The sequence below is a fragment of the Cupressus sempervirens genome, chromosome 7, assembly GCF_028749045.1.
Source record: "Cupressus sempervirens isolate cs-2001-9-10 chromosome 7, ASM2874904v1, whole genome shotgun sequence".
Lineage (NCBI taxonomy): Eukaryota > Viridiplantae > Streptophyta > Pinopsida > Cupressales > Cupressaceae > Cupressus > Cupressus sempervirens.
The window spans coordinates 67,221,305-67,293,393 of record NC_143124.1 but is presented as its reverse complement, the minus strand read 5'-3'; the positions used below and the strand labels follow the sequence as shown (position 1 = coordinate 67,293,393).

At 35.3% G+C, this 72,089-nt stretch overlaps 1 protein-coding gene across 1 annotated transcript; it reads left to right on the top strand.

Moving 5' to 3' along the window:
* The first annotated feature begins 20,000 nt into the window (after positions 1-20,000).
* Positions 20,001-47,500, top strand: LOC149545515 (disease resistance protein RPV1-like). The gene is made up of 3 exons (XM_089790683.1): positions 20,001-20,602; positions 20,685-21,454; positions 47,162-47,500. The coding sequence occupies exons 1-2, from the start codon at positions 20,073-20,075 to the stop codon at positions 21,451-21,453; spliced, it is 1,299 nt and encodes a 432-aa protein (XP_089646809.1). The 5' UTR covers positions 20,001-20,072; the 3' UTR covers position 21,454; positions 47,162-47,500.
* Positions 47,501-72,089: the final 24,589 nt, after the last annotated feature.

Sequence of the window (72,089 nt, the reverse complement as noted above, 5' to 3'; positions counted from 1 at the left end):
TAATTGTTCTTTTTTGGACACCTATCAACAATATGTCCAATTTCATTACAATTGAAACAAATAATAGGTAGCTTACCTTTACATTTGCCCTTTCCCTTGTGGAATCTTCTTGCTAGCAGTGCTTCTAATTGACTAACATCTTCTTCATCAGTGTCACTATCATTGAACACATACTTTATTCTTCTCTTCTTCCTCTGCTTCTTTTCATTAGAATCTTTCAACAACAACTTAGCCTTGAAAGCAGATTCAAGACTTTCTGGCTTGTAGTTGCCAAAATTGGATAGCTCAAATGTAGTGAGTCTTCCAACTAGTCCTTCAAGGGTTAGATTGTTCCCTCGAATGCATCTTAGTTTCTATATAGTAGATACTCTAATAGCATAGATATGTAATAATGTTCTTAAGACTTTACTCAGAACAGTGTCATCATCAATTTAACCAGTTGCACTTTTTTATAGCACTTACAACCTCTTTTATTCTAGCAACATACTCAACAATGTTTTCACCTTCCTCCATTTTCATGTTGTCAAACTTTCCTCTGAGACTCTTTGACTTGGCTATTTGTACATTCTTATCTCCTACATATATTTTTTGCAAGCTTTCCCGCATCTTGTAAGCAGTTTTGCATCCCTTGATGACATCAAATTCAACATAGCTAAGAATAGAGACAATCTCCAACATTGCCTAATTGTGCTCCTTCTTTTTCTTCGTATCTTTAGCAGTAGATACACCAATTAGATCAACATGTTCCACTATAATTAAGGATTGGGCATGGTCACGTATTCCTCCAAGATGCAATCTTATTAGACTTTTCCATGTGAGGAAGTTGTCTCTGTTGAGCTTGGGAACTTCTCTCTTAGACATCTTGATCTTTATGCTTTTAGTACCTTCAAATTAAATCAGCAGACGGCTCTGATACCAATTGTTCAAAATTCTTTGGAATAACTGGGCAGGGGGGTCAATTAGTTATTCAAGGTCCAGATGTCTCAATAAAACTTTTCACTCATTCTAGTGAACCCATTTAACTATTCATGCATCCAATCTAAACATTCTACCTAGCAAGATACTAATAAATCAACATGCAATAATAAGACATGAAAGATCAACACACATAACACAGTGATTTACATGGAAACCCAATTTGGAGAAAACCACCAGTAACATGCTACCTCTTTGTCACTCTTCTAAAGTGATGCCCTGTGAAAGGCCAACCCTATTAAAGATTACAAGACCCGGTTAAGGGATTTTAATCACCCTATTGGAAGTGATCCTAGTTAAAGGACTTTAGGTCATTCACTTGGAATGCTACCCTACTAAAGGATTTTATAACGACTATTAAGTCAATCGTAGTCCAAAGGATTTTTCCCTAACTGATAAAAATGTTAGAGAGTAATAATAAGGGCTTTTGATCTGATACAACTTACAACATAACTTGCAGATTTTAGATCTCAATTCAGTTCACAATTCTACCTGGCTTTCAGTCTCTGTAGCTCTGGCAGCTTGTTCTCCCTTCAAGATTATGTCTCCTTGAGTCTCCTTGCTTGTTGTGCCAATGCAATCACTTCTATGGTCACTTAGCGAAGCAGAGTCTCTGTACTCCATTCTCTCCTTTCAATACCTTCTACTTGACACCACACACTCTAGCCTTACCACCCTTTTCTTCATGACCAATAATTCCTTAAGTAGGAATTTAGAATACTTTTCCCTCTCTAATTTCCCTCATGTAAATTAGGGTTTGAATGGATTAGGTAGGATACAATGTATCTGTCCCTTATCATCCTTATCTTCCACCTAGTTCACAAAATTCAAGATAAAAAAATTGTTAGCTCAGATTTGGAGAATCTTTGATTTTTCAAATAATGCAACATCTCAACAATATTAGTCTTCTGATGCTTGGCACATATAGTGTTACTCAACACCTATTACATTTTCACTCGGCATCAACTACATTTTACTGATGCTCGACACCAACTATGTTACTTGGCACATACTAGAATTTTCTTTTACTTGGCACTATTTGATATTCTGTTTGGCATGAAATAACTTTGCTTGACACCCACTATCAACTTTGGTCAAGCTTTGTAGATAGTCTTGGTATAACCCGTTCTTCTAAAGTTTGTAAGTGTAGCCAACCTTTGTGTCTTCAAGTGTGTTATCAATACATTATTTCACCATTGACTTAACTAATCCTTGTACTTCATTACATAATCATAACTCAACCTTTTCCTTTAGGTGTTGTTGTTACGTCTTATTAATTAAATCCTCCTCATTAATCAACAAAGTGATAGTACTTGGATCTTATAAGGAATTGTCTCTCTAACAAGTAGCAAGTTTGACATTAGTGACAAACAATGATTGAAAACATTCTTCATCAACAATCTCTCTTTCTCAATAGTGATATTTTTAATCATATTTTAACACTTGTTGTGATGCTATCTTTGTTTGAGTCTAGATGCACGTGCATGTCTTTATCTTGATAATTGTGGATCAATACAACCCTTCTTGGCTGTGACAAGGCTTCTTAAGAGCTTGCTTATGGTGTGTAAATATGAATAGATGTGCTTGATGTCCTTTGAGAAGTAATTTAGTCTTCTTTAATATGTTTTGAGGAGTCATGATGGTAGAAATCACATTAAACCATTTTGTCTCATGCAACAAATCACACTTCTTTATGTAACTTAATCAAACTTGTTAATTTGGACAACTAATTATATTTCCTTCAATGACAATCATGGATGCTTTCCTTTGTAAGAATTTGCCTTAGGGAAATATTCACCCAAGATCAAGAGGCTGAAAAATAAGCACAAAAATGGACCAAAGTATGATCAATATAATAATGAGAATGCTCTTTATCTTACAATACATGCTAAGAGTGCCTATATATAAAGGCCTCTGAGATGTATCTAGAATGTGTCTAGAAGGAACTAGGAGATAAGCATGACAACTAAGCACATGTCCTCCATTGTGCATGAATGTATGTGCATCAATGAGAGGATAGGTATGACAAGGTGTCACACACATAAAGATGTTGTAGGCAACATGTGCTTAATTAGAGTGCTAACTCATGTGGTGTAGACACCATGTGCAGAAAAGAGGTGTGAACTCCTGTGTTGTCAACATGACAACTTAGATGAGTACGCATACTCCTAGGTGACTAACTAATAAAAAATAAAATATGAATTAACCTAAGTAAACTTAAGTAAAGTGTAAATAGTGAATACTTATTTACACCAACACCCCCCCTGTGCAACTTAGAGGAATGCACTTAAGCTCACAAATGCAAGATGGGTCCCAACTACGAGGCCATGTTAGGTACCCATGTACAAAAGCAATGCTCTACATACAATGTGATGCAATGCAATCTCTCATAAAGCGGAGAAAGAGGGAAAACCTCATGGAAAAAACCCTCCTCCAAAAAGAGAGATATGTACAATAAAAAAGATGAGAGAAGAAGACCTCAAATGAGGAAAAGATCCCTCCCAGAAGAAAGAAGAGAGAAGTCAAGGGACTCCCCTTTCTGCAACATCCCGCATCCCCAAGAGATCTTGTAAATGAGTATACTTGACCTAAATGAAGGTTTTGGTGAAGATATCAGTGACCTACTCTGCTGTAGGACAATATTGTAATGTAATGATTTGCTCCTGTATCAATTTTTTGATATAGTGCATATGACCCTCGATGTGCTTGGTCTATTGATGCTAAACTAGATGCTTAAAGATCTCAATAGCACTCTAATTGTCACAATGTATGGCTGTAGGTTTAGGTAGATCAAATCCAAACTCCTCCAGGATGTGTTGTAACCAAAGAGCCTCTGTGGTTGCATTGACAACTCCTAGATACTCAACCTCAATTCAAGAAAGAGCGAGATTATTTTGCTTCTTACTCTACCGAAAAATGGGGCAAGAACCAAGATGAAAGATGTAACCTAAAGTAGACTTGCGAGAATCAAGGTCCCCTGCATAGTTTGAGTCTGTATATCCAACCAGTTGAAGTCCTATACCTATTGCATAGTGAATCACATGTGTATGTTTACCCTGTATGTAGTGCAAGATGCGCTTGGTGGCCTTCCAATGAAGCTCACGTGATTCTTGCATGAAGTGAGAAACCATGCCAACTGTAAAGGCTATATCAGGGCTTGTATGTGTCAAGTAGATAAGGCTCCCAACTAACTATCTGTACAATGTAGCATCAACAAGTGGAGTGGTACACTTGGCCTCTAACTTGACACTAGAAAGAAAGGGAGTAGGAGGAGGTTTATAGTCACTCATGTGAAATTGAGAAAGAAAGTCAAGAGCATACTTGGGTTGAGAAAGTGTGATCCCTGCTGAAGACTATGTGATCTCAATACCAAGGAAGTAATGTAGCAAACCCAAGTTTGTCATAGCAAATATGTCCTGTAAAGAGGTCTTGACACTAGTAATGATGGATAAATTGCTTCCTGTAATGATCAAGTCATCTACATAAAGTATGAGTATCAAGTGTGAGTCATCCTTTTGAAGAATGTAGACATTCGAATCAGAATGACACTTGGCGAATCCTATTGAGAGTAGGAAGGAATCCAGCTTGGCATACCAAGCCTGAGGAGCTTGCTTAAGACCATAGATAAACTTCTTCAATCTGAAAACCATAGCAGAATCCTATACAAACCCCTGTGGCTGCACTATATAAATCTCCTCGTGAAGATCACCATTCAAAAATGCACTCTTAACATCCATCTGGTGTACTACCCAACCATGAGTGGTAACAATAGCTAGTGTTAGGTGAATGGAGTTCATCTTGGCGACTGGTGCAAAAGTCTTTGTATAATCAATACTTGGAACCTATGAGAAACCTTTGGCAACTAGTGTAGCCTTATGCTTATCCACACTTTCATCCGCCGCAAATTTGGTTCAATAGATCCACTTGCATTGAACCAACTTCCCTTAGGAAGGAGAACTAAGTCCCAAGTGTTGTTTTTCAGCAAAGAGTTGTATTCTTCCTCTATAGCCTTGTCCCATTCTAGAATCCCTGATGCTTCCTTAAATAACTATGGATACGAAGCAATGGCAATGTAAGCATGTGGAAATGATTTGTGTTGTGACCTAGTCCACCAAGAGTCTGAAGGATTCCCCACCAATGAACTTGTTGAATCAAGGTTTTGCTATGCCCAACAAGGTTTAGTGGAAGAGGAAGGAATGTCCTCAACTATTTGTGGACCCTACGAAGGTGGCATCTCACAAATCAAAGTTGAAGGAATGTCATATTACAAGTCACTATCATCACTATGATCACTGTCCATGAAGGAGGAAAAAGGAGTTGAAGAAGCCAAACTTGGACAAGTTTCTTCAAAGTGAACAATCCTCTCATAAAAGATTTCATGAGTCTCTAGATCCATTAGTTTGTATGCCTTAATATGGTCAGGATATCCAACAAATATACATGGTTTTCTTTGAGGTTCTAATGCCTTTCACTTTTGTGGAGGTATCCTTGCCCATGCTGGACAACCAAAAACTTTAAAGTGCTTTACACTTGGTTTTCTACCACACCATGCCTCAAAAGGTGTTATTCCATCAAAGGCCTTATAGGGACTTCTGTTTTGGATGTAATTGGAACAACACATGGCTTTTGCCCAAAACACTTGATCTAGAGACTTATGTTGAAGCATACAAGTGGTCATTTCCTTAAGGGTTCTATTCTTCCTTTCAGTGACACTATTTTTCTATGGCATGTATACAACTAAATGTTGAAGATCAATATCCTCATGAGTGCAAAATTCTATGAGCCTCGAGTTGATATCTTCCTTGCCATTATCTGTTCGTAGAATCTTGATGGCTTTCCCTAATTTTTTTCAACTTGAACTTTGAATCTGATAAACTTATCAAATACTTCACTCTTATGAGAAAATAAAAAGACCCAAGTATACCATGAAAAGTCATCAATAAAGGTTAGAACATAGCGGGTCTTACCAAAAGATGATACTGGAAATGGGTCAGCAATATCACTATGAACCAATTCAAGAACAACAGTAGCCTTCCAAGACTTCCCCTTGTCATATTTCTCTTTGGGATGCTTGCCTGATTCACAACCTAGACATAGACCCTCTGAATACTTGACTTGAGGTAGACCAATGACCATATCCTTGCTGCTAAGTTGTTGAAGGTAGTGATAATTGAGATGTCCAAATTGCTCATGCCATAGTTTACTTTGTGTGTTTGAATGAGTCAATAAGGTAAGGGAAGTGGACTTAGGCACAAAATGTGAGAAATAATAAAGTCTCGTCTCATGATTAGCCTTTCCAACCACCACCATAGAATCATCTTTAAGATTTTTCACCACAACTGAATCAGGGAGGAACTCCACTTTGTTGCCACATCCATAGTGAGTTATCTGGTAGATGGAGAGAAGGTTGGTGGAAGATGCCACTGTCCAACTCAACATTTCCTTTCCCTTCAACTTCCACTTGAGTGTCATTGCCCACATAGATGTAAGGTACACTTGATGGTTTCAAAGAGAAAAACTACTCCCTTGAAGCACCCATGCGGTGTGTTGCTCCTGAATTAAGAACCCATTCCTCAACATTATTTGTACTTGGAACCAAAGCTTGTGCCTTACCTTTTAACATGGTTAAAGATCCCTTGTCCTTATAGGCATTTGGTACATCAATTTTATGTTTCCTCATTAGGTTGACCAATTCATCAAACTGCTTATCCTTGCACTCATGTTCATCATGACCATTCTTCTTATAATGGGAACAAGTTTTCTTCTCCTTTTTGTTGGAATTGTTCCCCTTTTGATTATTTTTGGAACCAGACTTACCTTGTTGTGAAGAAGATTGTTGAGTGGAAGAAGATGATGTGAGGAAGATTTTTGTTTTGAGGAGGATTGTTGTGTGTCATCTTGTGGCTTAGCCTTCCACTACTTCTATTTCTTGTTGGAGTTGTTGCCACTCGAATTCCCTTCATTAGCTACCAAGGCTTTGGTCTTGGATGATTGGAGAATTCCCAAACTCACTACATTGTCATGTTCTAAGACTAGTATTTCTGAAAATTTCTCGAATGAAGGCTTGATGAAGGCAATACCCATGGTTAATTTATGAGCATTATAACTGGAAACAAAAGGAGCATATTTAGGTGGAAGATGAGTTATGGTATGTTTGATCATCTTTCCATCCTTGATGGGTTCACCACAATCCTTAAGTTGTGCCCTATACATGTCTACTTGGGGAAGATAGTCTTCAATGGTGTCGAAATTCCTAGGATCCAACTTGAGAAGTTTATCCTCAATGGTGTAGACCATGCATTCATCTACTTTTCCATGCAAAGCTTCAAGTTTAGCCCGGACCTCTATTGGATTGGAAAGCTGCCTAATGTGATATTTGATGGGATCAAAGATGTTTCTCAACAAGGTTCCTAGGGCCATCTCTTGTTTGGATTCCCAGTCTTCTTTTCGAGCCTCATCATCATCAATAGGAGGTTTCTTCTCTGTACTAGTTACATAATGTAGTAAAGCTTTTTCTACCAATGGTTCCTTTATGTTTTCTTTCCAAGTAGCATAATTATGTGGAGTTAACCTTGAAAAAGAACCAATAATGCAAGAGCACAAGATCAAGCAGACACAAAACACTGTACACCCCCTGCCCCTTTTCTTTCCCTCTAGTGACATCACACTGACGTTAGTATTGTACAACAATCTACAGCCTATGACGTGGTAGCACAAAAAAGCCAACATGTTTGCTGAGCTATCGCTAATGTGGTGTTGATGTCAGAGTCCATGTGGAGGTGATTGGGCTGCTAATGGTGTAGTTTGGAAAATTTACTTGTGGCCACTATAATCGAAATAAACCAGATAAAGAGCTACTAGAGTGGGGAACAGATGGGAGCTATAGAAAAAAGCTAGCAGGTGCTTGTATTAATTGATGTCAGAGGGACAGTAGCGTGAGTGCCGATGGGGGGTAGGAAATTCTTAAAGCTAGTCTTGAGTAATATGTTTTGTCCCACATGTAATGTGTGCAAACTTTTATAGCATTTAAAAGACAACACTTGCGAAACGTTAAACAAGTTAGAGCTTGTCAGTGGATAGGGCTTACCACTGGTTGAGGGAATTTGTCAAATTATGCATTAGCCAGCCGGTGTGTTGAGCTCGCTAATGGAAATTTGAAACCAAATTGTAATGAAACTACCGATAAAAGGAATAATATTCTGTGCAGGGCCAAGGTGTCACTACCTGGTGCCTGTGCAAATTTTTTTTCTTTTCACACCCAACTAGGCTAAATTTTTTTTCGAAAAAATACTCCAAAAATGCAAAGAGAAATTAAATTATAGATTTGAAAAATAATTAAGCAGATTTGAGAATGGCCATACCAAATTTGCAAATTAGGCCTCTGAGTTCCAGTTTGCAAAATTTTTTTCTCAAAATTAACTATGGCAAAAAATAGGCAAATTTATAGTCGATTTTCATCGAATCATCACTCCGCATGCAATGGCGAGGTTCGCTTCAACTCTAGATGCTCCTAATGATAGCTAATGCTCTAGATCTGAATCACGTCCCTTCGAGAGATGAAGCAACAAGATCTCCAATGGCTATGTGATGGGAATCTCCCTCAACTCTGATACCATTTAAGAATTTTCCTTAGGAAAATATTCACCCAAGATCAAGAGGCTCGAACACAAGCACAAAAATGGAACAAAGTATGATCAATATAATAATGAGAATGCTTTCTATCTTACAATAGATGCTAGGAGTGCCTATATATAAAGACCTCTGAGATGAATCTAGAATGTGTCTAGAAGGAATTGGGAGATAAGCATGACAACTAAGCACACATCCTCCATTGTGTATGAATATACGTGCATCAATGAGAGGATAATTATGACAAGGTGTCATACACGTAAAGATGTTGTAGACACTATGTGCTTAATTAGAGTGCTAACTCCTGTGGTATAGACACCATGTGCATAAAAGAGGTGCGAACTCCTGTGTTGTCAACATGACAACTCGGATGAGTACACATACTCCTAGGTGACTAACTAATAAATAATAAAATATGCATTAATCTAAGTAAACTTAAGTAAAGTGTAAATAGTGAATACTTATTTACACCAACATCCTTAATTTATGAATTGTTGTTGTTTGTTATAAAAAAATTGTAGCTATGGATTGTCCTTGCTCCTTACACAATATTTCCATTATTATCATATTCATTATGTATATCATCTTGATAAGTCAACAGGCCACTTTTATCATTCTGCTTTATCCATCCTATTGTAGACTATTGATTCCTCGATTGTCCAATGATCAATTGAACTTGTCTTGACTTGTGTATTATTTGAATATATATCAAATTAGATATATAATTGATACACACACACACACACACACACACACACACAGATATGCATACAAGTCTGTTGAGAATCTCTATTGTATTATCTACTAATTCATATTGAGTTGAAGACATCTACTATAGTTCAACATACTGATCAGGGATCAGGTTTAGTATCTTTGTTGATATTCTAAGTATCAGGATTTCATATGGAAGATTACTAATCATCAGGGTGTGCATATTTACCTTTCATATAACTTGCTATGCATAGTTGCCAAGTTTTCTTATTTACCTTTCATACAACTTGCTATGCATATTCATCTTTCATATAACTTGTTGTGCATAGTTGCTGAGTTTACCTTCCATACTACTTGTTGTGCATAGTTGCTAAGTTTTCTTACATTATTTAATATTTGTTTCTCATCCCACAACTTCTGTATTTTTGGTTCATGTGCTATTGAATTGCTCTAAGGGTGAAGCTTGTTTGAGGTAAGTCAACCATATCTTGTATTCATTTTCATCTTTAGTTTTACCTTTAGATGTTTTATGTGTTGCTGCCATGACAAAAACCTTCTCTCCAAATGAAAGAGTTGAGAAATACCTATTAAAAACTAAAACAAGAAATAGGTATTTTTTTTGTAGCAAATAGATGCATTGCCAAATCACTTGAAACTGGGGATGGATGTAGAGCCGTGCTTAAGAAAAACCCACAAAGAAGAAAGTGCAAGGCTAGAAGAAGCAACCAACAACCTATTCCCTCAAGGGGCGGTACATGTAACAATTAAAGAGGATGCAATGCTACCCCTAATTGGACATTGAAGATTACCCAATCCATAGCCCTTAAATAAATAATGTTGACCAAGTTGAGATTATAAACATTATTGAACACGCTTTCACTTTTTGTTTTTGCTTTGGCTTCTACATCAATACTCACATAGGGGATAGGAGCCCACAACAAAGATGAAGACCATAAGTTTATGGTGCAAGTTAATCAATAATGAAGCAGACAATGAAGAAGTACCCTCTCCACAACCCTTAAAACCACAATGTCGACCTCGTGGAGATTATAAACCTTATATTAATTGGTGGCTTTGACCTCAAAAAAATTGACTGCATTTGCATCACTCACATAATTGATGGTGCCCTATGCATAAATGTCCATTTGTTCCGTGTTGTATAAAGCAATTGTTACTTATCCTAGCCATTTAATTTGCAACCTTTTAAATCTCTGCAAAGATAAAGTAGGAGTAGGAGAATTTTTCTTCTCAAAGGTGTCCTCTGATAATAAAGCATCCATTCCATTATTTGTTGAACGAGATATGTCTTTTTTGTTGAACATATAATGAAATGGACACTTTACAATCAAAGGACACCTTTGAGAAGAAAACTTTTCTTGCTCCAACTTTATATTTGCACTAGTTTAAAAGGTTGCAAATTAAATGGCTTGGATAAGAAACAATTGCTTGATACAACATAAAAAAAAAATTCGACCAAACATTGGTGGAAATTTCAACCAATTCTTGATAGTTTTCTACCAAGAATTGGTTGAAATTTTCCCCAATTATAAAATTTTTTGACCAAACATTGGTGGAAATTTCAACCAATTCTTGATAGTTTTCTACCAAGACTTGGTTGAAATTTCCACCAATTCTAATTTTTTTTTGACCAAACAGTGGTGGAAATTTTGACCAACAATGACAAATCAGAGCTAGTAAAAATTAAAAATTTTCAACAAATGTATTTGCCAAAATTTGGTTGGTCAAAATTTCAACAATAAAACTTGCCACGAACTTCTTGGTCAAAATTTCAACCAACCTGGGTTGAAATTTTGACCAAAATTCATTGAAAATTGAGTCCAAATCTACTAATGATAGGAAGGATGATCCAAATTAGGTTAGGATAAATTATGTTACCAGGCCACCATATATAGCTACAGTCTAAAGGCACTAATAGTGGGATGAAAAAAATATTTCTTGAATTACAATATTTGAGTTTCATTATTTAACATTACACATAGTCTCCATTAACTTCAACCAACACTCCTTGATCATTCTTTTCAACCAATCAATCTATTCCTTATTGCTACATGCCTTCTATGCCAAGTTCCTAGTCAGGCAATTTGTTTGCTTGCCTAAGGTTGGATTTGCAAAATTCACAGTTGTAACCTTTTTTCAAACTACCACTTGGAACATAATTTACATTGATCCTTCTTTCATCTCTCCAATGACCATACATTTTCCATTGTGGAATTTTAATAGGGTGTTTTTGTCATCAAACCCTAAGATTTCCAGTAAATGTGCATTTACAGTTTGATTTTTATTGGGCACACCAAAACTTCAAAAATAACAAAAACAAATGTATAGGTAGTGTAAGAATTTGGCTTAGGCCAGAATTCACCCAAGAACTAAAGAACTCAACACAAGCACACAGTAGACCAAAATAGACAGAGTCTGATCAGAATGACGATATTCATTCAATAACTGGTTGAGAGTACACTAGGAGTGCCTGAATATAAAGGCCTTAGGAGAGCTTCTAGAATGCATAGAAGTTAGCATCATGATATGTCATACAACCAGGCACATGTCCACCAGATATGGGTTATCCTCCATTAAGCAGAGATTAAGTGTGATGATGTGAGGATAAGCCTACAATGGTGTAGCACGCAAATCAATGGTGTAGACAACATGTGCTAAATGAGGAGTGCGAATAACTATGTTGTCATCATGATAACTCAGTGAACGATGCGTACTCCTGTGTTGTAGACACCATGTGCTCATTAGAGTTGCATAACTCAATGAGAGTACACAAACTCCTAAGTGTCTCACCTTAAATTATGCAAAATAATTAAATAATGCATTAACCTAAGTAAACTTAAGTAAGTGTAATAAGTAAATACTTATTTACACCAACACCCCCCCTTAAGTGCAACTTAGGGGAATGCCCTTAAGCTTACAAAATCTAGGATGAAATGCATAATGGGTCCTGGCTACTAGGCCATGTTAGGTACCCATGTACATACTGATACGAAATCTCCCACAAAGACATACATCCAGTATATACATAAGAGAATGATGAGAAGAGGAAGAGAGACAGGATGGGCTCTCCCCCCCACCAAAAGAAGAATGCCGAATAGTGACTGCTTCGATAAAGAAGCTGACCTAGGACTAGAGAATGGTGTTCCTCCCCTTAGGAAGAAACAATGCCAAAGGTACAAATGAGACGCTTCTGTTGTGTGTGGAAATAATCCCATGGATAAGTGATGTCTCTAAAACTTGCTCAACTGGCTGAAGAACCTATCCCAAAGAACTGTCTATCTCTGCAATTGATGAAGAACCCTGCTGCAATTGCTGATCATAAGTATCCACTGTCACTTCAACCTATAAGGATCGATCATGTAGAGAATGAGCAAGAGAGTTTGATGGAACCCTCATGACAACTAAAGAAGGTACTTTTGCATCAAGAAGAAGAGGCAGATCATGAATCTTGTCTCCCAAATCTATCACTAAATTTGTATCTGGAAGACTGAATGTACCCTAGTGTTTTGTACCTATCAGTGTGGCTATGTATGCATGTAGACTGAACTAATAAAGTGACCTCTCACTATATCTGTCGATAGAACCCCACATGTTTGAATCTGTTGAAGCACTATCACTGAAATCACTATCAGTTTCCACACTATATGATGTGCGAAGGGGAGTAGAGGACAAGCTTGGAGAACTTTCCTCAAAATGTACATCCTTCTCCAAAAATATTTGATGTGTCTCCAAAAATATGGAGAACTTTCTTCAAAAAGATGGATCTAGAAGTCTATATGCCTTCACATCGTCTTCATAACCAATGAAGGTACAAGGTTGAGATGACTGTGCCTTGCATCCCCTGGAAGATCTCTTTGCTCATGCAGGACAACCGAAGACTTTGAAGTGTGTCACAATAGGTTTTCTACCACACCATGCCTCAAAAGGAGTTTTTCCATCTAAGGCTAGATGAGGAGAACGATTAAGAATGTGACTGGCACAAGATATTGCTTCGACTTCTAATAATGGATCGAGAGACTTGGCATGAATCATGCAACTTGCCATAGACATAAGAGTTCGGATCCTTAAGGCTCCAACATCTGTCGTATGCAGATTAAATGCTAAAGGAGTCTGAAGATTAATTCCCTCATGTCTGCAAAAGTCCTTAAGTCTTTTGTTCACATACATGCTTCCATTGTCCATTCATAGAACTTTGATGGCTTTCCTAGATTTCCATTCTACATGAGCCTTGGAGGCTAGAAACTTGTCCAATACTTCATTCTTGTTATGAAGAAAGTAGACCCAAGTGAACCTTGAAAAGTCATCAACTAAGGTAAGTATGTAGTGACCCTAGCTGAATGCAAAAGGACCTGCTAATACCATGTGAACCATCTAAAGAACACCAGTTGCTCTAGAAGACTTCCCTCTTTGTAACTTCCCCTTTGGATACATGTCCACTGAATTTGTTGAACATTCACCCTTAGAAGAGTTGATTTGAGGTAGACCTTTGACCATGTGGTATGTGCAAAGTTGCTGAAGATAGCGGTAGTCAAGATGACCATACCGCTCATGCCATAATTGCATGTTTGAATTAGATTGTGATAACAAGGCCTTTGAAGGAGACTTGGGTACAAAATGAGAGAAAGAGTACAACCTCTTGTGATCATTCAATTTCCCCACTGCAACCAAGGAATTATCTTGAAGACTGTGCACCTTTATTGAGTCTGGAAGGAACTCAACTTTATGTCCATCTCCAAGGTGAGTGATTTGGTAGATTGATGGGAGATTTGAACTTAGGTTTGGAACATAGAGAACCTCTTGAAACTCTCCATTTTCCATTTGTATGTTTCCTTTTCCTTCAACTTCCATTTTGCTATCATTCCCCATGAAGATGTGTGGTACCTTGGACTGATTGAATGAAGATAAATCCTCCTTTGAAGAACCTATATGATATGAGGCACCCAAGTCAAATATCCATTCCTTTGAAGAGTTTGCATTTGCCATGAATGCTTGCACTTTGCCCTTTGAATCTGAAGATGATCCTTTATCATTATAAGCATTAGGCAATGGAACATTATGTTTCTTCATGATGTTGGTCAACTCATCAATCTTTTTGAGACAACACTCATGCTCTTTATGACATGATTTCTTGCAATAAGCCTAATTCTTCTTCTCCTTATTATTGTCCCCTTCTTGGTGGAATTCGAGGACTTGCCGTGTTGATTGGATTATGGTGTTATCTTTTTTGCATCCTTAGATTTGTCTTTCTTCCATTTCTTCTTACCCTTTCCTTTATTTGAAGATTGTCCAGTTAAATTTTGAGAACCCTCATTGGCCACCAAGGCTTTGGACTGAGGTGATTTGAGAATCCCCATTGATTTCAACTTCTTTTCTTCATCATCGAACAGTTTTGCATATTCATCAAAAGTGACTTTCTTGCACGCTGACCCTAAGGTAGTCTTTGAGGTGTTAAAAGAATATACAAATGTGGAATATTCTGATGGTAGCTTGTTATGAATGAGATAGATCAGTCTGTCATCTTTGATAGAACTCCCACAATCAATAAGCTTTGTCTTTAGTTCATTCACCTTGATGATGAAATCCTGTATTGAGTCATACGACTTAGGATCTAAGGAAACAAGCTCATCTTCAATTTTGAACACATCCTCTTCAGACACTTTCCCATAAAGGCTATCGAGGGTATCCCAAGCTTCCTTAGATGTAGTACATTTCTTGATTTGATACATGATTTTATCATCTACCCCCAAACATATATCACCTAGGGCTTTCCTATCCATGGCAACCCAATCTAAAATTTCACTTGCTGATACATTAGCACCTGCTGGTTTAGGAAGAGTACCATCTACATATTGTGAAACTCCATTATGCATTAAGTGATACAACATTTTGATTGACCACGAAGCATAGTTATGAGGAGTTAATTTAGGCAAGAAACACCCCCCCCCGCCAAAATAGATGCTTTGGGCACTTTAATAGTAGTGCGATTATAATGGGCCACTTGCCAATTTTGGCCTTCATGGACTTCTAATTTTGCTTGTTACAACCTCTTAATGGAGTACAAATCTGAAAATTTGCAATGTGCTACAATTCTGAAGCATTACAAAGCAAAGAAAGGCCCTATTGTTGAAAGTGACAATTTTGTCGACACAAACCTACAATCTAATGTGAGATCTGGAAAGTAGAAAAAAAAAATATGCACTTTAAAAAAAAATAGAATGTGTTTTCGACTACAGATGTGCCCGTACAGAGCATTTGAAGTTGCAAAATGCAGGATTATCCAAGTATAGTTGCCAAAAAATGCAATTTCTGAATAATTCATGCACCAAAACCAAAAAATAGTTGCACCACTAATTTTTTTTGAAAATTCTACCCAATTTCAAAAAAAATTGCACCTGATTTGGAGTTTGGATATGCGAGTTATGGCCTCCCGAAGTCGGACTACACAAACCAAAATCAATCTAGAGAGGGTTGCATCAGCAAAAGATGAGGTTAAATTTGATGGTCATACGGCCGTTGTAGTAGTTATAATCTACCCTATTTTGACGTCCAGACGAGCATCAAATTTTAGCTTGTATATAGGACAACGTTAGCTAAAATTCTACCCATTGTTGACATGGCAGCTGGCGTGTCATCTGTACTGTATAGATATGTACGGAATATGGTTACATGTCAATGTTGACTGGATGCTCCACGTGTCAGAGTTGTACACCTACGTGGAGATGATGTGACCTGATTGGGCCTGTGCTATTCGTGTGTCGCGGGCCTATTGATCCGTGTTTCCCAATTGCTAGGCAGGAATGTTAAACTCGCCGGAGTTGATTGTAGCAGTTGCCAGATTTTAAAATAATGTTTGATTCCTTTTGTGCTGCCAGAGATATTTACCACCGAGATTAGTTTAACATTGCTAGAAGTTGGGATTATAGTCCCACATGCGTGGGACAAGCGATGAAAGCGCTCTGTAAATACAAACTACCGCAGATGAAAGGTATAGGTAAAGCCCGTTGGATGTTGGGTGCTGGCTGAGATTTGTGCTGGATTTGATCACTCACAGGGGTGTCAAAATTTGTAATGTGTAGTACAGTACGACCTGATTTAACACAGTCATGCTCGTAGATTAATTCAATAGACCTTGCAATAAATAAATACTATGAAATTGTAGAGCTAGGAGGTGACAGCCCGGGTCTGCAATTTTTTTTTCTCTGACGGGATAGTGAAATTAATTCCGAAAATAGTATTTCGAAATAATGTCCAAAATTGCAAAGATAACAATTATGCATGCAGATCTAAAAATTTAAAAATCAAATCAATAAAACAATCATACCCAAATTCCAAATCGGGGCCTTCGAGTTTCGATTTGCAAATTTTTTTTGCCTCGCGATCAACTTTCACCAAATATAGGAAAATTTATAGTCAATCTTCACCAAATCGATGCTCCGGATGCAACAGTGAGGTCAGATCTGGCTCTAGATGCTCCCAATTTTTGCAGATCCTCTAGATTTGTGTCAAGGTGTTGAAGCATGAACGGTCTTGAATGACTACATGTAGAGAATCTCCCTTAGCTCTGATACCATGTAAGAATTTGGCTTAGGCCAAAATTCACCCAAGAACTAAAGAACTCAACACAAGCACACAGTAGACCAAAATAGACAGAGTATGATCAGAATGATGATATTCATTCAATAACTGGTTAAGAGTACACTAGGAGTGCCTGAATATAAAAGCCTTAGGAGAGCTTCTAGAATGCATAGAAGTTAGCATCATGATATGTCATACAACTAGGCACATGTCCACCAGATATGGGTTATCCTCCATCAAGCACGAGATTAAGTGCGATGATGTGAGGATAAACCTACAATGGTGTAGCATGCAAATCAATGGTGTAGACAACATGTGCTAAATGAGGAGTGCGGATAACTATGTTGTCATCATGACAACTTAGTGAATGATGCATACTCTTGTGTTGTAGACACCATGTGCATAATTAGAGTCGCGTAACTCAAAGAGAGTACACAAACTCCTAAGTGTCTCACCTAAAATAATAATAAAATAATGCAAAATAATTAAATAATGCATTAACCTAAGTAAACTTAAGTGAGTGTAATAAGTAAATACTTATTTACACCAATATGTAGGATGTACTAATTGAAATCTAATTAGTTACAATAAAGAAAACTACCATTCAATCCAAAATAACTAAGTTTCTCGAGTTGTAACAAAAATGTATAGGGAATACAAAAAAGGCACTTTGTTCAATTTGCAAGAAAGGTGCTTATTCACTTCCAAACCCAATATAATTAACCTAGAAGCCTTATATGCTTGCTAGTTGTTTTTTGACTGAAAGGAGACTTCAATAACTATTTTTTCATTGAAATGCAAAAGTTGTATTTTCTTGCACAAGCGACATTTGTAATGTTGCAAAGTTGTCGTACAACTTTCTACCCATTGTGTTTCCCTAAGTGCAATAACACAAAATTGACTCAATATAGCCTTGCCAAGTCTACATGAGGATAGGTGACATGTTCAAACAACTACGACAACTTTAGGTCCTAATTGACCTAACCATGACAAATGATATCAAACTTTAACAAAACTTCCTAATGGGCTTCTCACTTGCCCATATTACATTCAAGATATCTTTTAGGGTCTCCAAGCCAAAACTTTAGGGCTTCTTTCCCAAAACCCCATGTGCTATTGCACCAGAATGCTCCCACCATAATGATGCATGTCCTTTCAATTTGATACTAGCAATATTAATTTGGTAGGCATGAAGTACCAATGTCAAATTATCTAATGTTAATCACTTTAATGTTATTGCAAGAGCATAAGAAATCTTATAGAAAGAGCAAGAGAATACGACAAATAAAGAGACACAAAACCATTATCTAACAACTAGCATGATATGACTCATGGAAAACTATGAATGTTGCTAAATCAAGTAAGATATAATGCTCAATTGGTTAGAATGAGTGAGATAGAATGCTCAAAAATATGAAATCACTTCCCAATATATACAAAGCGAACCCTCATAAGAGAGAAGAAATAAATAAAATATCATCAATTTTGCTACAAATATTCTCCCATTATGACCCTTAAGCAGCCAACTATTGATAAGAATCCCTTCCATTTGTAATTGTAAAATTTAATGATAATATTTTCACAAATTTTCTCTCAACATTGGAGTCATAAAGGATTCCTATAACCAAATTTGGACTCTTGGCCCACAATAATAAAATTAATATTTATTTTCTCATATGATGTAAATAGTATTGGTGCTTAATAAATATTTTAATTAAATAAATAATATTTTCAAATGCATCTTGTCAAGGTCTACTAATACTTTTGTTTCATGGAGACTTATGATATTTACTAACACACACAAGATGTAACAACTAAGAATACATAAATTCTAAAGGATTACATAATTTACACCACTCTCCAAAATGAAATAAGTGAGAATATTTCCAACTCCACAAGGTTCAATTATTATCAAAATTAAAACCTCACCATTTTATTAGATTTACAATTAGATATCCTAGTTTAAGCCACAAATATATTTGAAACTATTGAACATGTCTCTTATATTGTAGGGTTTAGGTGTAGTCACGTATGTGTAAATGATTTTTTGACCATAGACTTAGTAAACAAATAATTAAGATATCTATTTGAATTAGAAATTTTCTTATATACTTATTTTAAAAATAAATAAAATAGTTAATTTTTTTTTTCTATTTTAAAATAGATTTATTTAAATGAAATAAATACTGAAAAATAATTCTTTAATATCTTCTACATAATTTATATCTCTTACGATAAAAAAATAAAATCTCTAAATATTTATATTTTAGGAATATATTTTTAATAGTTTAATAAAATTAATATATATTTAAATATAATTTTAAAAAAAATTATTATTTTTTTCTACTTATTGAAAGAAGTTTTTAGAAGGATTTGACTTTTAGAAAATGAACGAAAATACTACATTTCAAAAAACACACTTTAATAGTTCAAATGAACTCTAATTATATTAATTAAATATTTGGGAAACCATATAAAGAGTAATAAATAAATATAATTATAATTTTAAAAGAAAATATATTGCTTTTCCTAATCGCAAATAATGATAAAAATATTAACCTTTCTCAACGCAAGACATATCTACTTTTTATGAATTCCGCAGATTGTTATTATTTATTATTTTATATATATATATATATATATATATATATATATATATATCGGAATGGTTTTTAACAAGTAAAAATCGCAGTCGAATGGCGGACACAACCAGCAGAGAATCTTGTCGACAGAAGGCGTCAATGATGGCAATTATGCGCAGGTGCAAAATTAGCGTTATACAGATACAGACACTAAATATAAACATCAGCGACATGCGGAAAATAAAAGGGTTAGAAAGAGGTGTTAATTCAACGCTGGAGAACCCATGCATAATTGCATTGTTTCTGGAATTGAGGGCGGCTTTTCAAAGGAACCGACAAGGGTTTATAAACAATACATGGCGATACAGTTCATAGGGTTTAGCTGTGCACGGTAATATGATCTAATCTTATTGGCGTTGGGTTCTCAGTACCTGGCCGCATGTTTGGAATGTTTTGGAATGCATAAACATTTCAAAAATCTTCACCATCTCTGACTTTAAATCTCTTCTTCTTCTCTTCTGAGAGTTGAATCGCAGTTCTATTGCGTTCCTCCCCTCTTCAGCCAAGCGAGATCGGGAAATAATGTCTTCGTCTTCTTCTCCTATGACATTCGACTCTTTAGCCAAGAAGAGCCGTAAAATGGAACCTCCATCTCTGCCTGATCCATGTTTTCCTGATTATGATGTGTTTATTAACTATCACGGCCCAGGTTTAGAGATAGTGACTACCGTCCTTCAGCAGATGTTACGATATCTAGGGTTGAAAGTTTATCTGGATTCAAGAGTTATACGAGTGGAATGTTCTGTACCTGCCGATATACAAAAAGCCATTGACAACTCTTCGGTGCATGTTCCTATTTTCTGGAAGGGTTATGCCAACTCCCCCTCGTGTTTAGCTGAGCTTCTGCTCATGCTGAAACCAGAGGCCAGAATAATTCCCATGTTTTACGATGTGGCACCTTCTGAGCTTCGGTCCATTGAAGAGGGCATATATGCCACTGTATTCGCTGCATATGCAAAAGATAGCAGATACATCAGCATGCATGAACAATGGAAAAATGCCCTTCACAATACCTCATTGATCCCTGGTATAGAATTCGATTCGCGTAATGGGTAAGCCTGGTTTTAAAATTTATTTTTATATCTTTATTTTGCAAATTTGTCGGTTTTCGTCACCGTTGTGGTTTCTAAACAGGAATCTGGGCGCTTTATGCACAAATACTGTCGATATTGTGATTAAAGAAGTGATCAAGGCTAGAAGAACCCGAAAGTTAACAGTTGCAGAATATCTGGTTGGACTGGATAAGGCCATTATAGAGCTTGAGGTCAACATGTCGTCGATTACAGACAGAAAAAATAGAAACGGCAAGATTGTGGGGATAGTAGGAGAGGCTGGAGTGGGGAAAACAGTTCTTGCCAAACAATTTTACAACCTCAAACATTCTACATTTTGCAAATCAACTTTCTTATCTGATGTAGGCCAGGCACACCGAACTAAAAAAATGATGGAAATGCGAGAAAAACTTGTGCGCGACGTAATTATGCCTCTGCCACTTTCCAGCATTAGCTTTCGACCCAGCGGGCCAAGAGAAGACTTTGGGATAGAGACTCTCACATCTCAGATTGAGTGTTTACATTCAAAACCATTGATTATTATAGATGGCGTGGACAATGCTTACCAATTGGAAGCGCTCGCAGTGAACAAGTTTCTAAATCATGGGGCGCAGATAATTGTAACATGCCGTGATACCAAAATTTTGAAGTCATTAAAAGGGGCTATAATTTATGAGATGAGAGTACTCGACGCATCTTATGCGAGAGAACTCTTCTGTTGGCATGCATTTCGCCAACCACATCCACCCCAGGGACATGAAGATATAGTTGAACTCCATTGCAGAGTTGCCCGTGGCTTGCCATTAGTCATCAAAAGTTTGGGGCAGCGCTATTACTCTGTGCTAAACTGAGGTACATACACATTTACTCTCTGTTTTACATTGAATTGAATGGAGATGGAGATGTTAGATTGGTTTATCATTTTTCTTCTTTAAAGTCCGACTATATTGATGGCCATTGTAGCCTGCATTTTCAAAGAGTTTTTTGTTTCCCCATTTATCAGATAAGGACACATTTCCATTTCTGTGTTAAAGGGTTTGCATTATGAAATTATAAGTTTTTTGGAAAATTGGGCTTGCTGTAGTATGCTTATTAATGGATGTGTAGAACAAAGGTATGTTCTATCTGTAGTTTAGAATGTTGTGTATCCTTTCGAAGCATCATTGCCCCATGTTAAAAACATAGGATTGATTAATCTCTTCTGTAATTTCTAATAGCATTTGTGGATATTTTATGTGTTTTCTAAGTTATTATATAAATGAATATATATGTGATATTAGTTATACCACAAGTAATATACTCTCAATATATTATAATGATTAAATAACAAGATTTATACATACACACACACACAATATAAGTTAATTATTCCATATACAATATTTGTCATATATTATTTGTGAGAAATATAAGTTAAAACATTTAAATCTCAGAACCCTAACTCAAAAAACTTTGCTCGGCACTTAAATATTTGCTCGGCACATGAAGGTGCCGAGTGCCAGTTTTGGTCGGCACTTGAAAGTGCCGAGTGCCAGAAAGAAAGTAGGTGCCGAGTGACAGATAGAAAATAGGTGCCGAGTTAGCTCGGCACAAGGAAGCCGAGTAAGCTCGGTACACAAAGGAGAAAGCTCAACACCAATGGATGCTGAGTGAGCTCGGCTTACAAAGGAAATGCTCGGCACAAGAAGAGCTCGGCACACACAAATGCAGTAGGTGCCGAGTGTTCTGTTTCAACTGAAATATTATAACTTAGAGAAATTCAACGCGAATGCTTTCACCATTAAAACCAGAAACTCAAAGCTTTAACCTTTCAAATGAACTTGTCAAATGTAATGAATAGAAGAGGAAGATAGATTCAAGTATGCCTGCTTGCTTTCTATTCAATCTTCATTAAACTATTACAAAATCTGGGAGCATTCGGCTTCAACTAGAAAACCCTAAAATAACCCTAAACTGATAATATTTCAAACTTCAATAAACTTTTAAACTTGCAGCTCTAATGGCTGCATACAAAGGTGCCTGGAGCAATCACTGCTTCAGCAGGACAAAACAAAACAACAACCAACTCACAGAATGAACAGAGGAGTCACTTGCAACTGGAGACATTGAACATACTTCCTTCTGTCTCTGCAACAAGTGGATTTGCTGACCACTTTCTTCTTCTTCCTTTTCTCTGCTTTGCTGAACTGAAACTCTGAATAATCTAACTACATGAATGAATGAATAAACATTCCCTTTTGTCACATTCCACTTTCCCCCTCTTTTCAGAATTTGGAAAACTTCACCTACCAAAAATAAATGCCTGCCGTTCATGGATGCCTGCGGTGACCTGACAGGGTAGATGGGTGTAGGGCTCGAGGACAACCTGCAAGCGGTGACGTTTAATTTCCAACACTCCCCCTTTGTCCCGAGCCAAACAAGCAAGGATCACAACTGATCCAAATCAACTACACCAAGACTCTCTCTTAAGTCTACAAAAGTTCCAATGCCTAATGGCTTGGTGAAAATATCTACTAGCTGCTGTTCAGACTTGCAAAATTCCATTTTGATATCCCCATTCTCCACCAACTCTCTGATGAAGTGATATCTAGTCTCAATATGTTTGCTTCTCCCATGGAAGACTGGATTCTTAGACAATGCAATTGATGAGATGTTGTCATAATAAATTGTGGTTCCATCCTCTTGCCTTTCATTCAAATCATTCAAAATCCTCCTTAACCAAATAGCTTGACATGCTGTTGCATTTTCTGCTATGTATTCAGCCTGTGCTGTAGATTGAGCAACGATAGGTTGCTTCTTGGATGCTAATGAAATTGCACCCGATCCCATATGAAACATGTATCCGGAAGTGCTCTTCCTATCATCTATACTTCCAACCCAATCACTATCTGTGTATCCCACCAACTTGAAATCAACATTTGCAGTATACAAAATTCCAAATCCCTTGGTACCTTTCACATACCTTAGGATCCTCTTTCCCGCTTGCCAATGGGAATCCTTTGGTGTTTCCATAAATTTGGAAATCAGACTTACTGCATGCATTAGGTCTGGCCGAGTTGCAGTCAAATACATTAGACTTCCAACCATACTCTTGTATAATGTTGGATCTACTCTTTTGGTAGAGTCTTCCTTGCTCAACTTCAGACCTACTGCTGTTGGTGTGGGGGCTGCCTTACTGTTCTATATTTTAAATCTCTCCAAGATCTGCCTTGCATACTTTTCTTGAGAGATGAATATGCCATCATGCATTTGTTTTACTTCTATGCCTAGAAAGTACTTCAAGAGACCTAGGTCTGTCATTTCAAATTCACTTTTCATGGCCTCTTTAAACTCACCAATTAGAGCCTTGTCATTACCAGTAAAAATCAAGTCATCTACATATAAGACAACAATCAATGCATTACCATCTGTTGCCTTGATGTAAAGAGTGGGCTCACCATTGCTTTTGCTAAAGCCATTGCTCATCAAATATGAGTCAATTCTACTGTACCATGCCCGTGGAGCTTGCTTGAGCCCATAAAGAGCTTTCTTCAATCTATATACTTTGTTCTCGTCACCTGCAACTTCATAACCAGGTGGTTGCTCCACATATACTTCTTCCTTCAATACACCATTTAAGAAGGCGAACTTCACATCCATTTGAAATACCTTCCACTTGTGCTGAGCTGCAATTGCTATGACAACACGCACGGTTTCCATTCTTGCAACACGGGCATATGTCTCATCATAGTCTCTTCCATATTGCTGTTTGTAGCCCTTGACTACCAGCCTTGCCTTATGCTTGTCAATTTTGCCTTCAGCATTGCATTTGGTATTATAGACCCATTTCACTCCAATCACTTGCTTCTTGAGAGGCAATTCAGTTAGCTCTCATGTCTCATTTCTTTCTATAGCATCTATTTCCTCATCGATGGCCTTACACCATTTCTTCTCCTTAATAGCTTCTTCAAAATATATTGGATCACTATGAGAAAATAATGCAAAATTAACACTCTCATCATAATCTTCATACCTTTCATCTTGGTATATCTCCCTAAGACTCTTGGTCTTTCTTGGTAATAGGGAGGAGAGTGTAGGATCAGAATCTTCACTGCTGCTGCATTGCCGACTAGCTCGGTCTTCACTGGTACTCAACACTGACACTCGGTCATGCCAAGAGGAGCTCGGCATTGACTGAACCTGCTTGCCTTTTCTTTTATTTGCTCCTTCTTGCTGTTTATCAGCATCTTCTTTACTCATAATTGGCACTTTACTTGAAGTGCTCGGTGACTCATTAGTTGGACCATACCAAGACTGATTTTCAAGAAATTCCACATCTCTTGAAAGAGTCATCTTGTTGTTCAATGGGTCATACAATCTGTATGCCTTTGATTCTGAGCTGTACCCTGTAAAAATACATTTCACACCTTTGTCATCCAATTTCTGCCTTTGCTCTTTAGGCACATGTGCATATGCAACACATCCAAACATCCTTAGGTGTTCAACTGTCCATCTTCCTCGTGACCATGCTTCCATTGGAATTTTGTCACAGATTGCCTTTGTAGGACACCTATTAATTAGGTAAACTGTTGTTGCCACAACTTCTCCCCAAAATTCAGTTGGGAGACTTTTCTCTTTCATCATGCTCCTTGCCATTTCATCAATGGTCTTGTTCTTTCTTTCAGCCACTCCATTCTGCTGTGGTGTATAGCTGGCTGTGAGCTCTTTCTTTATGCCATGTTTCCTACAAAAGTTTACAAAAGAATTGGAGGTATACTCCCTTCCTCTATCTGATCTTAGGACCTAGATATAGTGTCCACATTCTTTTTCAGCCTGGGCTTTAAATTTTACAAATTTATCAAATGCTTCAGATTTATTCTTTAAGAAATACACCCATGTCCTATGACTGAAATCATCAATGAATGTCATGAAATAAGTACTCCCCCTAATGGAAGTAACTTGCATAGGACCGACTAGGTCGGTATGCACTAACTCTAATGGATATTTAGCCCTCCTAGAATTTCCAAAATTAAAGGGAAGCCTATGTTGGTTACCCAAAATACAAGCCTCACACTTGTCACAAGAATTTCCTACACGTGGCAAACCATCTACCATTATTTTATTTGACAATAAATTTAAACCAGCATAGCCAAGATGACCATACCTAAGGTGCCACAACCGTGAAGGGTCTTCAATCACACTCCTTAGAGCTGATTGTGTGGGAGGTGCAGCACTAACTTGAGATGAGAAACATGTATCAATCCTCAAGGGAAAGATTCTGTTCTTTGTCATTTGAACTGCTGCAAGTAAGTTCTTGCTCCCATCCTTTTCATGAATGACACACCTGTCATTTTCCATTAGCACTTTGTATCCATTTTGAATGAGCTGACCAATGCTCATCAAATTGTGCTTCATACCAGGGGCAAAATACACATTTTGTATTTCCTTCTTCTCACCTTTCTTGGTGCGGACCATAATAGATCCTTTGCCCACAACTGGTAGGGTTCCATTGTTACCCATCTTAATCTCAGATTTGAAACTCTTGTCAATGAATGAAAACAAAGTTTCATTGCCACTCATGTGGTTGCTACATCCACTATCGAGGTACAGAACCTCAGGGCTTCCTTCTTCACCAACATTACACATGATGAAGGTAGTGGCATTATTTCCACTTCCCATGTTAACATCAGCCACATTTGCTTGTCCTGACTGATCATTCTGCTTCTTCCAGCATTCATTTGCATAATGCCCATATTTATGACAGTAGTAGCAGTCTACATTGCTCTTATTTGAGTTGTAGTTTTTCTTACCTCCTCTTGAGGTATTTTGAGAGCTACTTGCTCCATCTGCTTTTTCTGAGCTTTCTGCTGCAGCATTCCTTTGTCCTTCATTTTCTCGACCTTTGCCTCTGGAATTCCTGCCTGAGCCATTTCTTCCTCTCCCCCTTCCTTTTGGATTTGACTGAGCTTTGAATGCTTGCTCTTGGGAAGATGAAGAAGTAGATCTGTTGATCCTATGCTCATGGGTTTGAAGTGTACCTATCAACTCATCCATTGTCAAAACAGTGAGGTCTTTTGCCTTTTCTATGGTCATGACCAAATTGTCATATTTATGAGGTAAACTCCTCAATATCTTTTCCACTATCCTCTGCTCTTGATAGTCTTCTCCATTTGACTTCAGTTGGTTAATCACATTGGAGGTCCTTGAACTGAAGTCTGCAACTGATTCATTTTCCTTCATCTGAAGGTTCTCAAACTCCCTCCTTATGTTCTGGAGCTTTATTGTACGAACTTTATCAATCCCCTTGAAGTTCGTCTCAAGGATATCCCATGCTTCCTTTGCATAATTTGCTGATGCAATCTTTGGGAATACTGTCTCTGTCATTGCTGCTTCAATAAGACTTAATGCCTTTGCATCTTTCCTCTTTGACTCTTTCAAATGAGTCTTTTGTGCATTTGTGAGGGCAGCATACTGAGTTGGATCAGTCACATCATTGAATCCATTGACCACAAACTTCCATAAATCATTTGCAACCATTATGGTCTTCATCTTTTTTGCCCATGTATCATAATTATGTCCATTAAAGGATGGTGGCTGCTGCCATATCTTTCCTGCATCTCTTGCCATGTCAAATATCCCAAGAAAACAAATGCCCTAACTCACTGTAGATGTGGGGCCTCAAAGCTCTGATACCATGTGAGAAATATAAGTTAAAATATTTAAATCTCACAACCCTAACTCAAAAAACTTTGCTCGGCACTTAAATATTTGCTCGGCACATGAAGGTGCCGAGTGCCAGTTTTGGTCGGCACCTGAAGGTGCCGAGTGCCAGAAAGAAAGTAGGTGCCGAGTGACAGATAGAAAATAGGTGCCGAGTTAGCTCGGCACAAGGAAGCCGAGTAAGCTCAGTACACAAAGGAGAAAGCTCCACACTAATGGATGCCGAGTGAACTTGGCTTACAAAGGAAATGCTCGGCACAAGAAGAGCTTGGCACACACAAATGTAGTAGATGCCGAGTGTTCTGTTTCAACTGAAATATTATAACTTAGAGAAATTCAACGTGAATGCTTTCACCATTAAAACCAGAAACTCAAAGCTTTAACCTTTCAAACGAACTTGTCAAATGTAATGAATAGAAGAGGAAGATAGATTCAAGTATGCCTGCTTGCTTTCTATTCAATCTTCATTAAACTATTACAAAATCTGGGAGCATTCGGCTTCAACCAGAAAATCCTAAAATAACCCTAAACTGATAATACTTCAAACTTCAATAAACTTTTAAACTTGCAGCTCTAATGGCTGCATACAAAGGTGCCTGGAGCAATCATTGCTTCAACAGGACAAAACAAAACAACAACCAACTCACAGAATGAACAGAGGAGTCACGTGCAACTGGAGACACTGAACATACTTCCTTCTGTCTCTGCAACAAGTGGATCTGCTGACCATTTTCTTCTTCTTCCTTTTCTCTGCTCTGCTGAACTGAAACTCTGAATAATCTAACTGCATGAATGAATGAATAAACATTCCCTTTTGTCACATTCCATTTTCCCCCTCTTTTTAGAATTTGAAAAACTTCACCTACCAAAAATAAATGCCTGCCGTTCATGGATGCCTGCGGTGACCTGATACGGTAGATGGGCGTAGGGCTCGAGGACAACCTGCAAGCGTTGACGTTTAATTTCCAACATTATTTATATATCTCATATATATACTAGCGTTTGCACCAAGGCAGGGTGCAAGTGTAGAGCCGATAGGTTTGGTAGAGTTTGAACATGTAATTCTGCCATGAAGCCCTTTGATTGACCACTAGAGTCCATCCTTAGGCATCTTCACAAATGGCACACAACTGCATGTGTTTTGTTACACAATTCTCTATGTCCTAGGAACATCCCACCATGGTGTTCACATTCACATACATCACCATGGAAAAGAAAGCCTGAAAATTTGTCAGGGACTTCTCAAATAATTTTTCCTAACGAACATCTATATTGAATAAAAGGACCCAATTTCCTTCCATCATTATGCAAATGTAAGTAACAGAAATAAGTTATTTAAGCAGATAGATACAAAAGGTAGATCCCACATCATCGGAGATAAATAAGTATATTCTTCAGCGAACCAGGAGGAAGAAATAATTGCGCTCCTATTTTGCACAACAATTACTGAAGAGAACCAATTCATAAACTGGGGATAATTACCTCTCATTGGATGCGCCAGACTTGGATGTGACACATGGTGATTGCTGGTTATTTCTCTGAAGATGATGCCACTTTGTAGAACATGTTTTTGAAAATACCAAGCTTGAACTTCTATCAACATTTTCTTTGTATGTAATAAGAACCTGGATTGTATGTTTTTAAACACCAAAATGAAGAATAACCCTTGAGGGAAAATGAAGACTGCCGATATCTCACATGACTAATAAAATGGAATGTCAAACGCTTAAATGATAGGCTCAACTCTGCTGAGTATAATTGTTGGCTCTTGGAAATGAATCTGGGTCCAATCATTGACCCGTGGCTCTGCAATTCGATGTGGACTCACCAAAATAAAATAATGATAATTAAAAATAAATAAAACATGATTGCAGCTCTCCCTAATCTATTCTGGCATGGTTGATTATGGACTATAGTTTCAGTTTGCTACAGTTACCATCAGCTTAACTAATACACGAGATGTGTCATTTCAAGTAACCATAAACCATTTCAAAACATAACCAAAACAACTACTCTATTAATATCATTGGGTGATTAATTCATTAAAGCATTGAGCGCTGACGCAAATAACAGATTATAAGGAACCGTTTAAATGACAATCTTCATTCTATCTTTTCTGAAGTATGAATTCTCTATAAAATAGAGTTTTTGCCTTTTATCGAATCCTTGAATTTTTTGTCCTTATATGTTCTCAGACAGCTCTCTGCAGAATACCGATTAGGGAGATCCACTGATGGAGTTTAAGAATATCATGTTTTGTCTTTTCTAATCAAATTTTGATTACAAGACAGATTTATTTACCAACATATCTGCCAATATAGATAAGATTTGTGCTCTTCTGAAATTCATCTTCTTCTGATGTTCTTATTCTTCTTAATTTCGTCTATAGTCAATACTTCCACTGCTCAGATTATCCCTACATCTTTTGGATTATTGTATAGCCACAGATTTATCAGTGGCTTATTGATTTCATTCAAACGCTGTCAAAGGTTCATGAACATTAACAAATATAGACACTATCAAAAATTCATGCTGTGCTGCTGCTGTTCATCAGTATGATTACTTTTCTTAGTTATTTACTGTAGAAGGAACCTGTGCAATAAATATCAGTCTACAAACAAAGTATTCTAACTGCCTGATTATCATCATCTACAATCTCAGTGTCATTATGTTTCTAGCCTATACGAGAGTTTTGTGCTTTCTGACATCGATCTAATCGAGACTGTCTTCTATCATTATTGGAATTCATTATCTCCAGCAAGTAGTACTACCCATCAAACAAATGAGAGAGGTAATAACTAACACCCGAATCAGCACAAAGGATAAGGGAAGACAAGAATCTACACTCGAGTCTGGAAACCTTTAGAATACATCGACTTAGAAACTTTTAGAATACATCGGCTTAGAAACTCTACTTCATATCTATCTATTCTTGCATCTGTTCATTTGAGAGGCCATACCTTGTATAGTATCAATTTCAACAAATTAAGATTATTATCAATATATTCCAGCATTCTGGGATATCAGTATCAAGATGTTGCTAAAGAAGTAATTTTTAAGGATACTGATAATCGCTATTGCCCAAAGCTAAGAGGAATAGAGGGAGTAAAGTCTTACCAAGTCGCATCCCCTCATATTCATATCTTTTTTACATACAAGGAAATGATGTGCAAGCGAGGAGCGGCGAGCTCTTCTCATATTGAATCCATTGTTTGAACATTGAAGAAACAAAATGGATCATGCTTTTCCTGCATGAGATTAAGTGTTGCATTGAATTTTTTTAATAAAAAATAAATAAATACCTGCAGTGAATGTGTAAAGAGGATCTTTTGTGTCAATTGGACAAGAATACAATCAATGCAGCTAAGATAGGAACTATGTGATCCGTTTTAATAATGTTTGCCAACAGGGATGACAGTGATCATGCATACATACAATGGGATCACTGACAGATTACAGGCTCACTCCAAAAGCAAATTGGAAGAAATATTCCAACTCTTAAAACAAAATATGAGTATGTGAGATAAAATTACTAAATAGATGTATTCTGGTTACAAGATGGTTAGAGAATTATCATTATGATGGAACTGATTGAAAGAAAGATTCTATCTTGACTTTAAGACAAATCAAGTGCTCAACTTGAGATACATTTATGAAGTTATTGATACATGAATTTAGAGAGATTTCTTGAGAAATGGCACCTCAAGAACCTTCAATAAGCATAACGTATCTCAGAGACTATAATATAAGAGTTCAGATTAACTATCACTCATCGTATTACTTGGATCAGAAATGAGATCTCAAATGGATAAGCATATGAAGAATAGAAACATCAACCCTTATATAGTACATCTCTATACTGAATATAATCCTTTTTGATTCATATTATAGAGCCAAGTAAAAGGGAAAAGAGGGAGATTGAGAGGGAGACTGACACATACACAAGGATCATCTTGAGAAGACTGAATATGAATATAATCCATCTACAAGTGGAAGTGTTCTAGACTATTTTATGGTTCAAATTAATAATAATGAGTATGTGGGAATTGTACATTGTGGGGTGGAGGCGGGCTAGGGGTAAATGATTACCTTAACCAATGTTTCATTCTTCATTGGAGGCATTTTCTTGTTTGATGTATAAGGACCTTCATTGGAGCAACTTGTATCAAGAATGTTAATGTGCAGATAAGTATTCATTATCTTTGATTATTATATTTACTTTCTTATTACTTGTAATTCTACACATACTATAAGAGTTATTTGCCTTGATCTTTTCTTGTGTATGTGAAGTAGATCTTGCAGAAAAAGAAGAATGACACATTAGGTAGCTTATGACAATAACTTAAAAGAAGTTGTGATCAAGCTAGATAAAGTGAGGCTCTTGAAGAAAATATCTTTGATGATTGAGATTATGAGTCTTCTACATTAAGAGGGAGTATGACACTTTTTTGAAGGCAATGCAAGAGCCTAGAAGATTGATACTCAGAGGGAGTCTAGAAATACATGTGGGTGACTGCATGAGTCTAGAAATACATGTGGGTGACTGCATGATGTTAATGGGCCTACTCCTATGTATATTATGAGGAAGTATTGACTTATCACTAGAAAATCTAAAGATTGATATTAGATTCAGAGTGAATTTGATAGGCATCCTTGGGTAAAGAGAGTTTTTGGGGAAGTAACTAGAGGACCTGATTTCCTAGGATTGGTGTTCAAGGGGAGAAATTTTAAGATGCAATCTTTCGTAGATGATATTTTTTCTATGAGGTGAAGTTCTAAGAGAAATTCTTTGTAATGCGCTTTTCTCTATGAGAGAGAAGTATGATATCAAAACCCTTTGTTCCACCTTGTAGTAGTAGCTATGGTGGGTCCACCCTCTGCCTTGGTTCATGGTGGATATCATGTGAGTTTTTACATGATACAAACTAGACCTATTATCATAACAAACTACCTTAAGTTGTTGTCCCAATGTGTTGGAAGTTATGATAACGAACAAAAGGTAACTATTGTAAGGTGATGATTCTATTAATAGATGACCAACATTCTAACACCAAAAATGTTGAAGGTTATTGGTGTCATTGTTATTAGGCCGGATTTTGCCGGACATGTTGATATCCATCATAGTTATTAGGCTGGATCTTGCCGGACACCATTAACATTATTGGTGTCATTGTTATTAGGTTGGATTTTGCCGGACACATTGATATCCATCATGGTTATTAGGCTGGATCTTGCCAGACACCATAAAAATTATTGGTGTCATTGTTATTAGGCCGGATTTTGTCAGACGCATTGATATCCATCATGGTTATTAGGCTGGATCTTGCCGGACACCATGAAAATTATTGGTGTTATTGCTATTAGGCCGGATTTTGCTAGACACCATCAAAGTTGTTATTGTTCTTCGGGTCGGATATTGCCAAACACCATAATTTAAATATGTTATAGACCACACTTAAGGTGGTATTCAAACTTATTTTAAAGTTACAATAATTGCTTAATTTCCCTCCTTACTAAAAGGAAAAGTGTTGAGAAATTTAGTCTCATTATGAATTGTAGCAAATTCCATATATAATATGTGTGTTGACAGATTTATGTTGATATCCTTAAATATGCCATTCTAGGAATATTATTCTGAGATGATATCTCTTTGTATACTCAAGAAGATAATATGTTTTTTATCAATCCTTCCTAACTAAGAGGGAGTGTTAAGTATGTAGTTTCTGTCAGATTGATATGATCATAAGATTCATTATTGATAGAAAATCATAATTTTATATATATGTATTATACATATGGTTATACTAACTAATGATGATTAATTATGGAGACATGTCTCTTCATGAGACATGTCTTTTCTCATATTTATGAGTCCTCAAATCTGCATTTGGAAAATAATCTTAAAATCAACACTTGATTCATTTGTAAATGCAAGCAAGTGATGAGTATGTGATAAAAATAAATACTAGAGGTTGTGAGAAATGTGAGAAGTGGACAAGAAGAAGTCAGAGAACCAGAAGTGAGCAGATTGGAAATAAAAAATAGTAAAAGGGAGAAGACAGTGTGAAATAAAAGAAGTCAAGTTGAAAACAAAGAATATATATAATTAGATTTTTAATCTAATATTTATTTAATATAAAAGTGAAGTAAGAGCAAAGGAATAAAATAGAAATAAAATAATATATGTATTTAATTAGATTTTTATCTAATTTAATATATCTATCATAGAGTGCTTTAGAAAGTATAAGAAGAATTAAAAGTTATATATACAACTTGATTGAAAATTGACTTCAAGGGAGAAGAATACATATATTCATATGATGAAGAAGTTGTGAAACAGAAGCATCCATCATCAATTGTAACAGCAACATTATCAAGGTGGAAGAGAAGTTTGTGTGTAATGGGTTAGTGCTCACGAAGACAAGCAGAGTGAGTTGGAGCTTCCTATAGGTCGGAGCCTACAATGTGTGGGAGTTGGAGCTTTCAGTGAGTCGGTGCTCATAAATATAGAGGTCGTAGCCTCTAGTATGTAGTAGCCTACAAATCATTGTAAAAGAACAGTTTATATAAAAAGCATTTATTATCGTGGTTTTCTCCCACATTGGGTTTCCACATAAATCTTGTGGTATTGTGTTCATGTGCATAATTTATTCAGATCAACATTTGAAGTTAATTGTTTGGATAAAGTTTTAAATTGGCAAATTTTGTTAATATACTGATTCACCCCCCTTAGTATATTCGTGTGCTCATCAATTGCTTCCTTAGCTGGAAGAAATTTTGAGATAGGATACCTTATAGAATAGAAATATTTCGCCCTTCTCATTCAGAGCTTCACACACTTGCATTATGAGCACACAAAAACACAATCAGCAATTCTTTGCTAGACACTTGAAATGGATAGTGTTAGGAGCATGGGGGCATCTCAATGTAGCATTTGTGTTTGAATATATAGAGTTGTAATAAAGCATAGGCCCATAAATGTTTCTATCATATTGAGGCAGTTGTCAACAATACACAAGGAACCACCATGAATATTAGTTTTTCGAATTGGCTTCTGAGCATCATCATACAGAGGTTTTGTGCATTAAAGTTTGCTGTGAAGAGACATGGAATTTTTGACGAAGAAACCAAACAACACTGAGAATAAGAAACAATGAATTCTTTAAAGTTGACCATTTTGAATAGAGGGTGTAAAATGATCAGAGTAACACAAATTTATGCATCACATATTGATATGAAGTCATGGGCTATCTGATGTGTAAACACAAGAAGCAGTGCATCTTGCATATCTGTTGATGTCAGTTTTGTACCACTACATAACATATTAGCAATTGGACACTTGATATGGAATATCAAGTCCTCAATTCCTCTCTTGAAAAGTTAATACTTATGATGCCATAAGCAAAAACTCCAATGTTCCTTACACCTGTGGATACTAACTCAGTTATCGATGTGATTTGCTGGTAATCACGTAGGTGGGCTTATGTTATTCATTTGAAGATAACTTGGTGGTACTTCACTTGCTTGACTTGTTCTTTTTTCCTTGATCACTTTCACTTTCAACTACTCCTACCACTAAATGCTTATTACTCTGCTACTACTCCTATGGATGGAGAAATTAGGAAATGGACGGGAATCTAACCAAATGAAAGCTTTCCAGTTGCGCTACCTCCATTGGTGCGATGATTCTAAGTGATACTCTTACAATTTTCACACTGACACCATCTTCCAAGCCAACTTAAAGAACAAGCCTTGAGCTAATTGTAAGGCGATCTGGTAACTCCTTTCTTTCCCTCGTGTAGCCAATCCTGCTTTTGTAAATCTTCTTTGCCGTGGGGGATTGTCCTTCCTTTAGTCTATCCTTTTACCTATATCATGTTTATTGTACCGATATTGGTATCAGTTATTTGCCTCATTTTTGAGAAGAAGGTGGTTTTGGGCGTCATGTCCTCTTTGTCTTTCTTCGTATTTGTTCCCTTAGGGTTCTTGCTTGCACTAACATCTACCATCCTAAACACTTATTTCTACCCTTTCGTTCTAAGTGATATGGACTACCCTTATCGATCTCCAACCTTCTTTCTATCGATGGATTCTAACTTATTTTTTCCTCGCCAAGTTCTATCACTGCACTTATCAATCTCCAATCTTCAACCTACGGGTGGGACTACCACTCATTTCTACCCCTTCTTTGTCTTATGATGGACTACACTTATATCTCCCAACTTCATTCCTAGGGTGGTCTAGCTTATTTCTGCCTCGCCAAATGTCCTATCATGGATTCTACACTTATCTCTCCAATCTTCAACCTATAGATGGGACGATGAAGTGGTGGACGATGAATGCAAGAAGAACCAAGAGAAACAAAACTAGACAAGAACAAGGAGTGAAATCCTCTTAAGGACCACCTTTCAACTCTAGAATGAATTGAATTCACCTTTACCAATAACTGGGTCTTCTTTGAAGTTCGGATCAGACTTAAGAATTTCAAGCCCTTTTGCAAATAATGATGCCCTAGTTGAAGAAATCAGAATTCTGTTTTCTTGAAATTGCTCATACATGTGCCAAAAAAAATCAGACTTCAATCATATATTTCCTTTGCCAAATAATATTTGTCCAGATTTGATGCAAAATCGCAGCTCCTCAAGAAAATCAGACCTCCACAAGTTTCGGCTTCACAAAGTTCGGCTCCACAAATTTCAGCTAGGGCAAAAATCATAGCTCTCTATGGAAGAAAAAAAATCAGACCTCAAAACATAAAAATCTGCCTTCAAAATTCACCAAACATGGAAAATTTTGCTCTAGAAACAATTCACTAAGGCCTTTTAATCTGCTCCAAGCACTCACACCTGCTCCTTCAAAAATCGCTAAGTCTAAAATTGCTTTCCCTTTGCAAAGAAAAATTGCCAAAATGGAAGAAGGCTGCCTCAAAATTGCCAAGGAAAGGAAGAGACTTGCATGAAGAATGAGAAATGAGGAAAGGGGGAAACCTTCTTATACTCAACTCTACACTCTCCACCAAGCCAACCGACTTGCACCTAGGAGAGAAAATTTAATTAGTGCACAATTCTAGCCCAGATTTGAATGTTAAGCCCAATATTAATTTTGCCATAGTGAAATTTGCATTTTTAATTGCTGGTTAAGACCAAAATTGCAAAAATAAAATAAATAAAGCCTTGGAGATGCTAAACATTTTCATTTAATGATGTTTTAGTAATTAAAATATCATTTAAAATCAGATTATGCAAACCAAAATCGTTTTTTTTAACTTCAAATCACCACTTTCTCTCAATATTTTCTTTTTTAAATCCTTAAGGCAAATGTAACTCATTTGATGCCAATTTTTGCAATTTAAACTAAAATCATTTTTGTAATGTAAATTTAATTTTTTACAAAATAAATCATTTTTTTTTCTTGCATCCAAAATCGATTTTCAAATTTTAATTTCACCACTACAAAATCAATTTTTTTCACCAAAATTAAAAATTTTCTGAAACAAATAGATCTAAAATTTTTATTTTGAAAATGCTAGAGATTATATAGTTACATCTAATTTTCAAAAAAAAATCGTCTAAGTCCAAAATTTTTGTAATTTTATCCTGTCAAATATTGTTCTAACCATCGGAAAAAAATGTCGTCTTTGAAATTTGTTCAGACTAAGGATATAATTGCCAGTTTTGAAAAATCGAGCTAAGACCTGAAGGCGTCCAAGGCATAATTTTTATCTAAAATTGGAAATTTTTGGACTTCAAAAATAACTGTGTTAGAAAGATATTAAGTTCACAAAGTCACTATGACCATTAATGAAAACATTCTATTAGCCAAATACCCTTAATGTTCATTGTCTAACTGCTGTCTTTTGGTCAAAAAATCTTTAGAATCTTTTGCTTCTGCTGAGACTCTCCCTAGATCTGCAAAATGTTAATGATCAAGAAGCCATTAAATGTGATGTTGAAACAAAGGTATTACTCCTTGAGCCAGAGACAGTGAGATGAACCGAGACCGCAATTTTAAGGAATAATGCCAATTTTTTTTGGAAAAATCAGCAAAAGCAAAAAAGATTTTTAAGGAGAAAAATTGAAAAAAACCAAATTCAATTTTTGTGGTGAAAAATTGATTAGAACCAGACAATAGAATCCAAGAGAAGGATTAGAGAATACAAAGCTTCATTTTCTAGAAAAAATAGTAGAACCCAACAAATAATTTAAGGAAAATTTTTTAAAACCCAACAAAATATTTTTGAAGGAAAAAAGATTTAAACCTTCAAAATAAATCCACATAAATCCACATAAACTCACAATATGTAGTCTTCACATGTATGTGTAGGCGTAGAGAAAAATAGAGCCATCAATTTGGAAAAATGACACATGATTTTTGTTGGGCTCGAAAAAACCCTTGACGCTCATGGATTTGTAGAATAGAGCATTAATATATAGAAAAGTTACTTCGCAGGCCACAAAATAGAGATAGATTTCATCAATAGTAGAAAACAACACCTGAAAATGATCCGTGATCTGGACAATGAACAAAATGCATGGTTGCATAGAAATCTCGCACAAATTCTGATGCGATAAATACAACTAGAGGTGTGAGGGTTAAAAACATTGAAAACTTAAACAAAAAAAATCTCATCATATGCACAAGAAAAATGCACTCTAAAACCCATGATTTTTAGAAAATAAATGCTCCAATTGAATTTTTATTAAAAAATTCATTTAAACAAAAAGTTACGTACTTAAATTTAAAGAATTCGTCAAATTATGAAAAATCGATGTTTGTATTAAATAAAGGAGATGAAGGCGTCTTACATGGATTTACAAAGGCTATGCGTCTAAAAGAAACAATCGTTAACAAAAGATAAATTAGGAAACTTTTGTAAACAAATTAATACTTCTTAGGTTATTAATCAATTCAATATGACATTTGTTCAATCTAATGTCTTCTTAATTTCACATTTGGTTGCATTGGTGGCAAAAAAACTTGCTTAGAATTTATTTTTCTTGAATTTTGTCCTATATAAAGGTTTATGTCCATGGTAAACACAAGAAATAAGGCTAGTAAATCTCTTGCTATCTCTAAAGTAATCTATTCACCAATTTTTATCAAAATTTTTAAAAACTTATAATGAATCTAATTAAAATCATTCTCATGCACCAATCTTGATAAAATCAATAAAATATTATTTTGCTACATGTGCTTGCACATTGAAGTGCAAACACATTCATTTATGAACCAACTTTTTAGGCTTCTGACCACCTATTGACATGAGTTGTGTTCCACTACAATATACAAAATTAAACACCCAATTGTTTCAAAGTGAAACACTCATACACTTAGTCCTCTGTCAACTAAGATCATCTCTCATGCTAAGTTGCACAAAGTAAGATCATGAAATGACTTCAAGGTTCCTTTACCTGTGGATTTCTACCAACTCTTGGCTCTCCTCTGACATTTTAAATTGTAACTCCATTCCCTTGATGCCACTTGATGGCCTCTTGCCAAATTCTTGCCTTGCAGCCCTTGGTTATTCATTCCAATCCAGTTTTATTCCTCATATAGAGGTCAAAATTTTCAGATTTGAGAAATCCATGGCAGAATTCCTCTAATCAGAGGAATTCCACCAATCTCTAGTAGTTTAAACTTTTCTCAAATTTTGTTTCTTAACACCACTAATTTGATCTTCTAACTCCTCTCTCCTTTCTCAAACATAAAATTGCATCATAAAAGGAGGATTCAATGCTCGACAGAGATTCCTTGACAGAGGATATCGATGGTGGAAAAGCTCGAATGAGAGGAATTCCGGCCAGAACTCTAGCAAGCATCCAAATTTTCTCTCTAACTTAAAATGTTTCAAAAGTTGCCTCCCCTCATCGTCTTGATCTTTGCTTCACACTTAGGCATTTAATCACAATCAAAATTAAGGCAACCATGGTGGGCAGAAATTCTTGAGTTAGAGGAATTTCCATGGAAGAAATAGATTCTAGATTTAGGGGGTTATCAAAAAATCCTAGATTTCGCCCAATTACAGGATTCAGAATGCCTTCAACAATGTTACAGGATTCAGAATGCCTTCAAAAATCCTAGCAGTCCAAAATTACCCAAGCTCATCTTTTTGGCGTGGAGACTTGAAAATTGCTACCGAGACCACCCTAGAGCATCTATTTGTACTGCTAAAGCAAAAAGAGGGGGTCCCCATTTGCAATTGTGTGATGTTGTGCAAACCTCACAACACCACTCTAAATACTTTTCAAGATGTTGTAGATAAGATAAGATAAATTAGTAACCAAATAGGAAATTAGTAAGTTGACAATTTTCTAGCTTGTGGTTTAATGTTTCTCTACTTGTTCTAGACTATAACCTAAGACATAACCTGGATAAACATAATTTCAAAATTCTATTTTGACTATCCACAACATCATGTTGAACTAGTGTTACCCAACAATGCATCCCCAGTAATTTTTCCACCCGTGCCTACCTCGGAAACATCTTGGGGGACAGGGGACGCCTAGGGAACTTTGATTTCTAGAGGAAATTTGACTCTAGACTCTTAAAGTCTCACAAATTTGACATATAAATTCTTTAACTTTTATATTTTAAGGTTCTATCATGTATAAGTATTACGAGGTAATTGGTAAATACTTGCTTGTTAATAACAGAGACCGAAAGGTCAATTTATACAAAAGAATGAGACGATGTTACCTTAGGAAACGATCGTAAAGAATAGAAACATTCTATTCCAGAGAAAACAAAAAAACGAAAGCAAACTAAAGCTAAAGATATTTACAAGATAACCATTAACTAATAATAGACGTCTTATCTATTATTGTAATACCCTCCCTTAATGGTTAATCTATCTAACACACCAAGCTGTCCTCGGAATTTGACAAACTTATCAGGACCAAGAGGCTTGTTGAGAATGTCTGCAATCTGATCTGTGGTAGGAACATACTGCAGATCTATAGTCCCGTCTTCAACCAGCTGTCGTATGTAATGACAATGAACATCCACATGCTTGGTTCATTCATGGAAGACAGGATTCCGTGCTAACTTGATAACGCCTTCGTTATCAACAAACAGAGTAGTCGGTCCTGCTGGTGACATCTGCATATCCCCAAACATCCGACGAAGCCAGATAGCTTCACATCCTACTTTAACAGTCCCTCTGTATTCAACCTCTGTAGAAGAGAGAGAAACTGCTTGCTGCTTCTTGCTGGTCCATGTGACTGCACCGGATCCCAAACTGAACACATATCCAGATGTTGACTTTTTATCATCAACAGAGCCTGCCCAATCTGAATCTGTGAACCCACTGAGTTTAGGATTAGAACTCCGAGAATACAGAAGTCCACAATCAGAAGTGCCCTTCACATAACGAAGCACACGCTTTGCTGCCATCCAATGATCAGCCTTAGGAGCTGTCATAAAGCGTGAAATATAGCTGACTGCAAAGCTGATATCAGGCCTAGTAGCAGATAGGTAGATGAGGCTGCCTACTAGTTGCCTATATGTAGTATCATCAACGGAAGGAGAATCAGACTTGGCTGATAGCTTGAGACCTTTCTCCATAGGTGTAGATGCAGGTTTGCAATCCTGCATTCGGAATTTGTCTAACAAGGCCCTGGCATATTTGGACTGAGAGATGAATATACTAGAAGACTGTTGCCAAACTTCAACACCTAAGCAATAATGCATGAGCCCAAAGTCAGTCATATCAAAAGACTGGCATAAGTGTTGTTTGATTCCCTGAATCAAAGATGCCGATCTGCCAGTGATGATCAGATCATCCACATAGATAACCAAAAGGATGATGTCACTGTCAGTAGTCTTGATGTACAGATTTGAGTCTGAAGAACTCCTCTTGAAGCCTTGATCACTGAGGTACGTATCAATCTTGATGTACCATGCCCGAGGGGCCTGCTTCAAACCATAGAGAACTTTTACCAATCTGAGAACCTGATGGTCTTTACCAGCAACCTTGAAACCAGGAGTCTGCGTCATGTAGACCTCTTCATGGAGATCACCATTGAGGAAAACACTCTTTACGTCCATTTGATGGACCTTCCAGCCAAACTGTGCTACCATGGCTAGGACTAATCTGATGGTGCTCATCTTTGCAGTAGGAGCAAAGGTCTCCTCATAATCAATGCCTTGACGCTGAGAAAAGCCCTTTGCCACTAAACGAGCTTTGTACTTATCCAAAGTACCATCTGATTTGTATTTGATTTTGTAGACCCATTTGCAGCTAATGGATTTCTTCCCTGGGGGAAGATCAGAAAGGACCCAAGTGTTGTTCTTCAGCAGGCTCTGGTGTTCAGATTGCATGGCCTGTTCCCACTCTGGAATTCCTTTAGCCTCGGAATATGTTTGAGGTTCAAACACACTGTGAATGTTGGCCATAAGAGCAAAGTTAACAAAATCTGTAGTTTTGCTCTTTTTTTGAGCAGTTCTCCCATCAATGAGCTCATCATCATGAAGATCAGCAAGTGTCTTAGCCCACCACTTAGGCCGGAGAGGAGAATGACCAACAGTAGTACGAGGAGATGCTTGATCAGCAGGATCCTCATCAGAAGAATCTGGATCAAACTCAGGTGAAGCATCTTTAAAATGAGGTGGTCCTGCAGGAGAAGTCGGAGGTGTCTGTACAGGTATCACTAGTAGGACTGGAGTTGTAGGAGCTACTGGAGCCCTCCCATCAGGTGGACCTAATGGAAGCCGAACTCCCAAATCATGAACCTGCATAGGCTGGTCTGCTGGATCAGGAATAGGAGAAACAAGCATGAATGGTCCTCGCTGCTCATCAAAGACTACATTGCGGCTGTATATGAGACGAGATGTCTCAACATCAATAAGGCGGTAGGCTTTGTGAAGACTGCTATATCCAACAAGCATCAGTTTCTGACTCTTGGCATCCAACTTGGTGCGTGAAGCATCAGGGATCCAAACAAAAGCAAGAGAGCCAAAAACCTTCAGGTGACTGATTCTGGGCTTACGACCTGATCAGGCCTCTTCCGGAGTTTTACCTTTGACCGCCACTGTGGGTGACCGGTTCAACAGATAAACTGCAGTGTTAACTGCTTCTGCCCAAAAACACTTCGGAACATGTCTATGTTCGAGCATGGAACGAGCCATCTCGGTGATAGTCCTGTTCCGACGTTCAACTACACTGTTCTGTTGTGGCGTGTGGGGTGTGGTGAACTGGCGTTGGATGCCATGTCTATCCAAGAAGCTAGAGAAAACATTAGAACAAAATTCCCCCCCATTGTTTGATCTAAGAGTAATAATAGATTTCCCAGACTCTTTTTCAACTAAGGGTTTAAACTTCTGAAATACAGTAAATGCATCGGATTTCTTTTTAAGGAAATACACCCACATTTTTCTACTGAAATCATCTACAAACAATAGAAAATACCTGTACCCAAGAATAGAATGAGTGGCCATAGGGCCGCAGATATCAGCATGAACAAGCTGAAGTACTTGAGAAGCTCGCCAAGAATCGCCATTGGGGAAAGGTGTGCGATGTTGCTTCCCAACCTGACATGCGTCACAAACTCCAAGGTGTTGGGTTTGAATCTCTCGCAAACCAAGAACAAGCTCATCCCAAGCAAGTTGTGAGAGATAATGCACATTTAAGTGCCCATATCGTTGATGCCAAAGTGTGCTGATGGAAGATCGCCGAGCAGCCATAGTTAAGTCCTGAGAATCACCAAAATCAGTAAGTCTGAAAAGACCATGATCCTCAAGACCAACTGCAACAGTAGACTTAGTCGCCTGATCAGTGATGGTGCACTGATGTTAACTGAAGGTGACTGCCAAGTGTGGAGAATGTCGCAGCAACTGACTGATCGAGAGTAGATTTAGTTCCATCCCTGGAACGTAGTACACATCAAGGAATATGAGCTTCCTCCCAACAGACTGAATTTGAATGTTGCCTTTACCAACAACCGTGTACTCTTCTCCACCACCAAAGATAACAGAATCTGAATAAGGCTGGTAGTCAGTAAACCAGTCTTTGCGGTGAGTGAAATGTCGAGAGGCACCTGAATCAATGTACCAGGCAGATGACTACACATGATCTGCGGGTCTTTTAGCCATGAAGGCGTAAAAGGCAGATTCCGCTTGCTTAGTGTGCTCTGCAATGTTCGCTTTGGGTTGCGAACTTGATTGCTTAGACTGGGCAGTAAGCGTTTCCGACATGCAACCTTCATGTGACCATACTTGTGGCAGTAGTTGCATTGAATGTTCTTCTTTTTGGTACCATCGGATGCTGGAGCAGAAGACTTCTGCTGAGATGGTTGCTGAAACTTGCCCTTATCCTTCTGAAAGGATTTCGCAGCAAAGGCTTGCTCAGTGGAGGTGGAACTGGAGCTGCTACCGAACTGTTGTTTCCACCGATCTTGCTGAAGCAGCAGGGTGCAGAGATCAGTGAACTTTAGATCAACACCAGTAGATCTGATGTTGAGAGTCTCGATAAAATGCTCATAGGAATTTGGTAAACTCCGAAGAGTGATTACCACAATATCCTCTTCCTCCATCTTGTGACCGATGGCAAGTAACTGATCACGGATTTTCTGAATCCGATTCAGGTGTGCCTGGAGCGAGGTGCGCTCATCCATGACAATAGAAAACAGAGTGTTTTTCAGAAAGAAGGCTCTGCTCTTGTCGGAAGTCTCATGAAGACCTTTGAGATGTGTCCAGATTTCGGCCGCTGTCTTGCTAGATGGAATCTGAGAAAGCTGGTCATCAGCTACGGATAGTTTGAGAAGCATTACTGCCTCTCGATTGTTCAGATCCCATGTATCTTGATTAGGACCCGGAGAAGTCGGATGTTGCTTAACACCCAGAACAAGTTGATCGGTGTTTCGATATTCGAAGATTGCGATGATGCGCTGCTTCCAGGTTCCATAATTGGGACCATTGAATTTGGAATTATGTTCGAGTAGAATATTTGTCAGAGATGCCATGGCACGTTTTTCAATGAAAAACTGTGAAAATTTGTGAAGGCACATTCTTTGAGGCAAAAATACGGAAGACCCAGAAGAATCAAAGAATGACCCAGAAGAGAGCTTGAAAAACCCAGAAGGAATTTGCTGTCGTTTTTTGAATCCGTTGGCTCGAAAATCAAGGCACAAAAATCGAGGCACCCAGAAAAAACGGACGACAATCCAGTTGAGCTCTCGAAAAGCCCACCAAGAATCTGCAAACAAAATATTTTTTTGACCCCAAAAATTAGGGTTTCAAAAAAAAAACGGCCCTAGCTGAAAAAAGCTTGAAAAAACTTCAGATTTCTTGATAAAAAATGGTCGAATCTGCTTCCCAAAGCACAATGACAGACTGAGATGGAGCTAAAAAAGTCGTGTTTGACAGCCAAACGATTGGCAGATATGGTAGGACTCGTCGTTTTTTTTAAAATGCAAAGCTGTAAAACAAATGTCAAACGACCACGATTTTCAGAGTGACCACAATGTGCAGAGAATCATGTTTTATAGCAAGGCCGAGCCCCTCCGCCAAGAAATTGCAAGTTTCCAACAACAAATCGGACGCGATTTGCAGGTCGCGAATTGGAGGAAAAAAACCTGAAAAGAATATTACGATTTTTCAGAAAAAAAAAAAAACCTGGCTGAAACTCGGATTTTTTTTCAGAAAGCAAGAATCATAGAATAATTTCGAAAATTAGCGTTGATAATTTCGGAAAAGAAATTATAATTTTCGAAAAAATTAAGAAATAGGCTCTGATACCATATTACGAGGTAATTGGTAAATACTTGCTTGTTAATAACAGAGACCAAAAGGTCAATTTATACAAAAGAATGAGACGATGTTTCCTTAGGAAACGATTGTAAAGAATAGAAACATTCTATTCCAGAGAAAGCAAAAAAACGAAAGCAAACTAAAGCTAAAGATATTTACAAGAAAACCATTAACTAATAATAGACGTCTTATCTATTATTGTAATAATAAGTACATGCTTTTCTATGTTTTCATATGAATATTTAAAATTGCTCTACATATTTTAGTTTTCCTTATTGCTATATCCATTTGTTGTTCCCACAATTGGAAAAAATAAATGTCATCCTGGAAACTTGCCCCTTGTCCCCTACTGTACCCGTTCTGTACACTGTTGAATTCTAAATTTAGCCAACCAGAGCTTCATTTTAAATTTTGTATGAACTAAATTTCAAGTTTAGTGACTGGGACTTTACCTTTCTCTAATCTGACTGGGACTAAAAATTAAATATACATTGTGTACACAAACTTTGATATTTGTGTTGGACTGTTCACAAACTTTATGTTGAGTCTTAAATTTGGCCAAATTGCTTCAATTTCATTTTGTGGAAACTGAAGTTCAAATAGGCGAGAGACTTTTCAATGGAGAACTGAATTATTCAAAGGGGTATCCGGAGTCAGCCTAGTTATATTCAGTCATTGTACCCAACAATGTAACAAAACTGTGTCCTTGATTTTTCTGTTGAAATATAGGCACGTTCTGTTTGCAATCCAGTATCATTGCAAACCCCCAAAATAGTACAGCAACACAAAATTCATATCTAAAACATTTAAGGTGCACTCTGATATTAATTTTTCTCCTCTGTTGTCATTTTATACTTTATTGTTTTGAATGCTTTAATGTATAATTCCAACAGGAAGTAGTTCATAATCTGTTTGGCTTGAGTTCGATTATTTGTTGTAAATTACTAAATTTTCTTGATAATTCAATACTCAGGGAATGAGCATGTATGTCTATAATCTGTCTAGCCTGGGTTTCATTCTCTCTTGTAAACTGTCTTGGTATTTTTCTGTCTGTAGGGTTTGCTTGCTCTCATGTTTTAAACAATGGTTGAAGATCTGTTTTCATTATTGACAAAATGAGAGCACAAGGTTTGTTATGAGGCTAAATCTGTAACCTCTTATAGTGATGTCTGGTATGGGATGTGAATTGATGTTAAAAGAAAGGAAATGGCCCTGTTCAATGATTTGATACTGTGTTGTTTGAGATATCAGCATTGAGAGAAAAAAGGAATGTGAATTGCTTGGATAATTGATACTGGCATGCTTATGTATTTTTTATTTCTGATTTTGTTTGGTATCCACAGGGGCATTTTCATTTTGTCTGGTATTCATGGGTGCATTTTGATTTTTTTGTTATTTATAGTTGAAAATTGATTTCTTTAGAATTGAAAAAGTGAATTTTGATATTATTTGGAATTCATTGTTGCATGCCCAAAACACAACTTATCAACAGGGGCATATTTTGCACAGATGTGAACATTGCATATTGTGCCTCTGGATTAATTTACCATGTTCAGTATTTGTTGAGACCTAGGCATGGCTGTGCTAGTTCATCACTCATAGCATAGAGTATTCAATGCAGGTTTATTACCATAGGAAATAAGTTTTAATCATAATATAAAATCTTGCTGCTCAACCTTTATTTATTTGTTCATGTTTTTGCTCTTAGTTTTTTCTATGCATTGTCCTCTACCTTTATCTCTACTTATTCACTGAAGGTAAATTTTGAATTGTATTGAGGGAGTCGATTCAGGTCTAGCAAAATATTTCACTTGTATAGAGATGGTAGGTGTGAGGGTTTCTAGGGTTTAGTTATAATTAGTCTTCCATTCTCAACATGTGTCAAAGTTTGGTCTGGGGAATTCCTACCGTATATTTAAGGAAAACAATTCAAGGTTTTATGAGGTCTAAAAAAAGACCCTTTATGTCCTGCCTTTTTAGCTTGGACTTCCCAATTGATCTCATCGTAAATGAATGACTTTCTTTTTCTTTCTTTGCTGAAAATCTCTGCGATGGAATATGTAGAATTTTAGAAGTTTTGAACTTGCATACTAATATTGAAGGAGGGTTTTGCAGGTCACTCTAGCTCTCCCAATTTCAGGAAATGGTCCAAGCAATGTGTGTGTTATACAGTGGTGGTGTCCATCTACTTCTCTGCTGCAATTTCAGTCTACTGGGTTTTCTTGAACAAGGTCCAAGGGACAATTTCCAGCAACTTTGTGCTGCTGGAAGGCCTACTTATTTTACCAACTGGTTTCTCATCATGGCCAGCATTTTTATCCTTCTAAAAACATCCATAGTAACTCTCATTGGTTAGTTCATAGTACATAACTATTAACAATATCATATAATTATTATCTTTGAGAATAGTATATACCACTTGGTCAATCCTCTATAAGATTTTGCTTCTAGAAATTACTGGAACATCAAATTCAATGACTGTCTTGCTCAAACAACTTTGGAGTCTTGCATGATAGAATATTGTTTAAAATGATGACAACTACAGAAACTAGAAGAATTCACAACTAAAATTAGAATTTATCATACAAAATCTCTGAGGGAAAAAGCTAGCTAGTGGTAGCTATTACTCCTCTGACTAAGAGTTGTTAGTTCATAGTAAATAGTACACATTCTTTTGTTTTGATCAGTAATAGGCCGAAGTCAAGTTTAATTATCATTATTTATTGTGATTAATTATTATTGTTATTAGTTAAGCTCGAGTAGACTCGAACCCAAGAGCTCTCAGATAAGAGGCTCACAATTTACCTTTGTGTTGTAGGCTCTTGCCTAAATAGTACATACTATATATTATCAATATTATATTATTAATATATTTGAAACTTATACTGATTTCACTTCAAGATTCTTATGGATCAACTATACTGTAAAGGGATAAGTAACTCATAATTTAAGCATTCTAAATATAAATGAAGTTTTCCTTGCACTTATTCCCAACCACCACTGGCTTCTTAGGCCCACTTATTCCTTTTTGTGGCTTGAGATGGCATGTTTCCAAGCCCTATCCCTTGCTATCGGGTTACCAAGCAGACAGCTCTCTGCAGAATACCGATTAGGGAGATCCGCTGATGGAGTTTAAGAATATCATGTTTTGTCTTTTCTAATCAAATTTTGATTACAAGACAGATTTATTTACCAACATATCTGCCAATATAGATAAGATTTGTGCTCTTCTGAAATTTATCTTCTTCTGACGTTCTTATTCTTCTTAATTTCGTCTATAGTCAATACTTCCACTGCTCAGATTATCCCCAATCTTTTGGATTATTGTATAGCCACAGATTTATCAGTGGCTTATCGATTGCATTCAAACGCTGTCAAAGGTTCATGAACATTAACAAATATAGACACTATCAAAAATTCATGCTGTGCTGCTGCTGTTCATCAGTATGATTACTTTTCTTAGTTATTTACTGTAGAAGGAACCTGTGCAATAAATATCAGTCTACAAACAAAGTATTCTAACTGCCTGATTATCATCATCTACAATCTCGGTGTCATTATGTTTCTAGCCTATACGAGAGTTTCATGCTTTCTGACATCGATCTAATTGAGACTGTCTTCTATCATTATTGGAATTCACTATCTCCAGCAAGTAGTACTACCCATCAAACAAATGAGAGAGATAATAGATAACACACGAATCAGCACAAAGGATAAGGGAAGACAAGAATCTACACTCGAGTCTGGAAACCTTTAGAATACATCGACTTAGAAACTTTTAGAATACATCGACTTAGAAACTCTACTTCATATCTATCTATTCTTGCATCTGTTCATTTGAGAGGCCATACCATGTATAGTATCAATTCCAACAAATTAAGATTATTATCAATATATTCCAGCATTCTGGGATATCAGTATCAAGATGTTGCCAAAGTAGTAATTTTTAAGGATACTGATAATCGCTATTGCCCAAAGCTAAGAGGAATAGAGGGAGTAAAGTCTTACCAAGTCGCATCCCCTCATATTCATATCTTTTTTACATACAAGGAAATGATGTGCAAGATAGGAGCCGCGAGCTCTTCTCATATTGAATCCATTGTTTGAACATTGAAGAAACAAAATGGATCATGCTTTTCCTGCATGAGATTAAGTGTTGCATTGAATTTTTTTAATAAAAAATAAATAAATACCTGCAGTGAATGTGTAAAGAGGATCTTTTGTGTCAATTGGACAAGAATACAATCAACACAGCTAAGATGGGAACTATGTGATCCGTTTTAATAATGTTTGCCAACAGCGATGACAATGGTCATGCATACATACAATGGGATCACTGACAGATTACAGGCTCACTCCAAAAGCAAATTGGAAGAAATATTCCAACTCTTGAAACAAAATATGAGTATGTGAGATAAAATTACTAAATAGATGTATTCTGGTTACAAGATGGTTAGAGAATTATCATTATGACAAAGGGTAGATAAAACAAAAAAGTTACCCTAAGAAAACCCTTCAACTTGAAGTTTAATACAAAGTTCAGAAGTTGAAACGGTTATAAATTCTTCATTGAGACTACTAACACTTAACAATCCTTATACATAATGCTCTTTTACAATATATTGAACCTGCAAGACATCTTCACAGTTAATAATTTGATAACAACCACCGATGCTATACACATGATAATCATCACTAAAAATGGCACAAACAATAATCACAATCAAAACATCAACGACAACCTCTTGAATGAATGCCTACAAGAATCTCAAAAATTGAGTAACATAGAATGGATAATCATTGTTTTAGAACAAGAATCCCCCTACATCTATAATTGAACATGCACAATGAATGTTGTTCAAGACTCCTCATCAGTGTCACACAAAAATGATTGGCATGTAGTCTACTAATTGTTTGCATAACTTATGTTGATGAGATGAGAAAGTGTGTTCTTGCTTTGATCTATCCATTGTGTTGATTGTCATTGATGTCAACTTATGTTTACTTAGTTGTATTTGTTCTTGATGCACTTAGTCCTAATAGAATTGGTGAAATGAAGGTTATACAATGAATTGTGGTGTATGATTGTGCATGTAGTTTCTATAGATGCTCATTATGATATCTTAGTGGTCACACAGGTTTATGACATTTTTGGTGCAAGTTACCGTACAACTAGTGATTACAAGCAACTGGCTTAGCAATGTAGGAACAAAGAAAATGATTTGATTGGTGTGATCTACAGAATTGGAATCCAGTGCTATTGGTGAAAATGTTTGAGCTATATGATGTTTTTGAGTTGCTATTGCAACACACATTGATTGGTGCTTAGAAAAAAAAGTTATTAGATTTTGATGTTTGATAGTAAAGAATAGTGAAGAATAATCAATCATATTGTTGATCGCTAAAGATAGATTGATTTGTATAACCAATGGATGATTGGATGATATGTAATGATGTCTCCATACTGATGTGAAAAGTTATGTATGACTTGTATTGGTCGATCTAATCAAAGATTCATGAGGAAGTGCATATACTTAGGTAAGTGTAATACATTTTGACTTTCTTGTCAAATCATTGCATGATTGAATCTTGTTGTTGGTGCAAGTTGGAGAACAATACAAATTAATTAGGTTTGTACTAGCAGAGAAATAGTGCTATTCATCCGATTATTTCACTTGTTCTCTAATAGTTGTAACAAGCAAAATCCCCTTAATCGAGTAACATTTCTTATTTGTAAATCCTTTACTAGGTTGACATTGTATCTATTATTTGAAGTTCTCCCACAAGAGTACTCTTAACAGGCTAGAGGGAAGTCCCTTGACTAGGTGGGCTCCTAACATGGATTGTCCTTAACTAGACTTATTGCAAGCTCTTAACTAGGTAAGCTCCTAACATGGCATACTTTAGAAGAGTGCATTTCACATTCATGGGCATCAATCCCACTACGAATTTCACCAAAATTGGGTTTCTATGAGAAAGAATCTTGGTGCCATGTGTTGATGTTGTGTGGATGATTATTTGTTGTGCATGTTCCTTTACGATTTGAAGTTTCTTACTACAGACGTGGTGAATACTTAGAGGAAAAGTGTTTTAGATTTGAGTTTTGTTTTTTGGTATATTATCGATTCACCCCCCTCTTAGTAATCTTTGGGCATGATTGTTCCAATATTTTGTATTATAGCCTAGGGCCTCTTGGTGATAAACTTAACCGCTTGAGGCAAAATATTCGACTGTCAAGATGTTCAGAGAGTGTCTCCCAAGTTCACAAAGGACAACTACTTGGTATGAGCTGATAGGATGGAGTTGTACATCAGAGGAGTGGGCAATCGTTATTGGAAGCATGTGGAAACTTTGTATGAAATGTCTGAAGGAACCCCATTTGCATATAAGTTGAAGGAGAAAAAATTGATGTTAAAGGTCTTAGAAGAAATTTTGAAGTTTGTTAAAATTAGAAGTCTATGGAGGTGATAAGCATTTGTAGAAAAAAAGAGAAGAAAATCTTAGAGGCATGTATGATGGCATGAAGATGGTAGGAGAGAACATTGCTTAATATGGTGCTAGAATCAAATATGTGGTTGCTGCTATCAGAGGTTTAGGTGGTGCCATGAAAGAAGTAACCATGGTAAGAAAAATATCAAGAACTTTGTTATCTGCTTATGCCGTTAGAGTGTCAACAATTAATAAACTAAGAATTTTTGAGAAGGCGTATGTTGATTAATTAGTAAGCTTTTCTCTTTTGAGCTTAACAACTACGCGAACAACATTCTAAAGGTTTAAACAACCTTCAAGACCTTTTTAGCAAGTAATCCTTCAAAGAAAGGTAAAGAGATTGTGTCCAAATATGATAGCTTGTCAAGTCTTTCTAGGGATCTTGATGCTCTCTTGAAGGAAGAAAGAAGACAAGGAGAACTTGAAGCATTAATAGAAAGAAAGCTACCTAAAGGAATTGGTAAGTACAAAGGCAAACTGCCTTTAATGTATTTCTCTTGTAAGAAGATTGGGCATATAACTGCTACGTGTTGATTTATAGAACCACAAAAAGAGAAAGACACACAAGAAATACAAGAGAAAGTCTAAGAAGCAATGGTATGTAGATGTGGATGATGGAGAAACCAGTGAAGATTCTTATGGAATTGATGAAGAAGAAATTGTCTTTGTTGTAGTTAAGGAGGATCATGTCATTGAAGAGAAAAAGAAGGATATAACACTTGTTTCACACATCAGACTAAGTGATAGATCATAGAGAGCAGGTGCTCACATAACATGATTGGTGACAATAGCAAGTCCATTAAGCTCAATGAATTTGATGGTGGAATTGTAAGGTTTGGTAACAGTTCACCATGTTCAGAAAGAGGTAATTAATGGTAAAGGAACCATTAATCATGTATACTATTGGTGGTACAACTCAAAATCTATTAAGTGTGGGACAATTGAATGACAAAGGTTATATACTCGAATTTAAAGGAGGTCTATGCATAATCATTGGAAAATTTAGTGATAAGATAACTGATAGAAGACAAACGAGAGATAACTTTTTTTTTTTTGGGAAAAGTAGAACCTCAATATATATTATATTTAAAAAATAGTTCAAAAGAACTCTTGAGGGAAAGATCCAAAACGGAAACCCTCATTTGTTACTCATAGTACAAATAATAATGTCTCATTTTCCTCACTTATTGGAATTGTGAGAGCCCAAAATTGACCTTATATTTGGTCATACAACATACTCCAATAATCGTCTACAAAAATCTCTAATGATAGATTCTATTTTTACTCATCATTAGAGGGGCATTTAATAAGGCTTTATCAAACAATCTTACAAAACCCTCAAATATTATGTACATATAGTATTCCCTTTCCCATTTTTCCATTATTTAATAACATCACTCATTTAATATCCCCACTATGGATTCTCTACACATTAGATACACATATACCATTTATAATACTAACAAATAAGAGTGAAATCTGCAACCAATTGAAAACATCAATCAAGAGCCTCTATCAATAACCTTTATCCTGATGCTTACTCGCCATTGCCTCGTGTCCTTCTAGGAAATATGAGCCTATGACACCCTTCCTTCCTTCTCTGAGTAAACAAGAAATGGCTACTTCCAATAAAAGTTACACCGGATAGCATGGGAAACCACAATCACATACTCAAATTAGTGGCCATTGAACTTTCTTCTTCCCTGCAGCCACACATCTCATAAATAGCCTTTGAACCCGCATAAGTCATAGAGATGTGAAGATGTTAAGGTGCTCAAAAGCTCAATTTTTCTCCCCATAGACTTTGTGTGATGGGCCACTGTGGAAAAATGGGGAAGATATCAGGTAAGAAGTAGCACTTGAAACTTTCATTAGTCACAAAGAAAGACTTCAACCTAAGATGGGAGGGCACACTGCTAGCATATGCTCATGATCCAGTATGTTCGTATGCCAAATTTTCACATGCCTAAGAGATACAAAAATGTGTCCACAAAAAAGTTAGGTTTACCAATTGAAGAAAAATTTACTTATTAGCCGAAATCAAAGTCCACATTTGACATAAAATGTATGCTAATTTCCAATTCTCTGTCTTCTTGCGGACATACAAACTTATTATAATAAAAGAATCTCCTTTAATGCGAATGTTTTTAAACTTGAGTTTCTTGGTTAGAACCAAGCTTGATAACAGATTTTGGGCTTCAACTATGTTTTTTGTGCCAAGAGGAATTTGCTTTGCTTAAAAATCTTGCACAACACTCATTTAATCTGTGATGCAAATTCCAATTTCTAAATCACCCGAGTTACCTTTAACTGATTCATCAAAGTTGATTTTGACGTAAGATTGTGTGGTAGGGATCCACTTTACCTTAGATTTGCCTTTAACATGCCTATCAAAACTTGTTCTTGTTAAAAGGTAGGAGATGGAAGCCTTGACCATTTCTTAGAAATTAAAATATCTCAAGATGAGATGTCAACATGGGTTGTTCTATTCCTAATACATGATAGAATTAATTTTGATATTGAAGCTTCTGTAGTTTCTAAGTCTGTTCCTATTGATGAAGTCACATTCTTGAAAATATGCTTGTTTCATTCCCACAAGATTGACCAAAGCACTGTGGCTATAGCTATCGCCTATAAGCAAGAATAATAGGACGAAGGAGACAATACCGACTAGTCTTAGAACACTTCCCACAAAGTGTTAGGAAGGAGCATACACAAAATTGAGTTTGTTCAAAAGAAAGAACCAACACTGTTGAGCAAAGCTACATCTTATATACATGTGATCTATTATTTCAATGTTTGTATGATATAATACATATTGAAATGATTGTGCAATATTCAATCTTTCCAGCTAGTCACTCGTAAGAATCATTCCTATGCAAAGCTCAAATTGTTGGCAATTTTCTTCAAAATTACTAGATTTGTGTTAATAATATGTTGGTTCCTAATTTGACAGAATTCCAAATACCCAATACAGAGGAGAAATACAGTAAGGGTTTAGCTTAACTCCCATAGCAAACATATTTTGACATATCTTAGGACTAACTAACAAGGTGATGATACCTTCTACACTTTAAAATCAACAAGATTTTGGTGAGTAAATCTAGGATTAGAAAATATCATCTCATGACATCACAATTAACTCTAATCCCAAAAAAGTAGACAATTATCTCTTTTCTCTCTAGGCTTATGCAACAATAATAGAGAATATGATAGCTAATCACATAAACTATTAGTTCACAAGCAGGTGAAGGTCTGCATTACAATTCTTTCATAGGTAAATAAAATGATTTTGATTTAAATGATTTTAACTATGATAAGCCTAGAAACTTTCTTGACTATATCACAATCAATTAGTGCCTAATCCAAATGGTGCTATAGAGTCAAATTACACACTATGACATTTAGATTAGTCCATTCACCTTGCAAATGAAATATTAGACAATACTTTGAACCTTCTCCTTAGAACCCTATGATTTCATCAAATTATACTAAGTGTTTACAAAATTCATTGAACTGATAACAGAGCACAATATGACATATAATTTGAGAGAAATTGCAACTAAGATCTAGAAAAACATTTAACTAGATATTTGGAAAAATCAAAGAATGCAGGAAATGAGACATGATTTCAAAATAAAATGTTCCATTTCTTTCTTGTCTTAAATTCCTTTGAATTTTTTTATTAGAGTACATGACCATGACTCAAGAGCAATTTCTACACAAAAAATGACTAACTTTCTCCATTAAAACTTATTTTCCAAGTACAAGCAAAGTGTATCAACAACTTAAACATAGAATCAACTGACAAACAATATGACATACATCACAAAATGAAAATTCAAACCCTTTTTCCAAGCCTTGGAAATCCTTTTATAGAGAAGGACTACAACAAGCTTTACAACTTGGAAAGGGATACTTGTCACATGCTAATTTGATAAAAACTTCTCCTCTAACAAAATAATTTGGCAGACATGGATAAACATGTAGTTGGTCACCTTTGAGATGTAAATGTTGACACTTATGAACCCATGACTTTTAATACCCTTTCTGTAACTGCATGCTCATTAAAAAACAAGGCTGTCTCGCTCAAGCTATTTGTTGTGGCGGGGTCTCAGTGGATGAATCATCAATAAAAATATATTTTTGGACCCGCTCATATTCAATATCATTTGGACAATTGTGACCCAAGATTTAATCTTACACTTATTTGTAGGGGTTATTGTTGGAAATTTTTCTAAGGTGATATTTTAGAGTTGTCATTTATGACAACATATAACTCATACTTAGAGAGCAAAATATAAGGATAACTCTAAAGTATGGTAATTTAAGAAATTGTCTAAGTACATATAACCAAAACAAAGTACAATTAGCTTATTTAATTTAGTGCAGCTTGCTGGAGGCACTTGAGATTATGCACATTTATATGAAGGTAGAATACAAAGTATATAAAATGTGGGTAAAAGCACTTAAGATTTTGTTATGTGAGGAAGGAGTTATTGCAAATTTATCAAGTATGTGTTACTGGGATAGAACAAAGTTAAATGTAGAGAAAAGGCATTTTGGCTAAGAAATTATTTTGGTTTGCCAAAAAGATTACTTGACAATGTTGAGATGACATCCTAGATGTTAATCCACACATGGACATGGATAATATAAAGATTTAGCAAGTATTAAGCAACAAGGTTGAAAAAAAATGTTTTGGGTACAAAGGCAGAACATTTTGATTAGCAAACTGTTGCATTGTATTGTGATGATATAGTGTTTACATTTGTACTTTATGTGATCAATATAGATGCAAAATTGATGCTAGTACATAGCATTACAGTCAATTATCATCAATTTTGAAGAAGGAACCAAACAGACAGATCAAATATTGAAGATATCAACACTATATAAGGTTTTGCATCTATCTCTATTGGTAGCATTGTATAGTTGTACATGCATTTTTGAGCGGTGGGCCCTTCTTGCACTCTTTTGTATTGTAATACCTACTCTTAATAGGGTTGAGGCTTCTAACAAGGCCTCACCCTCTAACAAAGAAATATACAATATACAAACGTAATAGAATCCTAACAAGGTCAATATCTTTTCACAATATACTTTTGATTATTGGATCATTTTGTGGGTACCTTCCCTACTGGGATTTTCCCTTAACTAAGGTTTTCCTAATTAACAAATAATGGTGTTATGAGCTAAATTGTGTTATTGTTATGTTCACTTTTCAATTTGATCATCTATGCAAGTTTAAAGATTGTTAATAATATCCATAGTTGGCCAAAAGTTTATGGAACACGAATTCAACCCACCTCTTAGTATTCCCTAATTTTAACAATTAGTATTAGAGCCATGTTACTCAAAAGAGACCTAGTAGCTTGAGTAAAATCTCTATGGATATGGAGAAATTGCAAAAGAATATCGAGGAATCTCTTAAGGAATTTGATACAATTGCAAAGGAAATAAATGAACTGAAGATCACACTTAAAGACATGCAAAATTTCATTCTAGCATTCAAAGAGTAGATTGAAACATCTAGAGTGAAAAAGAAAGAGTCACACGATTAGATCAAGGATTGTGAAGTAGTTTCAAGGCTTAAGAAGGAGAATGAAATTCTGAAACATGAACGTGGAATTACAAATTTGAAGATGGACATGATGGAATATAAGAAGAAAAAATATTCAAATATGAGGTCTAAGAATACAAATTAGAAATCCAAACTTACCAAGGTGACATCGAAACTTGAGACTACTTGAGAAGTACAACTACTATTAAAGGAGACCCTATACAAACAAAGCAACATATTGAGAAGTTATATTCAGAAGATTATGGAACAAAGACCTATTAGAGACAAAAAAAGGATTGGCTATGTTGAAAGGGAATCTTCTAAAAGATCTAAAGTTATTTAGGAACAAGATCTAGTGAACAACCACCTAATCAACAAGAAGATTTGAACAAAGAAGTAACTAATAAACCTAAAAAACCTAAAGAAGTAAAGAAATACTTTAATGGAAGATGCTTTGCATGTTATCAGATTGGACATATGAAGAAGGATTGCATAAGTAAGTATACTAAACCCTTTTTGGTTATTGTTATAATTTCTTTATTTAATGACACAAATCTAATCAATGTAGGAAACCTAGAAATAATAATCATAATAGAATGTATGAAAGTACTAACCCTACAACTAGTAAACCATTGGGAGAAAAAAATGTCATAAGAATTAGAGTCGTGTTATAACTACAACAATTTTGGACATATTGCTAGAGATTGTCGACTACAAACTAATCGATTTGGACCTAGATATGGAAACATAGTTATAGCATGTCAAATTTGCAACACTTTGGGACATACAACAAGGTTTTGTAGAATGAACAACATGAGAACACCTGACATGAGATCACAAAATCTGAATCCTAGAAGAAATACAAAAAATAATGCAAGAAGGAATGATAATATGAAAGGTAAACAAGTAGAAGTCTTGATAAAACTTTTGTTAGAGAGGGAACACCTAGAAGCACTAAGACATGGATAGAAAAGACGAAAGACACATTAGAGCACAAGATAAACTTAGCATTTATAGCTAAAAACCCCCTATCAATTTAAGATATCACTTTGCAAGATTGAAACAAGGGATAATACACCAGATATTCATTAGGCCCCTTATTGGAAGAATTAATTTTTGCATAGTTGGTAGTAGCTTGGAATGAGTATGTGGATGCTATTTTTAAGAGAACATACAAAGTTATGAAGATATATGAGGTTACAAAAGAATTGAAGCTCTACTATATTTAGTAACAATATTTTCATTGTGTGTACTTGCACAATGCAAATGCAATTTTGTAAGGATTCAAGGGTTAAAATCAATTAATTTGGACACCATTTGATCGATTGAAGCTTGGAGTGACTTAGCAACAAGACTAAAAGGTAATTTGGAGAATTTTAGAAGTGATTTAATCAAATTTCCATTAAGCCCTAAACTTGCAATTTTAGAGGTGATTTTGAAACAAATTATTGTTGGAAATGGATCCTTTATTAGTTCATGACATTTTTGAGAAAACTAGACACAAATTCAAGAGAAAACCTATATTATCCTTGGAAGATGATTGCGTTGGGGAATTTTTGCAAATTTTGGAAGGAGTGTTGATCATGGAGGATTTTAGGACATATATACACCACAAATTTAAAACTATAGGAGACTTACATTTCATGAGTGAGTTTGATAATGTCTATAAGGATGATAAGTCATTTAAAAATGGTTTTGAGCACTTAGGGAAACTTAAGGTTGCACAATACATTTTCTATTACAAATTTGAGAATAAAGAATGGTCAAGAATCATTTTGAGATGAGTACATGATAACATGTTTTGGATTAGAGATGAACCAATTAAAATTACTAGTGACCTAATTCATGAGGTAACAAGATTGAGAAGCAAAGACATAATTCCTATTAATGAGAAAAATGTAAAGAAGATAGTTCAATAGAACACTAAATCAATTTGAAATGGAAGAGGGATGATGCTTAGCAAAATATCAAGCAGGAAGATATGAGGTTCATAAATTAAATTTTTCTTACAAGATGAACATCAATTCAAAAGAGGATGAGGTATCAACTCAATTTATTCATGTTTCTTACAAAATGTGTTTGGATAGAGTGGAAGTAAACCTATGAAAAGTTCTAAAACAACAATTGTTTGATAACTTTAAAAGGATTAAAAAGAACAAATATACAAGTTTTAGATTTGAATCATAACTCACTTATTTTTTCTTTAATGTATTGAATAATTTCCCTAACATGCCATCATCTAAATGGAACTCTGATAGATATACTATGGAATTTATAAGTCATTATTTTAGGAAGTTTTTAAAAGAGTATATAACCAATAACATATCAAGTATGATGAAGTCATTTTAGATAGAGATGAAAAGGAGGATGAGAATTCTCAAATCTATTATGAACAAGAATAAGGATGGTATCTATTTTATGGTAGAAACTAATAAAACATATGTAGAGGTTGAACCATTAGGATATGAGGTGACAAAGGAAATTCTAGATGGTTATGCTAAAGAGACTAGAATTTGATATAGATGATAATTGTTATAGATAGGGTACATTTGAAGAGAGATTGACTGATGTACAACAATCATAGATAACTAAGAAAGCTAAGCATAAGGTTAGAGCTATTAGATTTCCACAATCCATTAGTATTATATTCGTTCACACAATCAAATCCAAAAAATGAATATAATAAGAATAAGGTTGGTATTGTGATGAAGAAAATACTTAAGGATATACATATGATAAAAGAAAAGTTTTTTGAGGTTAAGAAGAGAACCTTGGAAATGAAGATTAGTGGTCAATCTAAAATCTTGTTAGTCCAACCATTATTTATGGAAGCTTCATCAAGTACCTCTGCAACAATTACTACACCATCAATTATATCCACACTGCAACACATGTAGCTGTAATACCTCAAAATTGGTCTTAGAAACCAATTTTATGCTAATCTCGATAAATCAATCAATGATAAAAAAAGTCCTAATTTATTAGGAATTTCTAGTCCTAATGGACTCTACTTGAGTTGAATATCAAGTGCATAAAACCACTAATTTGCAATAAACACTTAATATCAATACATTCTTAATTATTGACATCTTAGCTATTAAACTCACTTAATCAATTAATTTAATTGAAAAGTCCTAGTACTTTGGTTAAATTAATTACCCTTTTGCCAAAAATACATGACAAATGACTTTATTAAAAATTTGAATTAACTGTCTCCAATACTCATTATTTGAATTTAAATATTCAAATAATATCTCCAAAATCTCTCCTTGAGTTTGAAAATGGAAACATTGAATTAACTTGAGGCAAAGAAGGAAATTGACTAGTTAACTGAGTCTCTACTGAATAGTTAAATCCTTCTCATAGGGAAACTTTTCATTTAAACTAAACTCTCATTTAATCTCGACCGTTCATCCACTTTGATCTCCACCATTGATTCATTCTGGGATTCCTATAAATTGGTAACTTCCATCTCTTATTTTTGAAGATGCAATTATTGAGTAAAGAAACCTTGTCAGATTGAATACACATCATTTGTGCATCCAAACTATCTTGTTGTTATTCTCATTTTAGTTGTTAAATTGCATACATTCTAGCTTAATTTCTATTTATTGTTCTTAGACTTAATTTCATTTATTTATCTTAGATTCATTTGCTTGCATCAAAAATCACATAAACATTAGCTTAATCATACATTTTCTCATAAATCTTTCATTTTAGCTCAGTCTCTGGTCATTGAGCTCTTGAACTGAGAGCAATCCTTCAAACCCCAACTTGATAGAAGGACACATATCGGCTTGTCTAGACTATTTTAAATGAACCATCTCATACTCAATCCTAGATGAATATAGCATATAATGACTATATTGAAGTGTGCATCTAACCCATTTCAACACATACATTTATAGTGCCCACTATGGGGCATAAAAATTGATTTTTTTTTGCCTCATTTGTGTTCATATTTTCAACATGCATTATTCTATTTTTGTGCATCGTATAAAAGTATTGTCTAGGATGTTTTTTCCTTGTATGATTCTTCTATTTACTTATTATGTGCTTTGTTCTAGCATGCACAATATTTGAAGGATTCAACCCTCATCTCAGTTTGACTTTGAGTCATATGAGGTTTTAGAATCCTCACCTAGGAAATTTATGACTTGTATGAGGCATTTCATTAGGTCTTCACTCATTTAAAAAACAAAGACTATTTTACAGAGATTTTATAAATGCATTCTTACATGTATGTAATGCTAACAATGATATTATATAATGTCTTTGTTTGATTTTCAAACAACTTTACATTTGCTTCAAGATGCATGCCAAAGACTCCTTGAAACTTACACAAATTTACTGACAATTTTCTTATAGGACACATATCAAAGAAAATTTGTTGATTATACAATTGAAACCCAATTAAAATGTTGTGCATGTTTTATTTATTTTCAAACATAATCTAAATAGGGCCTCACTATAATTTATTAAGGGTCTTGATAGAAGAATATTGGATTAGGCTCTTTGTTACGTGGAAGTGATGACCACAGATGGATCCAAAACCTAGACACTTTTAAGAGATTGATACTTGGGGAAGAGAGGAAAGATAGTGACTTCTTTGACAAGTCTTCTATTTAGGGGAGTATGCTCTTTACTCCTTGTGGGAAAATTAGAAACCTTGAAGCTTCTAGACTTTGTTGGAGGAGGAACTAGCTTACTGATTAATGTGTCCTACCTTTTTGTGAGACATGAAAATGATAGATAAGTATGCTCTTCTACTTTGGAGAATTAGAAACTTAGACCCTTGGATCAAATCCTATCAATATCAAGAGTCACCTTTAACAGGCCTTCCAAAGTGATCCAACCTCTGGGAATGACCCATGTGGGTACACACCTTTCACCAGTGATTCCACCCCACTATAATAAAATCATTTTTTCCAAATTGAAACATTGCAAAATCATGTTAACATTCATCCTCTTGATATCATGTATCTTGAGAATTCCCTTTTTGTTGTACTGAGTGATGTTTCTCCTAGTGTTGCTTTCCAAAGGTATAAATTTGTAGGTGTTGGCATGGCTAAGACATCTTAATATCATTTGCAAGAGCACTGACAATTAGCATGAATAGAAGCTTATTAAAAAAATCTTAGTTAGAAGTTACCCGATTCACCTTCAAAAGGGGGCATAATCTTTGTGTAGGGAGGGGGAAGAATCTCTCCCCTAGATTCTCACCATAGGTATACACCGGAGAGTTTGAAGGTAGGCATGACAATGGCCCTTGCTACAAGGCTAAAATTAAAACATGTTTCTATTGAGCTCTTCGAAACACAAAAAACACAGGGACCCTCTAGGGGGTGACATAGATTTGTGAGGTGCACGTATACACATAAGTTGTGAGACAAAAGTTTTTCCTTCTCTACCATTTTCTTCCTAGGGATAAAGCATATTTTTTGAGTCTATTTTATTCAAACTAGTCCAATTTGTCAAAACTTCTTCATCCTTTCAAGTTTCTTTTTCCTTAGAAGGATAGTCTATGACTACTATCTATTTCACAATTTGTCTACTGTCAAGTTTGAAAATTAACTTTGTAAATTGAAATAGGTAAAAATTTTCCGTGAAAACTGTGCAAACTAGAAAACTGGCCTAAACACTCATATGTCCCTATGAGAAAGCTCGTACAAGATAGGATCTATAGATCTTGTTGTCACCATTTCCTTGTAAGAGGTCCAATCTTGATTCATCTTGAGTCTGGTTTTGTCTCTTACGAGACTTTTCTGAATTGAAAAAAATGCCAAAAAAATGTCAAAATATGCAAACTATTGTCGATCCTTGTTTGGATCTACATTTATGATGCAGGAGCATCCAGAGGTATAAGGGCAATCCTGTGTCACCCAAAAAATATACATAGACTTAGTTTCTATTTCATGTGTTTTCATTTTTGGATACCCATTTGGGTCAAATAAAGGTTCCAACTCTCACAGTTCCACTATCAGTGTTTGTGTAAATTCTGAAAAAATAGGATTATGTAATTAAGCCATCATTTTGGTGAACTAGGAGGTGTAAATTGGCTAGATGAATGTAATTGTAATTTAGAGCATTCTAGAAAAAGAATCAGGTCAAAAGGCCCCATGGTTTGAGAGTTATTGCAGTTCTTCGGGTTGTGGAGACCTCCTAAGAATGCTTAAAAGTCAGGTTAGGGGCATTAAATGACCTCAAAAAGGGCCAAAAAATGGGGGACGAGCAAAGATCATCCATAGGACTATAGAGCGCTTCGAGAGCTTTCCGAAAATGTAAACGGTTCGTCAATCGGAGCTACGGTTCAAAAGTTATGCCTCCCGAAAGTTCGGTTACCGTTTCTGGATTCTTCTAGATTTGCGTCAACTTCTAACGCAGCTTCTAGAACCTTTTATTTGGTCGGTGGATGCCTAATAGCACTTTCTAGAATGTACTCCTAGTCCTTAACCCTTTGGGGTCTATTTAAGGAGATTTCCTGGCATTGTAAAAGGCAGTTCGGAGTGGAGTTTGAGAGGAGGTACTAAAAGGAGAAATTATCTCCACATTTATGCTATTGTAAGCCCTTAGGGCATGTTCTGAAGTTTATTTTCTCTGTACTGAATGTACTAGCTTATTTTTCAGTTAATACAATTTCCCTTTTCTGTTGTGTCCATTCTATTCTTGGGTTATGTCCCCATCAATTTACTTACACGAGCTGAGCAAAAAATCATTTTCCTTGTATGAACTTGTCAAAAAATTCTTTCTAGAGCCTCAAAACTTGTTGTTTGATAGTTTAGCCTATCATAATTACTATCTAGGAATCCTCTGTAGATTCCTATATATGTAAAAAGTTAAAATCTAAATATGAATCACTTGGTTGGACACTTTGATCCACGTGTAAACCGGTCTCTCATTTCACTAGTCTACTTGTCTTACTATATTGTTACATTCTACTTAGCAAGAGTCAAACATCTCGACTGTTCTATCCACTACTCTAACAACTCGTGCCTTGGTGGGTATTACTCTCACTTTCATCTTTGCTTACCTTGAAAAATATTTCAAACATTATCTTAAGGCCAAACCTGCCATACATTTTTTGTCTATGACTTGCAACTAGGAGTGGAAGATATTTTTATTCACAAAGACCTAGAAGAGGAAGAGGTAGAGGTAGAAGTCAAGGTAGAGGTGTACTAGGTTCATGATACATTCTAAGCTTAGTAAAGGATCCTCATAGTATCCTTCATCTATCACATATTTCCCAACATCTAGTGAAGAGTCATCACAATCTCTGTCCCCTATTGAATGACCTTACATCCTACATACTTTCTCATGAAATTAAAATGAAATTTAGAACTCCCTATTACAAGAAAAACCTCAAGACTACACAAAATTGATTATCAAAACTAAGAAAATAGAGGAGAGAATAGTGTTAGCATGAATGCTTTTCATATTCCTATGGGAGAGTATCCTAGCATTGTTGGAGACATGATACAAAGATTCTATGTTGCATTCATGACAGAGTTTGTCATTGATGTCAACATGCATGTTATTCTATGAAGACAGGTAGAGAAGTAGAAAGAGATAGGTTTAGTGTGACTTTTGATTTAAAGATGAGGTTATGCATACTGGAGGGTGTGTTCTACAAAGTGTCTACATGGTACAATTGTGTATACGTAAAAAATATGAAAATAGCTCAAGTTATAGAAGATTTGGTAAAGGCTGTGTCTTGGCAGAGTTCTTGAGAAGTAATTACCAATATTTGGATTGTATCTCCTAATTAATATAGAATCTGGTTGAGTGCACTTAGACAAAAGAATAAGACATGTTGAAGATGGGCTGGTTTAGTGTGAAAATTTTGATGTTAAACATGTGAAGAGTTATTAAGTCTGAGAGCCAAAAATTTGTTTGTAATTATAAAAAAAATGATGTAATGTAACATGTTAATGTAATATCTTAAAGAGGTCCTATATTATTATTGTAGATTGAGAAAGCTCTGAGATCAAATCAATAATATGTTTTAGGACTTGGTATAAAGGAAAGATTATTTCCTTGTGATAAAGTGTGGTTTTGTGGTGTAATGCGAGTATGCAAACTTGTATGTGAGATCCAGTGAGCCTGATAAATAACATATTTTGATGTGAGAAGTGATTGGTGTAGTAGAGGCATGATGAATTGAAAAAGTACTATAACAAGAAAATAAGCTACTAATTGGACAATATAAAGGTACATCTATATTATTCTATGAGGATAGTACAAAGACTATTTGGAAAGTGGGTCATTCTATCTACCCATAAACTCCTAATAGGGTTGGCACAACTCCTAATTGGGTTGGAATCTCCTAAAGGGTTGGCACAATTCCTAATAGGGTTGGAATCTCCTAATAGGGATTCAAAGTCTCCTAACATGGACTAATATGTACTAAATGTACTTTATTGACTCCTAACAGGGCTCATCCTTTCACAAGGAATATTAATATTAGTACATCAATTTGTGGATACCATACACACTAGGGTTTCCCTAGTTAACATATTTGGTGTTATTGTGTATAGTTATCTTTCTACAGTTTCTATACTCATTATTTGCATATTTTAGATTTAAGAAAGATATTGAGATTTTTTTTAATTTAATAACTAATTCACCCCCCCTCATAATTATCTTGGTGGTGGACTTTACTTTCTAACAATTGGTATCAAAGAATTAGGTCCTTAAAAGAAAAGTTTAACAACTTAAGGAGATATATGGAGAGTCATTTTAGAAAAAAAGTCCAAGTTTTGATGTAATTAACTTTGGAAGTTGGAAATAATAGATGAAGACACATTTGCTATGGATGGGTCCATAATATTGGTTGATCACTATAAAAGAGAAAGATTGAACTAATGAAGACAATCTTGAAGGATGTGAGGAAGCTGAGAAAATGAATTTATGCACAATATGCTTGTTGGAGAAGCACTCTTATTAGCTCTTCTTGAAACTGAGTTTGGTTAGGTAAATCTTTAACACTTTCTAATGAAATTTGGACTGCTTTACAAAAGACATATGAGAGTGATATTCATGTTATAAAGGTTAGATTACAAAGTTGGATATGTTTATTTCAAGATGTTAAAATGTTGGAAGATGAATATGTAAGAAGTTGCGTTAGCAAAATATCAAAGATTATAACAAAAATTAAGATTTGTGAAGGAGAGAAATCTGAAGATGAAGTTGTTTGGAAAATATTGAATACCTTGACACTTGCATATAAAAAACAACACAAATGATTGAACAAGTGACACTTGAAGCTAGTTAATAGAATATCAAATATTGCGATAAGAGTTAAGACTTGTCGAGGAGAGAAATCTAAAGATGATTTTTGTTGGAAAATATTGAAGACCTTAATACCTGCATATAAAAATAAAACACAAATGATTGAACAAGTGATGCCTTGCATATCTGATTTTAAAAGAGATACTTTACTTGGGAAATTGGAATCAACTAAGATGTGGATGTGACAAACTAAATAATTTCATAGAGTGGAAAATGCTTTCTGTGCATTAAGTGTCTGACCTATGTTGACAAGAAGTGAAATTACAAGCGAAGATTATGCCAGCAACTTAGCAAGAATTGAAGAAGAGAAGAAAATTGAGGAAGGACTTGCCCTACTTATCAAGAGAGAAGCTAAAACTAAAAAAATCATTAAATGTTGGACATGCGAGGAATATGGTCATTATTCTTCTAAGTTCCCTAAGAGAGTAAATAAATATAAGAAGAAGCTTTATAAATCAATGATTACTAAGGATTGTCTATTTTATAATGATAAAGAATTAGATGCTTGTGTGGAAAGATTTTGAGTGAAACTCATGATAATGAAAATTATGAAATAGGATTTGGTGTTATTAAGGAAGAAAGTCCTGGAAAATAAGAAGTTAGAGAAGAAAGAGAATTAGTATCACAAGTTGAAAAGAAGAAATATGATTGGATCATAGATAATGGTTGTTCCCATCATATGGTTGGAGATATGAACGAATTTAATAGCTATGATGGTGGAACAGTTAGAGTTGGAAACAATACAACCTCACATATTGTAGTGCCTGCCCCTAGATCGCATTTTGTTATCTTTGCTGAACTCTTTTGGAGCTAGTTTTATGTTGATGGTTAGCAACATTGTTTTGGGATTATCAGATATTATGCTATGGAATCAGTTTATTATGTGATGAGATTACTTAGACTCTACATTTCATGTATGTATGATGATTATTACATTGCTTTCAGTTATTAATGATGATTAGTAAGATGATTTATTATCATATGTGTTTTATTATGGATACTTACCCCATACTTGCATGTGTATGGTGTGCATGTTTGCTTTTGTATGGCGTGTTTGATGTGGTTAAGGAAGGGAGTCGTAGTCACCTGCTAGTCGGGATCTACACGATGCACCACTTCCTACCATTGCCTGTTTAGTTTAGTGTATATTGTGCTTGTACATGCATGGTTTTTATGCAGGTTGCAGGTACCGGGTATCGACTTCCCTGAATTGCCAGGATGAGCGTACCCTATCACACTATCTTAATGATAAGAGAGGGGAGATAAATTCTCAAGTCCAAATCCCAACCTTTTAAGCCATTTGTTCTAATTGGAAAATTAGGACAAGTATCTAAGTTGAGTACCCTCCGAATACGTTGGATAACGTAATTCGTGATTTAAACTTTTGGTTTGATTTTGTATGTATTTTGGCTATGATGGATTTCCTTATTTCTACCTTATGAGTCTTTGATGTATTTTCTATTAATTAAGCCTAATTAAAAGATTTAATTAATGGTTTAATTAAATGGAGAATTAATATGGTATTTTAATATTTATTTTATTTAATTAATTGGGAAATTAATTAAATAAAATAATTAAATTTGAAGATAAAAGTTTAAAGTTTAAATTTTGAATGTGAATATTTATTTTAATAATAATATATTTGGACTTCATTTTTAAATAAATGACTAAATAATATTATTATTAAAGCTAATAAATATTTTAGCAATTAAGTCTTGGAAAATGAAATTTAAAAGTGAAAAATATATTTTAAATTATTAAAAGATTCTAAATCTCATGTGATTAAAATATAAATATATTAAGATTGAAAAGTGGAGTTATTAAAGTTAGTGCATGAGATTTAATAAATAAATAAATTGGAAAGAGTAAATTAAATATTATATTAATTAATGTGCATTATTTTATTATATTGGCTCACATAGGAGTTTGCAAATTCTCGGGAGTTGTCATATAGACAACACTGGAGTTTGCACTCTAAGAATGCACTAATTGTCTACACTTAGAAGTTAGGATTTTTATTTGAGCACATGGTGTCTACAACCTTAAGACTTATCTAGAAGGTTGGAGAAGGCTCATGTTTGGTTGTCATGCTTATCTTCTAGTTGTTTCTAGAGACACTCTAGATGCATCTTAGAGGCCTTTAAATTGAGGCTCTCTTAGTGTCTTATGAACAAGCCACAAGCTTCAAGCAGAATGGAAGCTACAAGCAAAAAAAAAATGCAAGCTTCAAAGCTTATATGCATTCAAGAAGAACATATGCTTCTACAAGCACTTCTAGTCACTCGGAGGGAGGTTCGAATGTTAGAGGAATTGCAAATGGTGGAGAAGGAGGGTACTCACCTATGTATTTTCGGAGACGTATGGGATTAGCATCAGAGACCAGCTAAGTACTCATGATCATTCCATATATTCCATTACTTTCACTCTCTTTCCGTTTTTACCATGCTTGCTAGATGGTCGCTTGAATAATTTTAGTTAGGAATGTTTAACAATATGGAAATTAGATATGCAAGTTGATTTATTTCAAAATAGATAAAAAGAGTCGTGGAGCCATGTATAATACATCATCAAAGCCTCATGACAATACTTTAATGGGAACAAGCATCATGTCTAATTTTGCCTGCTCTGCTATAGCTAGCGACGATTGGAGAATTACTTGAAAACATCAGAAGATGCAAGTTTAACGGATATGGAAGATTAAGAGATGGTAGATAGAATATCAATAAAAAAAAAAACTAATTACAAGGTCTAAATATCAATCCAAAATTTATTCATAAATCACATGAATGGTTTATTTTCTATGTTTAAGTTTTCGACTAATGTATGGTATTTGAAGAAACTATTGAAATACATTCACATCTTGAGAATCATTAAATTAATAAAATAACCATCACCCTCAACAATGAAAGTATAGAGGAGGTACAAAGAAAATGGTAAAAGCAGGTGAAATGATGGCTCAAGGCTGCATCTTGTCTGCGCAACTGAATTTTGAGGTAATGAAAATGTGTGCGTTCCAAGTTCAACAGAGAATCTACGGAGGAAGGAAGGTCTGCCTCTAGTTTTCAAGTGTGCTTTGGAAATGACAAGGGAAAATAAAATAAGATGAGCAAAAGTCGTTTCCTTTTTCATAAGATATCATCAGGGATGGTTGTGATCTCTAAGATCCATAAGGAAATATGAATAGCTATGGAATTTTGTTATCCAATAAACCCTTTTCTGTCTAAGCTTGCTGTAGTGGCACTATATAATGAAGCTATTGTGAGTTGTATCCAGATGGACTGTCGCCAACACATAGTATCAAAATTTAATTAGGAACCTTTTTGCTGCATAATATTCTCAACTCTATTGTGCATGCATAGTACATCTAACAAAAGCATCACTGCCAACAACTAATATCGAAGAAGAACAGGCAGAAAATGGTGTTGAGCAAGCCTTACATGCTTCAAATGTTTATATCGCAGAAATAGCTAATGTGGTGGATAGGTGCAGAGGACACATTGTGGCCTTCGCTTCCTCCTTAGGGAAGGAGCTCAAGAGCAACGACATAGCCGCTGCTATTCTGGGCGACGTTTTTGATCATGCACATTAAAGTTGACAGCATTTTTTGAAAACAACTCTAACATTCAAAAGCAGCTCACCATCCACCATAATCTAAAGTTCATAGAATTTAGTTTCAATTACTTGAATCGATTCTTGCATTATATGTATACATGAATGATAAACACTGATGGATAATCAGCAATATTGACAAAGCACACCGTATGGATTGCCAAGATGTATTGTATGACCATAGTAGTATAGATTCCTGTTGAATAGCCATCGTGAGTTTGCAAACCCTTCATGTGGAAATGAACCTAATTAAAACAATACAATCAGTGGTAATGTTAACCTCTCATATAAAAGGTATGAGGATTTAGATTCAATTGCGAAGACAATACAACACATTTGCAAAAGGTGGTGGGCATAATCATACTGCCGCACGACCTGTGACCACAGTCCGCACGGCTTAGAAAGCCTTCGGCAATATTAAATCATTTCAAACTTTGTTTGCAATGTTAAGTCATTTAATAATATAAGTTTTTATTAATCATTTGGGATATATATATATATCTATATATATATATATATATATATATATATATATATATATATATATATATATATATATATATATATATATATGTATGTATGTATATGTATATATAATTGTAATAATATATGTTATTAAATATTATTCAATACATATATTCATATTAATATTTGTTAAAATGACAAACGTTATTGCAATTGTTATTATATGTGCTATTGATTTAATAATAAATACTTTAATTAAACTTAGTTTAGTTAAGGGATATTAAAGATTAATGCTATTGGTAATTTTTGGGCTCATTGGAGTCGTAAAATTATCTATTGAAATTAAAGAATAATTCAACTTAGTGGAATGGAGATTTAAGTAAGAAACAGGGAGGAAAAATTATACTAAGTGATAATCACCATTAATAGCATGATTAATAGATCAAGGATTGAAATATCAAAATTATTTAATTGGATTAATCAATCATAATTATTATGAGATTGAGAAATAGTCATCCTTATATCTTTGGGAATATTAATGTATTGATATTTATTGAGTTGACATTATAATTATGATATTAATAATTAAGTTGTGCGATAGAGTCTTTTGAAATTGATGATAATACGTATTAGTCAAGAGAATGTTGGTATTCTTTGAAAGATGACGTATGTGGTCATACGGAATTATTACTTAGATTTTCAATATAGCTTGTTATTAATATTAACTAGTTATTATTATTGAATTATTAATATGATCATTTGAGTATTGAATTATAGTTGACTTTTATCTTACGAAATTCTAGTTAGTTATTAGTCAACTGATATTAATTGAAACGTAGCTATGGTTATGTAATTATTAATTAAATCGATTAATGAGAGTTAATTTGATTTAATTAATAATTAAGTTACGTAGTAGAGATTTAATTGATATAATTCTTTTAATGAGATTGTAAAAATATTGATATCAAAGTTGATAAGTCTTATTCTAATAACTTGAATAATGACTTAGATATTGTAACGGTTATTAGTGACAACTTAATAATGATTATAATTAAGAGGCTTAAGTGTTAGAGAAACTTAATTGAGTTTTAACCATTAAAATGTTAATGGATTATGGAATTGTGCACCTAAGCTAATTAGTGGATTAGATTGATCATTTTAATTAAGTTATAATCTTCTTATTCGAAGATTGATAAATGGCTCTCTTATGATTTAACGAATAATGATCCTTGATTTATTTTGGAAGTTGAAGTAACCTTAAAAGAAGAGTTGATCAATTTGAATATGGATCTTAGTTAAATAAAGAGAAAAATTTAATCAAGTGAATAGTTATCCTTAAGTTATTCTTAGAATGTAATTCTTAATAATGGAAGGATAATGTTATCGGGGAAACAAATGGGTTGACTTGTAGGTCAAATGATGAAACTTAGACATTTGAAGTATACTTGAAAATGGAAACTGAAACCTCTACACTTGAAAATGGAAAATGAAACTCTACACATTATTCAACTATGAGATTATAGCAAAACCAAAACATGTGTTTGCATCGTGTATTCTATATGCTTCTTGTTTTGGGTTTTTGGGTTAACTAGTGTTGACTAGTCCTAGGTTGTTACCAGAGGCTCGGGG

Excerpts from the sequence above, each read along its gene's own strand:
- LOC149545515 (XM_089790683.1), top strand. The coding sequence starts at position 20,073 with ATGTCTTCGTCTTCTTCTCCTATGACATTCGACTCTTTAGCCAAGAAG. Across the intron at positions 20,603-20,684 it reads GAATTCGATTCGCGTAATGG|GAATCTGGGCGCTTTATGCA; the intron begins GTAAGCCTGGTT and ends GTTTCTAAACAG.